This window comes from Trachurus trachurus (genome assembly GCF_905171665.1).
Source record: "Trachurus trachurus genome assembly, chromosome: 24".
Taxonomy (NCBI): domain Eukaryota; kingdom Metazoa; phylum Chordata; class Actinopteri; order Carangiformes; family Carangidae; genus Trachurus; species Trachurus trachurus.
Window position 1 is genome coordinate 16,051,779 of NC_139910.1, and position 60,948 is coordinate 16,112,726.

Below are 60,948 nucleotides of genomic sequence, written 5' to 3' on the forward strand. Positions count from 1 at the left end.
AACAGAACGAAAGCAGCAATGTTTTTTTTAACACAACTTTATTAAAAATGCAAATAGTGCAACTTTGCAGGAACTGGCACCAACTCCAGGATGTCGACCTTAACTCCGTCAGTCGCAGTCTCCACATCAGCTGTCTAAATTGAAGTACATACAAGACTCGTTAAAATCTTTCAAGATATTTATAGCAGAAGTGTTTCCCCCTGACGCCTGAAATGTTGATTTACCTGACATGTCTTCATGATAGTGTAGGTTCTTTGAGAAAGTACTGCAGGCCTTGGATTGCAACTGATCTTCGATGCATGGTAATGTTGTGTTCTGTATAGAAAGAACAATTAGGAAATTACATCACACAATGTTCAACACTGCATTATTACTTGCACCAATAGGCCACACGTGGGAGATAATATTTACTAACATTAAAATTGTTTCACATTAATAAATCATAGAACAATATACAGTGGGTCCTGCATATGTCATATGAAAAAAATTATATGACCAGCTGCTGACTCCTTGACGACCCTCGACTCTCTGTGGCTGCTTCCCAGGCGGAGCTTCACTTCTCCAAAAACGTGGGAGCAAATTTCCAAACAGGCGTCATTTGGATTAACTGTCCGCAGATTGGGACTCTAAACGATTTCTTTCTCGCATGAAAAAATATTAAAACTAAGCGTTAGTTAGTTTAGCTGATCTATAAGCAGAATGGCCGGGGCTATCCTCCAGCCAACATTAACATTAGCTAGTCAGTCTGTCAGCTAGCTAATGTTAGCTAACTAGCTAGAATATCAAAGCCAGACGGTTATTTAACTTGTTCGCTATAGGAACATGTCGACCATGATGAGTTAAGATACAACTACCAACAAAGTAGAGTTTATTATTTAGCAACTTGATGTGAATCAACTCACCGTGTCTGGTCTCTGAAGATGCTGCTCCTCGAATGGCACATTTGCACTGGCCTTGTGGACAAGTTTCGACTTCATTCACTTAATGAATAATTTGTCATTGATTGAACGAGTCACTCATATGAAATGTCACATGACAGCCAGCATCTCTTTGACTGGATTTATGTCTTTTAATTGAGCCAATAGCTAACTGTGGGTGTTCACTGTATTTGAATATGTTAGTTCTTTCAACAATTTCCAAAGAATGATCGTTCCAACATAGATTAACAGGTTCAGTCAATTGATACCACACCAAGAAATTGATTCAGCAATATATTTTTGGTTAGCCCAAAATGTCATTCATTGGGTTTTTTACAGATAGATAGATAGATAGATAGATAGATAGATAGATAGATAGATAGATAGATAGATAGATAGATAGATAGATAGATAGATAGATAGATAGATAGATAGATAAGACAACAAAAACCTCTTCAATTATGCCAAGTGTCCTAATAAATTTGGTCACCATGTGTAAACTCAGAAACTAGAACTGACTGATGTGCTGCCAACATCCATCAGGCTTATTTTCATGCTCTTTGGCAAAGTTTGATCTTCCAGTTTTTGAAGCACGGAAACACCACTTTCCATAGATAGATTGATACATGTAGGCTATAGGAAGAGTAGCCCATCTATGGAGGGGTATGTATAGCCTACTCCTCAATAGATACTCCTCCTATATCCAATGCACTAATACCGACTGGTTCTTCAAGGCAAAGCTGCATCAACAGTGAATCGTCCAGGTGGAGGCGGTGTGGAGCAGCGGCTTTGTGCAGGTGTTGATGGAGCAGGAGGTTAAAGAACCAGCGGTGAAGCTGCAGTGTTAAGTGAAGTTAGAGTGTGTGAGTGTGTGTAGTGACGGTGTAGTGTCGGTGAGTGTAATAAAAGACTGAGTCCCGCTGTGTTACTCAGGCTGCGCTACAGCGTCTATTCACGGGCGCGATCCCACTACTGAGCGGCACGGGGGCTTTGACCTGCTCCGTTTCCGACCTGGACCGGTGCACCCCTCCTTAGACGACCTGGTGGTCCCGGGCTCCCCCAGGAGCACCATATCGATACCGAACTTAGCGCGGACACCCGATCGGCATAGTCCGCTGCAGCTCAGAGCTCCTGAGCTCAAACGATCCTCCAGCCTCAGCCTCCCGGTAGCGGGGATTACAGGCGCGCGCCACCGCACCCGGCGACAAACTCACTCACTCACAGGGGTTTGAGGCTGACCGCCGTGACGTCATCACCTGGGCAGGTGAGACTCAAAAGCATCCGATGAAGTTACGTCTCTTAGGAAGACACGAGTATATTACAGTTTTTCTCCAGTGGTTTGGCTCATTTCTTGAAACAGAAATTACATTCTCAAAACAAAAGATAATTTGGCTTAACAGTTCAGCACAACACCATAGCTCTCCCCAAACAGTTAACTCGTGTCAAAACTAAATTCCTTTCTTGTCATTGCCCCCAAAATTCATCGTCCTTTTGCCATAGTGACAAAACATCTAAACATTTTGACTTGCAGTGCTTACACAATGCCAGAGGACCACTGAAATATCCCTCATATCCACCTCTCAGTCTTAGCCCAGTGCTTCATTGACAGTGGTTATTGTAGCCTATGGTTTTTAGCTAACAAAATACAAAAACGGTAACTTCCCATGTCTGACATCACACATTGTCAAGTAAATTGTTATTCTCACAAGTAACTTCCATAGGCTACATCAGAGTAAAAAGAAAATAGGCTACTGTAGGATATAAACATATAAAAAAACAAGGAAAATGATATGTGGCCTAAATCAAATCAAATCAAATCAAATCAAATCAAATCAATCAAATGTTCTAAGAGATTCTATTCATGACATTATGTTCTTGACAAATTTTGACATTGAAAATACTATTGTGCATGCTTGTGATGACTTACAGCCTATGATACTGACAGATCTATTCACTTGGAAATTGTGCTAACTGCTACTTGTACTTACACATCATTTGCAAAGATGTAGCCTAGACATTTGCAATTTAATGAAATGAATGAGAAATGCAATTCTGTTGTGAACAATTGCCAAGTGGTTTGGGGGTTTGTCCATGTTGTTTTGAGAATGTCATTTCTGTTTTACAGTAAGAAATGAACCAAACCAATGGAGAAAGGTAGGCTACTGTATGTCCACCTTTTACAGCAATTACAGCAGCACATTTCTCTGGCTCTCCACTTCTGTCTGTCTTTGACCATCTTCTCGATGGTTCCCCAGCTCTGGTGGTGCTGTTGGAGTTCCTTCTTTATGGTTCTACGCCGCATGTCATTTTAGGCCTCCCTTTCTTTCTTTTGCCTTCTGGGGTCCAATGTAAAGCGACTCTTGAGATAGCGTTGGTGTCCATCCTGAGGACATGGCCAATCCAGGATCGTCTTCGCCTAATGATTATGCAGTACGTGTTATCTTGTTGGGTAAAGTTGAGAAGTTTATTGTTTGAGATTGTCTTGGGCCAGAATATATAGGCGCAGCCATGATGTGTGAAATGTGGATAATCTATTGTCGACAATACACAGCTTTGGTAGATCCTGAGTTTTGTTTTAGTTTTGTATTGGCTTGATTTCCAGAAGTTTTATGAAGGTTGTACGTGCTTTGTTGATCCGGTATTTAATATCCTGGCTTGTTCCTCCATCATCATGATACTTCCAAGGTGATCTGTGTTTTCCAAGATCTGCTCCTTTATTTTTATATGTGTTGGTGTATTGATGTTGGTAGACTTCTCTGGTATAGTGTCAATATATTTGCTGAAAACTTCAACACTAATGTGCGTTCTGCTTCTCAAGCCATTGGTTTTCCTTTGAATGTAGCCTATACGAGACATGTCCAGTTTATTTTCCAACTCGGCCCACTGTTCGAGGGGGTTGAGGTCCAGACTTGAAAGCTGCATCAACAGTGAATCGTCCAGGTGGAGGCGGTGTGGAGCAGCGGCTTTGTGCAGGTGTTGATGGAGCAGGAGGTTAAAGAATGAGCGGTGAAGCTGCAGTGTTAAGTGAAGTTACAGTGTGTGAGTGTGTGTAGTGACGGTGTAGTGTCGGTGAGTGTAATAAAAGACTGAGTCCCGCTGTGTTACTCAGGCTGCGCTACAGCGTCTATTCACGGGCGCGATCCCACTACTGAGCGGCACGGGGGCTTTGACCTGCTCCGTTTCCGACCTGGACCGGTGCACCCCTCCTTAGACGACCTGGTGGTCCCGGGCTCCCCCAGGAGCACCATATCGATACCGAACTTAGCGCGGACACCCGATCGGCATAGTCCGCTGCAGCTCAGAGCTCCTGAGCTCAAACGATCCTCCAGCCTCAGCCTCCCGGTAGCGGGGATTACAGGCGCGCGCCACCGCACCCGGCGACAAACTCACTCACTCACAGGGGCTTTGAGGCTGACCGCCGTGACGTCATCACCTGGGCAAGGTGAGACTCAAAAGCATCCGATGAAGTTACGTCTCATAGGAAGACAGTTTTTCTCCAGTGGTTTGGCTCATTTCCTGAAACAGAAATTACATTCTCAAAACTCTAAGATCATTTGGCTGTAACAGTCTTAAAGTTCAGCACAACACCATAGCTCACTTGCAAAATAAAAGCTCATATATCTCCCAAAACAGTGTCAAAACTAAATTCCTTTGACATAGGCTACTATAAATAGTCAGTGCCCCCAAAAAGCACCGTCCCTTTGTCATAGTGACAAAACATCTAAACATTTTGACATTTGCCTATAGGACCACTGGAATATCCCTCATGTCCACTTCTCAGTCTTTGCCCAGTGCTTCATTGACAGTTGTTACTGTAGCCTACTAGTTGTTTTTTTTTGTCTAGCTAACAAAATACAAACACGATAAGAGTAACGTCCAAGGTTTGACATCACACATTGTAGCCTACTCACATTGCCAAGGGCCACTGTTATTCACACACATAAAGTAACTTCCATCAGAGTAAAAAGAAAATGTATACAGTATACTGTAATTTAAACATATCAACAAAAAACAAGGGAAATTATAGCCTATATGGCCTAAATCAAATTAATCAAATGTCCTAAGAGATCAATATATTCATTATGTTCTTGACTATAATTTGGACATTGAAAAGACTATAGCCTACATGTGATGGTATTTGATTTAGTGTGTTCATATCATAATGGGCTAGTCACTCTGGGTATTACTTGTCTACATACTCTGTAATCTCTATCCATCTAGCTAACTATAGATAGATAGATAGATAGATAGATAGATAGATAGATAGATAGATAGATAGATAGATAGATAGGACAACAAAAACCTCTTCAATTATGCCAAGTGTCCTAATAAATTTGGTCACCATGTGTAAACTCAGAAACTAGAACTGACTAATGTGCTGCCAACATCCATCATGCTTACTTTCATGCTCTTTGGCAAAGTTTGATCTTCCAGTTTTTGAAGCACGGAAACACCACTTTCCATAGATAGCCTACTCCTCCTGAATAGATATCTAATGTATCTATAGGAAGAGTAGCCTATCTATGGAGGGGTATGATTCCTCCATAGATAATATCAGATGCACTAATACCGACTGGTTCTTCAAGGCAAAGCTGCATCAACAGTGAATCGTCCAGGTGGAGGCGGTGTGGAGCAGCGGCTTAGTGCAGGTGTTGATGGAGCAGGAGGTTAAAGAACCAGCGGTGAAGCTGCAGTGAAGTGAAGTTACAGTGTGTGAGTGAGTGTAGTGACCGGTGTAGTGTAATAAAAGACTGAGTCCCGCTGTGTTACTCAGGCTGCGCTACAGCGTCTATTCACGGGCGCGATCCCACTACTGAGCGGCACGGGGGCTTTGACCTGCTCCGTTTCCGACCTGGACCGGTGCACCCCTCCTTAGACGACCTGGTGGTCCCGGGCTCCCCCAGGAGCACCATATCGATACCGAACTTAGCGCGGACACCCGATCGGCATAGTCCGCTGCAGCTCAGAGCTCCTGAGCTCAAACGATCCTCCAGCCTCAGCCTCCCGGTAGCGGGGATTACAGGCGCGCGCCACCGCACCCGGCGACAAACTCACTCACTCACAGGGGTTTGAGGCTGACCGCCGTGACGTCATCACCTGGGCAAGGTGAGACTCAAAAGCATCCGATGAAGTTACGTCTCACAGGAAGACATGAGTATATTACAGTTTTTCTCCAGTGGTTTGGCTCATTTCTTGAAACAGAAATTACATTCTCAAAACAAAAGATAATTTGGCTTAACAGTTCAGCACAACACCATAGCTCTCCCCAAACAGTTAACTCGTGTCAAAACTAAATTCCTTTCTTGTCATTGCCCCCAAAATTCATCGTCCTTTTGCCATAGTGACAAAACATCTAAACATTTTGACTTGCAGTGCTTACACAATGCCAGAGGACCACTGAAATATCCCTCATATCCACCTCTCAGTCTTAGCCCAGTGCTTCATTGACAGTGGTTATTGTAGCCTATGGTTTTTAGCTAACAAAATACAAAAACGGTAACTTCCCATGTCTGACATCACACATTGTCAAGTAAATTGTTATTCTCACAAGTAACTTCCATAGGCTACATCAGAGTAAAAAGAAAATAGGCTACTGTAGGATATAAACATATAAAAAAACAAGGAAAATGATATGTGGCCTAAATCAAATCAAATCAAATCAAATCAAATCAAATCAATCAAATGTTCTAAGAGATTCTATTCATGACATTATGTTCTTGACAAATTTTGACATTGAAAATACTATTGTGCATGCTTGTGATGACTTACAGCCTATGATACTGACAGATCTATTCACTTGGAAATTGTGCTAACTGCTACACTCAAAAAAGTGAATTGGGTGGGTTGTTCACTGTATATTATTTTAATGTGTTCAGTTTACTTAAAATACATATCTTTGTTGAGGTAAAATATGTTTTTCTAATAAACTCAATGTAATTGTGTGTTTCGTTATGTGTACAAAATAATTATGTGTTGGTTAAACACAAACCATTTAATTTAAATGAATTATGTGGAAATACTAATTACATCCAGAAGGTGGCAGTAAGAAGAAGATTAAAATGCTTCAGACTGCGCATGCGCAAACAATCAAATCTTCCTTGATTTTCGCGGTGAAGTTGCCAACGGTTTGTCGTCAAAAGAGGTAAGAGGACATTTTATTGCTTCATTTCATTCATACTGAGCATGATTTAGTTGTGTTTGTGATACAACACTCGTTCTATATTTGTGCTTGTGTTTTAGAGAGCTGAGGGTCTGGCACTTTTACTAGCTTAAGTCGCACGTTAATGCCACGTTGACGGTAGGTCGGTCTGCTTTTATCCCTGTGAACACGTTAACCGTTAATATAATACATCCATGACGTTAACACGTTCACTGCTTCATATTTAAAATTTTCCATTTACAAACTTGTGGGGGGCTTTTATTTTGAAACAGGACAGGAAATGCTGCGTGTGTTAACAGCAAATTAACTTTGGGCTACTCGGTTGGTCGAGCATACCGGGACATGTCACGGAGATGCGGGCATGCTCATTGGACCCGCTGGTTCACCGGCAGACCGAGAGGACTGCATCAAGTCTATCCCCGTTAACGTAAACAGAGCCACGGCCGAGCTAAGCTGCTGTCGCGGCTGTTAGCCGTTAGCTGCTAACGTTAGCTGTTAGCACGTCGTCCCCTACAAGTCAGAACACCGAACCGGAGGAGCAGCGCTACAAGCCGGTTCATGGTGCTTCGAGACATCGGTGCACATCAGACAACTCGTATGGTTCGTGTTCACACACACGTGTGTTTCCACTCTGGTCAAAACCATAGATGAGTGACACGTTTCCATGACGACTGACCGGAAATCATGTCATGTTTAACATGAGAACAATTATTTAGTTAAAAAAAAATGTTAGTCGTTTGAAACAGCATTTGCGTGTGCCTTTTTGAGTTTATATTTATTGTAGGCCTATATAAATATTGCATTATTTTATTCATTTCCTGTTTGTCATTCATTTCCTATGCTTATAGAAATGCAAGGTGTAGTGTGTGTCTATGTGAAGTCCTAAAATAATTTTCTGTATGTTTTCTCTCTTTAGAATGAAACAAAGAGACTAGAGTGGATTCTCAGGGCACTTTGTATCCACCTGAATGAAGACCCCAACATCCTCTTCAAAGAATACCTGATTGGTAATTTTAATAGTTTAGTTTCTACCTGTATTAAATCAAATCCTGAATAATGAATCATGTTACTTTGTTAAAATTTGCATGGAGTCAGTTTGTTTAAGCTTTTTTGGAAACCTAAATACACTCACAGAGTATTTTATTAGGCACATCTGTGTAATCCAACAGCTCTACCATACTCTACTGTACTTTTACTAAGCTTATACATGTTCATTTTTTATTGACATTGTCAGAAAGGTGATAATTCTACTTTGTTTATTATTGAGTAAGTAAGAAAAGTGTTGTCTACCCTGTTAAAATACTTGAGGGTGGCAAAGTCTTAAGAACATTTTCTGACGCAATGTAAACAAAAACTTAAAATGTATAAGCTTAGCAAAGTAAAAAAAATGATGGCATTGCTTTTGTATTGGATTGCATTAGATTGTTGCTAAAAAAAAATGCTTGTTGAGTGTATATTAGAAATATCTGTGAAGGTTCTTGTTCGTCCAGGTCATAGTTATCTCTCAGAGTTGAATCCGGTCATCTCCACTTCAGTCGGTCAGTCAGTTCATGCTCTTCTGACTAGATTAAGCTAGTCTGACTATGGGGGGGTCATGGCGCACATAATGAATGCAGTGTTTCCCTTACATTAATTTATTAGTGGCGGCCCGCCACAAATAAATTGCGTCCGCCGCAAATAGAGTTTTCGGCTTTTGGCTCGACCAACGCAATATCGTTTCGTTCCTTTTTCTCCACATAGCGCTCTTTGTCCGTTATTGGCGTTCACACACACAGAGAGAAGCGCGCATGCATGACAGCAGTACATGGTCAACTCTGAGAGATATATTAGAAGTATCATGCTATTTTCATTAAGGGAAACCTGAAAGGCAAAAGTTAATCTTTGGAATTCTACAAAATCTGTGATTTCATAGATTGGTTGTGTCCTTTCTTTCTCCCCTATGTAAAGGATACTGATGGTGCTGCTGTCCAGAGGGAGCTTGAGCAAGTTACCCATGGCATCTACAGCATCAGAGTTGAGGGAGGTGATGCCACCACCACACCTCCAGCTGATGTTGGCATAGTGATTGAGGATGTTGAAGTTCTACATGACCTGGGAGACGTCGCCTCTGCATATGAACTCTTAATGGGTGTAGCACTGAACCTCAGTTATCCTAAGGAACTGTACTTCAGAGGCTCTTCCTTCAACTGGATGCTAGCAGACTCTCAACCAAGGTACAGATGCTCAAGAACAAACTGTATGAATGAACCAAACATTGATCTGGATGTCGAATGTGAATAAAATGGTTATCTGTTAGAAAATAGCAGAGTTGTTTATGCTGCATTAAGGTGGTTTATAATTGTTAATGTTGGGTAACAATGCTACATCACAAGTGACATGTTTGTTAAAGGGATAGTTCAATATTTGCTATCGTCATAGCAGTAGGTTTGTTACCTTTAATTGTCGGTGCAAGCTATTTTTAGAACGGCGGAGCAGAGCCGTGAGCTGCTCAGAGCTACGCTACGGAGGCTGAAGGAATTTCTTGGTTTCCCTCATCAAACTCATCAAATACACAATCCAACAACTCCAAAACGCTGTCGTGGACAAGTTGTGATCTGCACATTCACCACGCTGTGAGATAACACAACGTTACCAGACAGAGTTGTTTTAGAGGTAAATTCATGCAAAACCGCTGATGCACGTTGCGTTCAGGGACAGTTTTTCAGCAAGCAGACTCTGTACCCTGTATTTACCTCGAAAACGGCTCCGTTTCGTAACGTTCCGTTATTATCTCATAGCGTGGTGGATGTGCAGGTCACAACTTGTCCACGAAAGCGTTTTGGTTGTTGGATTGTGTATTTGATGAGTTTGATGAGGGAAAGCGTAGCTCTGAGCAGCTCACGGCTCTGCTCCACCGTTCTAAAAATAGCTTGCACCGACAATCAAAGGTAACGAACCTACTGCTATGACTATAGGGATTATGGCAATGGGCCAATTTGCCAAAATGTTGAACTATTCCTTTAATTTAAGTACATTTCAGGGTATTCCCTCCACAATATTAAAATAAAAGTTGACAGCAGCAGGTGTCATGGTTAAATTATCATGCTGTTACAAAAAAAATGGAGAACTGCAAGCCTGTTGTATTGTGGGACTGCAGTTGGATGGTAGTTTAAAACTGTTAGTGTTGAACCATGCTGCACCATAATGTCTTGTGGGGTATTATTTTGTACCAAGTGGCAACAAAATGTTGAATGTATATTGGTGAATAAAGGAAATAACAAAAATATGTTGGGTTTACTAAATTCATTTGTGTGGAACCTGTTGACAAACTAGAATTAGGTCAGACTAATAAGTATAAGTTAAGTTGGATGAAAACCTTTTTTAATAAATTGAACTTAAATGTATTGTGTTGAAAGGACAAATGTAAAATATGTAGCCTGTAAATATATTATTTACGTCCATATAACATAACTAAATTAGATTGGGTGAGCTTAAATATCTCTTGTTGATCAGAAGTAATTTTATCTAGTTGGGTCAATTCACATTGTGTTAAGGTAATACAAATACATTAAGTTAGATGAACCTATCATTTTTGCTTTAAACTAACATAATACACTTGTGTGGAACCTGTTGACAAAATAAATTTAATTAAAGTCAATGTTTCATTTTTTTGAGTGTACTTGTACTTACACATCATTTGCAAAGATGTAGCCTAGACATTTGCAATTTAATGAAATGAATGAGAAATGCAATTCTGTTGTGAACAATTGCCAAGTGGTTTGGGGGTTTGTCCATGTTGTTTTGAGAATGTCATTTCTGTTTTACAGTAAGAAATGAACCAAACCAATGGAGAAAGGTAGGCTACTGTATGTCCACCTTTTACAGCAATTACAGCAGCACATTTCTCTGGCTCTCCACTTCTGTCTGTCTTTGACCATCTTCTCGATGGTTCCCCAGCTCTGGTGGTGCTGTTGGAGTTCCTTCTTTATGGTTCTACGCCGCATGTCATTTTAGGCCTCCCTTTCTTTCTTTTGCCTTCTGGGGTCCAATGTAAAGCGACTCTTGAGATAGCGTTGGTGTCCATCCTGAGGACATGGCCAATCCAGGATCGTCTTCGCCTAATGATTATGCAGTACGTGTTATCTTGTTGGGTAAAGTTGAGAAGTTTATTGTTTGAGATTGTCTTGGGCCAGAATATATAGGCGCAGCCATGATGTGTGAAATGTGGATAATCTATTGTCGACAATACACAGCTTTGGTAGATCCTGAGTTTTGTTTTAGTTTTGTATTGGCTTGATTTCCAGAAGTTTTATGAAGGTTGTACGTGCTTTGTTGATCCGGTATTTAATATCCTGGCTTGTTCCTCCATCATCATGATACTTCCAAGGTGATCTGTGTTTTCCAAGATCTGCTCCTTTATTTTTATATGTGTTGGTGTATTGATGTTGGTAGACTTCTCTGGTATAGTGTCAATATATTTGCTGAAAACTTCAACACTAATGTGCGTTCTGCTTCTCAAGCCATTGGTTTTCCTTTGAATGTAGCCTATACGAGACATGTCCAGTTTATTTTCCAACTCGGCCCACTGTTCGAGGGGGTTGAGGTCCAGACTTGAAAGCTGCATCAACAGTGAATCGTCCAGGTGGAGGCGGTGTGGAGCAGCGGCTTTGTGCAGGTGTTGATGGAGCAGGAGGTTAAAGAATGAGCGGTGAAGCTGCAGTGTTAAGTGAAGTTACAGTGTGTGAGTGTGTGTAGTGACGGTGTAGTGTCGGTGAGTGTAATAAAAGACTGAGTCCCGCTGTGTTACTCAGGCTGCGCTACAGCGTCTATTCACGGGCGCGATCCCACTACTGAGCGGCACGGGGGCTTTGACCTGCTCCGTTTCCGACCTGGACCGGTGCACCCCTCCTTAGACGACCTGGTGGTCCCGGGCTCCCCCAGGAGCACCATATCGATACCGAACTTAGCGCGGACACCCGATCGGCATAGTCCGCTGCAGCTCAGAGCTCCTGAGCTCAAACGATCCTCCAGCCTCAGCCTCCCGGTAGCGGGGATTACAGGCGCGCGCCACCGCACCCGGCGACAAACTCACTCACTCACAGGGGCTTTGAGGCTGACCGCCGTGACGTCATCACCTGGGCAAGGTGAGACTCAAAAGCATCCGATGAAGTTACGTCTCATAGGAAGACAGTTTTTCTCCAGTGGTTTGGCTCATTTCCTGAAACAGAAATTACATTCTCAAAACTCTAAGATCATTTGGCTGTAACAGTCTTAAAGTTCAGCACAACACCATAGCTCACTTGCAAAATAAAAGCTCATATATCTCCCAAAACAGTGTCAAAACTAAATTCCTTTGACATAGGCTACTATAAATAGTCAGTGCCCCCAAAAAGCACCGTCCCTTTGTCATAGTGACAAAACATCTAAACATTTTGACATTTGCCTATAGGACCACTGGAATATCCCTCATGTCCACTTCTCAGTCTTTGCCCAGTGCTTCATTGACAGTTGTTACTGTAGCCTACTAGTTGTTTTTTTTTGTCTAGCTAACAAAATACAAACACGATAAGAGTAACGTCCAAGGTTTGACATCACACATTGTACTCACATTGCCAAGGGCCACTGTTATTCACACACATAAAGTAACTTCCATCAGAGTAAAAAGAAAATGTATACAGTATACTGTAATTTAAACATATCAACAAAAAACAAGGGAAATTATAGCCTATATGGCCTAAATCAAATTAATCAAATGTCCTAAGAGATCAATATATTCATTATGTTCTTGACTATAATTTGGACATTGAAAAGACTATAGCCTACATGTGATGGTATTTGATTTAGTGTGTTCATATCATAATGGGCTAGTCACTCTGGGTATTACTTGTCTACATACTCTGTAATCTCTATCCATCTAGCTAACTATAGATAGATAGATAGATAGATAGATAGATAGATAGATAGATAGATAGATAGATAGATAGATAGATAGATAGATAGATAGATAGATAGATAGGACAACAAAAACCTCTTCAATTATGCCAAGTGTCCTAATAAATTTGGTCACCATGTGTAAACTCAGAAACTAGAACTGACTAATGTGCTGCCAACATCCATCATGCTTACTTTCATGCTCTTTGGCAAAGTTTGATCTTCCAGTTTTTGAAGCACGGAAACACCACTTTCCATAGATAGCCTACTCCTCCTGAATAGATATCTAATGTATCTATAGGAAGAGTAGCCTATCTATGGAGGGGTATGATTCCTCCATAGATAATATCAGATGCACTAATACCGACTGGTTCTTCAAGGCAAAGCTGCATCAACAGTGAATCGTCCAGGTGGAGGCGGTGTGGAGCAGCGGCTTAGTGCAGGTGTTGATGGAGCAGGAGGTTAAAGAACCAGCGGTGAAGCTGCAGTGAAGTGAAGTTACAGTGTGTGAGTGAGTGTAGTGACCGGTGTAGTGTAATAAAAGACTGAGTCCCGCTGTGTTACTCAGGCTGCGCTACAGCGTCTATTCACGGGCGCGATCCCACTACTGAGCGGCACGGGGGCTTTGACCTGCTCCGTTTCCGACCTGGACCGGTGCACCCCTCCTTAGACGACCTGGTGGTCCCGGGCTCCCCCAGGAGCACCATATCGATACCGAACTTAGCGCGGACACCCGATCGGCATAGTCCGCTGCAGCTCAGAGCTCCTGAGCTCAAACGATCCTCCAGCCTCAGCCTCCCGGTAGCGGGGATTACAGGCGCGCGCCACCGCACCCGGCGACAAACTCACTCACTCACAGGGGCTTTGAGGCTGACCGCCGTGACGTCATCACCTGGGCAAGGTGAGACTCAAAAGCATCCGATGAAGTTACGTCTCACAGGAAGACATGAGTATATTACAGTTTTTCTCCAGTGGTTTGGCTCATTTCTTGAAACAGAAATTACATTCTCAAAACTCTCAAATCATTTGGCTTTAACAGTCTTAAAACTATAAGCACTATACCAGCTCACTTGCAAAAGCTTGTGTCTCCCAAAACAGTTGACACGTGTCAAAATTAAATTCCTTTCTCATATAAAAAATGTCAAATGATTTGAGAGTTTTGAGAATGTAATTTCTGTTTCAAGAAATGAGCCAAACCACTGGAGAAAAACTGTAATATACTCATGTCTTCCTATGAGACGTAACTTCATCGGATGCTTTTGAGTCTCACCTGCCCAGGTGATGACGTCACGGCGGTCAGCCTCAAAGCCCCTGTGAGTGAGTGAGTTTGTCGCCGGGTGCGGTGGCGCGCGCCTGTAATCCCCGCTACCGGGAGGCTGAGGCTGGAGGATCGTTTGAGCTCAGGAGCTCTGAGCTGCAGCGGACTATGCCGATCGGGTGTCCGCGCTAAGTTCGGTATCGATATGGTGCTCCTGGGGGAGCCCGGGACCACCAGGTCGTCTAAGGAGGGGTGCACCGGTCCAGGTCGGAAACGGAGCAGGTCAAAGCCCCCGTGCCGCTCAGTAGTGGGATCGCGCCCGTGAATAGACGCTGTAGCGCAGCCTGAGTAACACAGCGGGACTCAGTCTTTTATGACACTCACCGACACTACACCGTCACTACACACACTCACACACTGTAACTTCACTTAACACTGCAGCTTCACCGCTGGTTCTTTAACCTCCTGCTCCATCAACACCTGCACAAAGCCGCTGCTCCACACCGCCTCCACCTGGAGGATTCACTGTTGATGCAGCTTTGCCTTAAAGGGATAGTAGCATTTTTTTTTTAAAAGTGGGGTTGTATGATCTACAAATAGCCCCTAAGTACTTTAATTGCAGCACTCCTCCCGTTAGCAACGCCAGCCCATAGCCCTGCCCAGAGATTTACAACATACATTGTTGTGAATGGACCCAAAGAAATGGCCTATTTTCGCAGCCTAAAAGAGGTTTTACCTGAAAAAAAAATACACAGTTCCATTGTTCGCTATAATATAATTTTTTCCAGCCCCTCAAAGTGCAGGAAAAACACAGTTTTTATTTGGACCTAACCAACTGCTGATCGGCGGGTGCTAACAATGGGGTTAGGGATACGTGAGTTGGTTAGGTCCAAATAAAAACTGCGTTTTTCCTGCACTTCGAGGCGAGGGGCTGGAAAAGATTATAGCGAACAATGGAACTGTGTATTTTTTTTTCCACGTAAAACCTCTTTTAGGCTGCGAAAATAGGCGGTTTCTTTGGGTCCATTCACAACACTGTAAGTTGTAAATCTCTGGGCAGGGCTATGGGCTGGCGTTGCTAACGGGAGGAGTGCAGAGAGTCTTCTACTGCAATTAAAGTACTTAGGGGCTATTTGTAGATCATACAACCCCACTTTAAAAAAATGCTACTATCCCTTTAAGAACCAGTCGGTATTAGTGTATCTGACATAGGAGGAGTATTGAGGAGTATGATACATACCCCTCCATAGATGGGCTACTCTTCCTATAGCCTACATGGAAAGTGGTGTTTCCGTGCTTCAAAAACTGGAAGATCAAACTTTGCCAAAGAGCATGAAAGTAAGCCTGATGGATGTTGGCAGCACATGAGTCAGTTCTAGTTTCTGAGTTTACACATAGTGGTCACCAAATGTATTAGGACACTTTGCATATTGAAGAGGTTTCTGTTGTAAATCAATCAATCAATCAATCAATCTATCTATCTATCTATCTATCTATCTATCTATCTATCTATCTATCTATCTATCTATCTATCTATCTATCTATCTATCTATCTATCTATCTATCTATCTATCTATCTATCTATCTATCTATCTATCTATCGTTAGAGATGGATAGAGAGTACAGAATATGTAGACAATACCCAGAGTGACTATTAGCCCATTAAGATATGAAATACACTAAATCAAATACTATATATACCATCACATGTAGGCTACAATAGTCTTTTCAATGTCCAAATTATAGTCAAGAACATCATGAATATATGAATCTCTTAGAATATTTGCTTGACTTTGATTTAGGCCACATAGGCTATAATTTCCCTTGTTTTTTGTTGATATGTTCAAATTACAGTACATTTTCTTTTTACTCTGATGGAAGTTACTTTATGTGTGTGGATAACAGTGGCCCTTGGCAATGTGAGCGCAATGTGTGACGTCAAACCTTGGATGTTACTCTTATCGTGTTTGTATTTTGTTAGCTAGACAAAAAAAAAAAAAATAGGCCTACAGTAACCACTGTCAATGAAGCACTGGGCAAAGACTGAGAGGTGGACATGAGGGATATTCCAATGGTCCTCTGGCATTGTGTAGGCAAATGTCAAAATGTTTAGATGTTTTATCACTATATGGCAAAGGGACGGTGCTTTTTGGGGGCACTGACTATTTGTCAAAGGAATTTAGTTTTGACACTGTTTTAGGAGAGATGTGAGCTTTTGCAAGTGAGCTATGGTGTTGTGCTGAACTGTAAGACTGTTACAGACAAATGATCTTAGAGTTTTGAGAATGTATTTCTGTTTCAAGAAATGAGCCAAACCACTGGAGAAAAACTGTAATATACTCATGTCTTCCTATGAGACGTAACTTCATCGGATGCTTTTGAGTCTCACCTGCCCAGGTGATGACGTCACGGCGGTCAGCCTCAAAGCCCCTGTGAGTGAGTGAGTTTGTCGCCGGGTGCGGTGGCGCGCGCCTGTAATCCCCGCTACCGGGAGGCTGAGGCTGGAGGATCGTTTGAGCTCAGGAGCTCTGAGCTGCAGCGGACTATGCCGATCGGGTGTCCGCGCTAAGTTCGGTATCGATATGGTGCTCCTGGGGGAGCCCGGGACCACCAGGTCGTCTAAGGAGGGGTGCACCGGTCCAGGTCGGAAACGGAGCAGGTCAAAGCCCCCGTGCCGCTCAGTAGTGGGATCGCGCCCGTGAATAGACGCTGTAGCGCAGCCTGAGTAACACAGCGGGACTCAGTCTTTTATTACACTCACCGACACTACACCGTCACTACACACACTCACACACTGTAACTTCACTTAACACTGCAGCTTCACCGCTGGTTCTTTAACCTCCTGCTCCATCAACACCTGCACAAAGCCGCTGCTCCACACCGCCTCCACCTGGAGGATTCACTGTTGATGCAGCTTTGCCTTAAAGGGATAGTAGCATTTTTTTTTTAAAAGTGGGGTTGTATGATCTACAAATAGCCCCTAAGTACTTTAATTGCAGCACTCCTCCCGTTAGCAACGCCAGCCCATAGCCCTGCCCAGAGATTTACAACATACATTGTTGTGAATGGACCCAAAGAAATGGCCTATTTTCGCAGCCTAAAAGAGGTTTTACCTGAAAAAAAAATACACAGTTCCATTGTTCGCTATAATATAATTTTTTCCAGCCCCTCAAAGTGCAGGAAAAACACAGTTTTTATTTGGACCTAACCAACTGCTGATCGGCGGGTGCTAACAATGGGGTTAGGGATACGTGAGTTGGTTAGGTCCAAATAAAAACTGCGTTTTTCCTGCACTTCGAGGCGAGGGGCTGGAAAAGATTATAGCGAACAATGGAACTGTGTATTTTTTTTTCCACGTAAAACCTCTTTTAGGCTGCGAAAATAGGCGGTTTCTTTGGGTCCATTCACAACACTGTAAGTTGTAAATCTCTGGGCAGGGCTATGGGCTGGCGTTGCTAACGGGAGGAGTGCAGAGAGTCTTCTACTGCAATTAAAGTACTTAGGGGCTATTTGTAGATCATACAACCCCACTTTAAAAAAATGCTACTATCCCTTTAAGAACCAGTCGGTATTAGTGTATCTGACATAGGAGGAGTATTGAGGAGTATGATACATACCCCTCCATAGATGGGCTACTCTTCCTATAGCCTACATGGAAAGTGGTGTTTCCGTGCTTCAAAAACTGGAAGATCAAACTTTGCCAAAGAGCATGAAAGTAAGCCTGATGGATGTTGGCAGCACATGAGTCAGTTCTAGTTTCTGAGTTTACACATAGTGGTCACCAAATGTATTAGGACACTTTGCATATTGAAGAGGTTTCTGTTGTAAATCAATCAATCTATCTATCTATCTATCTATCTATCTATCTATCTATCTATCTATCTATCTATCTATCTATCTATCTATCTATCTATCTATCTATCTATCTATCTATCTATCTATCTATCTATCTATCTATCGTTAGAGATGGATAGAGAGTACAGAATATGTAGACAATACCCAGAGTGACTATTAGCCCATTAAGATATGAAATACACTAAATCAAATACTATATATACCATCACATGTAGGCTACAATAGTCTTTTCAATGTCCAAATTATAGTCAAGAACATCATGAATATATGAATCTCTTAGAATATTTGCTTGACTTTGATTTAGGCCACATAGGCTATAATTTCCCTTGTTTTTTGTTGATATGTTCAAATTACAGTACATTTTCTTTTTACTCTGATGGAAGTTACTTTATGTGTGTGGATAACAGTGGCCCTTGGCAATGTGAGCGCAATGTGTGACGTCAAACCTTGGATGTTACTCTTATCGTGTTTGTATTTTGTTAGCTAGACAAAAAAAAAAAAAAAATAGGCCTACAGTAACCACTGTCAATGAAGCACTGGGCAAAGACTGAGAGGTGGACATGAGGGATATTCCAATGGTCCTCTGGCATTGTGTAGGGCAGGCAAATGTCAAAATGTTTAGATGTTTTATCACTATATGGCAAAGGGACGGTGCTTTTTGGGGGCACTGACTATTTGTCAAAGGAATTTAGTTTTGACACTGTTTTAGGAGAGATGTGAGCTTTTGCAAGTGAGCTATGGTGTTGTGCTGAACTGTAAGACTGTTACAGACAAATGATCTTAGAGTTTTGAGAATGTATTTCTGTTTCAAGAAATGAGCCAAACCACTGGAGAAAAACTGTAATATACTCATGTCTTCCTATGAGACGTAACTTCATCGGATGCTTTTGAGTCTCACCTGCCCAGGTGATGACGTCACGGCGGTCAGCCTCAAAGCCCCTGTGAGTGAGTGAGTTTGTCGCCGGGTGCGGTGACGCGCGCCTGTAATCCCCGCTACCGGGAGGCTGAGGCTGGAGGATCGTTTGAGCTCAGGAGCTCTGAGCTGCAGCGGACTATGCCGATCGGGTGTCCGCGCTAAGTTCGGTATCGATATGGTGCTCCTGGGGGAGCCCGGGACCACCAGGTCGTCTAAGGAGGGGTGCACCGGTCCAGGTCGGAAACGGAGCAGGTCAAAGCCCCCGTGCCGCTCAGTAGTGGGATCGCGCCCGTGAATAGACGCTGTAGCGCAGCCTGAGTAACACAGCGGGACTCAGTCTTTTATTACACTCACCGACACTACACCGTCACTACACACACTCACACACTGTAACTTCACTTAACACTGCAGCTTCACCGCTCATTCTTTAACCTCCTGCTCCATCAACACCTGCACAAAGCCGCTGCTCCACACCGCCTCCACCTGGAGGATTCACTGTTGATGCAGCTTTGCCTTAAAGGGATAGTAGCATTTTTTTTTTAAAAGTGGGGTTGTATGATCTACAAATAGCCCCTAAGTACTTTAATTGCAGCACTCCTCCCGTTAGCAACGCCAGCCCATAGCCCTGCCCAGAGATTTACAACATACATTGTTGTGAATGGACCCAAAGAAATGGCCTATTTTCGCAGCCTAAAAGAGGTTTTACCTGAAAAAAAAATACACAGTTCCATTGTTCGCTATAATATAATTTTTTCCAGCCCCTCAAAGTGCAGGAAAAACACAGTTTTTATTTGGACCTAACCAACTGCTGATCGGCGGGTGCTAACAATGGGGTTAGGGATACGTGAGTTGGTTAGGTCCAAATAAAAACTGCGTTTTTCCTGCACTTCGAGGCGAGGGGCTGGAAAAGATTATAGCGAACAATGGAACTGTGTATTTTTTTTTCCACGTAAAACCTCTTTTAGGCTGCGAAAATAGGCGGTTTCTTTGGGTCCATTCACAACACTGTAAGTTGTAAATCTCTGGGCAGGGCTATGGGCTGGCGTTGCTAACGGGAGGAGTGCAGAGAGTCTTCTACTGCAATTAAAGTACTTAGGGGCTATTTGTAGATCATACAACCCCACTTTAAAAAAAATGCTACTATCCCTTTAAGAACCAGTCGGTATTAGTGTATCTGACATAGGAGGAGTATTGAGGAGTATGATACATACCCCTCCATAGATGGGCTACTCTTCCTATAGCCTACATGGAAAGTGGTGTTTCCGTGCTTCAAAAACTGGAAGATCAAACTTTGCCAAAGAGCATGAAAGTAAGCCTGATGGATGTTGGCAGCACATGAGTCAGTTCTAGTTTCTGAGTTTACACATAGTGGTCACCAAATGTATTAGGACACTTTGCATATTGAAGAGGTTTCTGTTGTAAATCAATCAATCTATCTATCTATCTATCTATCTATCTATCTATCTATCTATCTATCTATCTATCTATCTATCTATCTATCTATCTATCTATCTATCTATCTATCTATCGTTAGAGATGGATAGAGAGTACAGAATATGTAGACAATACCCAGAGTGACTATTAGCCCATTAAGATATGAAATACACTAAATCAAATACTATATATACCATCACATGTAGGCTACAATAGTCTTTTCAATGTCCAAATTATAGTCAAGAACATCATGAATATATGAATCTCTTAGAATATTTGCTTGACTTTGATTTAGGCCACATAGGCTATAATTTCCCTTGTTTTTTGTTGATATGTTCAAATTACAGTACATTTTCTTTTTACTCTGATGGAAGTTACTTTATGTGTGTGGATAACAGTGGCCCTTGGCAATGTGAGCGCAATGTGTGACGTCAAACCTTGGATGTTACTCTTATCGTGTTTGTATTTTGTTAGCTAGACAAAAAAAAAAAAAAATAGGCCTACAGTAACCACTGTCAATGAAGCACTGGGCAAAGACTGAGAGGTGGACATGAGGGATATTCCAATGGTCCTCTGGCATTGTGTAGGGCAGGCAAATGTCAAAATGTTTAGATGTTTTATCACTATATGGCAAAGGGACGGTGCTTTTTGGGGGCACTGACTATTTGTCAAAGGAATTTAGTTTTGACACTGTTTTAGGAGAGATGTGAGCTTTTGCAAGTGAGCTATGGTGTTGTGCTGAACTGTAAGACTGTTACAGACAAATGATCTTAGAGTTTTGAGAATGTATTTCTGTTTCAAGAAATGAGCCAAACCACTGGAGAAAAACTGTAATATACTCATGTCTTCCTATGAGACGTAACTTCATCGGATGCTTTTGAGTCTCACCTGCCCAGGTGATGACGTCACGGCGGTCAGCCTCAAAGCCCCTGTGAGTGAGTGAGTTTGTCGCCGGGTGCGGTGGCGCGCGCCTGTAATCCCCGCTACCGGGAGGCTGAGGCTGGAGGATCGTTTGAGCTCAGGAGCTCTGAGCTGCAGCGGACTATGCCGATCGGGTGTCCGCGCTAAGTTCGGTATCGATATGGTGCTCCTGGGGGAGCCCGGGACCACCAGGTCGTCTAAGGAGGGGTGCACCGGTCCAGGTCGGAAACGGAGCAGGTCAAAGCCCCCGTGCCGCTCAGTAGTGGGATCGCGCCCGTGAATAGACGCTGTAGCGCAGCCTGAGTAACACAGCGGGACTCAGTCTTTTATGACACTCACCGTCACTACACACACTCACACACTGTAACTTCACTTAACACTGCAGCTTCACCGCTCATTCTTTAACCTCCTGCTCCATCAACACCTGCACAAAGCCGCTGCTCCACACCGCCTCCACCTGGACGATTCACTGCTGATGCAGCTTTCAAGTCTGGACCTCAACCCCCTTGAACAGTGGGCCGAGTTGGAAAATAAACTGGACAGGTCTCGTATAGGCTACATTCAAAGGAAAACCATTGGTTTGAGAAGCAGAAAGCACATTAGTGTTGAAGTTTTCAGCAAATACATTGACACTATAGAAGTCACCAACATCAATACACCAACACATAAAAATAAAGGAGTAGGCTAGATCTTGGAAAACACAGATCACTTCACTTACCTTGAAGTATCATCCATCATGATGGAGGAACAATAAATACCGGATCAACAAAGCATGTACAACCTTCATAAAACTTATGGAAATCAAGCCAATACAATACTCAAACAAAACTCAGGATCTATTAAAGCTGTGTATTGTCGACGCTATATACAGCATAATATACTGTAGGATATAAACATATAAAAAAAACAAGGAAAAATTGGCTATATGTGGCCTAAATCAAATCAAAATCAAATAGGCTATATTATAGCCTAGTTTTTCTCCAGTGAAATGAAAGATAATTAATTAATCAAATCAAATCAATCAAATGTTCTAAGATTTCATATTACAGTATTATGTTCTTGACTATAATTTTGACATTGAAAGGACTATTGTGCATGTGATGGTATTTGATTTATGTCATGGCACATATCTTGATGGGCTAATAGTCACTCTGTGTAGCCTACTCTATTCTGTAAATGTTAAATCTGTATATGAAATTCTGAATTAAAGTAGCCTAGTTTCAAAGAACCATAGATAGATAGATAGATAGATAGATAGATAGATAGATAGATAGATAGATAGATAGATAGAGTGTAGTTGTAACATCTAACCACTAGGGGACTCCCCATGCTGCTTTATTTGAAGGTGTGACACAGCTGAATACCACTGGGGGTTTTGGTGCTTCTGCCAAGTGTAGCAGGGTGTTGAGTGGTTGGATGTGAAGGCTTGCAGGGATGAGGGTCAGAGGGGACCATGTGAAGGGTTTGGCACCCCGCTACGGTCCAGCAGAGAGAGTGCATTGTTCTGTGACCTAGATTTCTTGACCTGGAACTGCAAGGGAACAAAAAGGTCATAGCCAATGGACGCAACAACATGTCTTCACTCCCCACACTCAGTGGTCAGACCAACTGTCAGACTACATTTTATGACAATTAGCTTTGCCTCAAAATAAAAGTGTGGATTAGGTGAGACCAAAACCCAGACCTGGAATCAGCAGTTTAACATGTTTGTGTTCCTGGCTTCATCTTGTGTTGAACAGGTTGTGGAAACACAGTTCAGTCTGACTATTAATAAAACATCAAAGAGAGTTGATTTTTAGCATCAGTCTTATTATAATCTTCTCTTTCACAGATATTAGATGTTCCTATTTATGAAGGGTTTTTTGTTTTTGTTGTAAAAACCAATGTTAAGTTTCCTAGTTAAAGACACAGTCCCCACTCAGGTATTGAGCAATGATTCAGCAATTGAATTTCTTCCAAACAAAAAAGAAAAAACGATATCTTTCATTAAAAAAAAATCCCTCAATACACCTTTTTTCATTTGAAAAGACAAATAAAACAAACTACAGAATTAAAAAAAATTAATGTAAAATGGTATATATCTCAAAATAGATTAATGAATCACAGTCCCCTGAAGATAAAAACACAGAGTATAAAAACTGTATCTAATCTTTAATCTCCCATCTCCCATGTTCTTGCAGTTGCATCAACAGTGTGAGACGACTAACGTAGCTCTTCAAAATGATATTTAAATGACCCAGCGCTGCAAAATCGACGGTTTGGATTTTGGAAGAATTAACAACTAATTATAATTTAGAGTCACCATCCTATCTGACATGACAAAGTAAAACAACACCACATAATTCATTTAAGTGATGCTTGAAGTCACACTGATTATTAAGGCCAGAAACTTCTTTCCGTCAGAACGACAGCATCGTCATGTCTCTCAATAACAACTCATCCTGTCATTTCAGTCCCTGTTGTTCTTCGGTCAGTTTCCATCACTCCTCAGTCACCTGTCAACACACCTGACCCTCGTTATGTACACCTGCTCGATCACCATAGGAACAGCCTGACTTCCTGTTCCTCATCCCTGTCCTCTCAGGTAAATAAAACTCCTTCATTCATTCTTCTGTACTGCGATTTGATCCACTGGGATTCTTTTAAATTACTTTAACAAATACGTTTGGGTTGGACTGGATTAGCTGATGTGGGGGCTGATGTGTCTGTCTTTGACCCGCAGGTTCATTAGCATCTCAAACACATCCAGTGGCACCATCACATTCACGGGTGGGTCTCACAGAGGTCTCACTTGTCATTTCTCTTTGCTCATGAGCTCGTCTCAGTAGGAGGAGGAGGAGGAGGAGATAAATCTCATTCTCTTTTTCATCACGCTGACTTCATTCTTCACAGGTCTTTGATGGGACAGGGGAGCAAACCTGGGTGGAGTCTGGAGATTTACGGCCAACAGAAGTGTGCAGGCCATTAAAAACCCAGCGAGCTGCTAATGAACAGCCACAGCAATCACACAGAGAGGAGTACAGTATGTATAGAGCTCATCGATCCAGTGTCATCCTAAGGGACGGGTTAACCTGCGGTCTGTCCCTGCCACATCACAGGACAACAAAGATTCATCTTTATTTTTCTAATCAAAGCTCCTGTTTATGAAATTGGACATTTTATTGTGTTATAAAAAAAAAAAAATTAAAAAAATCTTACTTAGTGTAAGGAAACGCAGGTGTTGCAGTTATCAGAGCAAAGATCAGAGTTAGGATGGTGTCTGCAAAATGGCAACACCACCCCCTCCCCAAACACACACACACACACACACACACACACACACACACACACACACACACACACACACACACACACACACACACACACACACACACACACACACACACACACACACACACACACATACGCCAGCGTTACCCCTACACCCCCCCCCCAGGGTATTGACGTGCAGCCGTCGGCCCCAGCTGTTGCAGAGCGATGCAGAGCTCCAGACCGGGGCGTTCTGTCATCAGTGTGGTGGCGTCTCATGGGAGAGCTGAGACAAGTGCTGTAATTAGTAGAGAAACGAGGCCAGCAGCAAGCCAAGTGTTCCCACGGGGCCCCGGGGGGCCTCAGGGGGCCTCAGGGGGCATGGAGACGCGTGGCTAACCTGTGGGCCACTACCTGTGGCTCTGACTGCTGATCTGATCTCATCCTAGCTTGTTTGGAGCTTGAAATGTTTGGAGAAAGATGTGGAGAATAAGGAAACATTGCTGTAACAACGTAGGCCTATTTAATGGACATTTATGATGTCATAGTAGTAAATGCATCAGCTTCAGGGCCCTGTTATTGTTTAGGACTCAATTTCACACTGTCATGATTTCCACAGAGCTGAACTATTGTGTTTTTTCCTGTAATGTAATTTCACAGTTCCTGAAAGTAAATTCAGAAAAACGAGAAAAAAAAAATGTAGCACTAATTGTTAACATATTTGGCTCTCTAGAGTGGAAGGGGGATCATGTCTCTTAATGTAAACATGAGTACATTTTAGCTTGAAACTGGGCTTAGTTTATTCTATTGGCTGTTAAAATTTAGTAAAGCTCAAAGAAGCTGATTAATCAATTAGATAACTGACAATAAATCAATCACCAAACATGCATTTATTCCTTTATTAAGCAAAACTTTGAAGAGTTGCTGGTTGCTCCTCTTTAAATGTGATTTGCTGTTTTCCCTCTGTGTTTAATCTATGGGCTATGAGGAATTGTAACTGGCTTCTCTTACTATTTTGTGACATAGATGATTCAAAAATGAAAGTGTAGCAGCTTTTTGTCCATAGAAATCTTTGGTCACTTTTCTCATGAGGCACAAAGAACATTTTTTTATAAAACTCACCAATAGTTGTTTGCATACAATAATAACAAAATCACCTGTGTTTGTATCTCTGTGTTTGTATCTGTGTGTGTTGATGTGTGTTGATGTGTGTGTGTGATACTCCCCCTGTGTCTGCATGCGCTGGTGTGTGCAGGTGTATGACGGCTGCTTATGCTCCATCTGCGTCTGCTGCTGATGAGTAAAGCCATGAAATAGATCCAGCTGGAGATGTGCAGAGGAGACTGAGGCCTCCTGGGAAATCATCCACACCTCCAGCAGCACCGTGTCCACTTCTTTAGCACCCCAGAGAGCTATCAATAAGTGGGTAATTGAATTTTAAGCACAAACACTGTCATCAAATGAGCACTGGCGTCTATGTGTGTGTGTGTGTGTGTGTGTGTGTTGGGGGATGTTTAGCTGTATGAACATGGTGATGCTGTCCTCGGGTCCTCTGGGAGTTTGCACGGGAAGGATGAATGTTTAATCCATTAAATAACAATTACTGCCTGTAATGGTGCAGAGTGGCTGGTGGAGGGGGGAGGGGGGAGAGGGGAGAGGGGGGGGGCAACATGGCTGAACTGCTCACGTGCCGATGAGATTGGATCTTCATGACACACATCATCCTCACACACGCTCACACACATGTTCACCAGGACATATATGGACAAAATGAAGCAGCATCATTCATCCCTCACAGTGAGGAGAGGGCTTTACAACAGGTTTTGTCGTCTTTGTACAGTTTGGTTCGGTCATAGCTGCAGTACAAAGGAGATAAGGCAACGAAACAACTCTAACACACAAACTTACTTTTTACCCTAACCCTTTAAAATGTTAAATTTTGGCTGGAAATACAACAGCAAATGTTACTGACTGACTGAGTGATCATATTTCCATAATAGGTCAGATAATGCCCTTCAGTGGTGTTGTGCTGTGGACAGATCACAGACTGCTACACTTGATTACTCCCAGATTACTTTAAGGATAAATGATAAAATAATATCAAGAAAAGATAAAAACATCAGATTTTAATGGGAGTATTTATTATTATTATTTTTACAAGCATTGTTTGAGACCCATTGATTACATCATGATCACATGAACAAAATCTTAGACAGCACTACAACAACCTCACCTGATGTGACATTGAATTCACTTAATCATCTGATTTACAGTTTACAGGTTTGTAATTTAATGTATTCTCTGGAAATGAAATATGAAGACGATAAATGGAGGGACTGGTGCCGATCTATATTTCAACAGCTCCTCCAATCAACTTCAAACTCTGACTCTGACTGACCACGCACACCGCAGCGTGGAAAGTCTGTAAACTCTAGGGTTTATACATAAACACTGACTACTGAGGCCATAAAATACTTGTGTCAGCTTTTCAGCTAGGACGGGCGACACACTCACTCTCTCTTTGTGTTGTTGTGTTCATGACCAGGATGCAAGCTGCAGCCTGGATCACTGTAACACTTATTTTGATTTGATCGCACTCGTCAATATGATAAGAGACAGAGCTTTTGTTTTTCTCTGCCTTTGGTCCAGTTTGACTCCTGACCTCAGACGTCATAAACCTCTGGCTACATCTCTGCAGCCGGTCCAAGAGAACATGTATTAACTTATTAACTAAATGATGTATGACTGTTCAGGTCGCCCAGTGTCAAGGGATCTCTAATGTACAGATGTGTTTAATGAGCAGCTCAGTTAACTATTGTAACACCTGCACAGATTTGCTTTATTCATCAATACTCAACCCAAAATAAAACACCCTCTCCTGCATCTTTTACAGCATCTGTCACCTCTGTACAACAATATTCAAATGAGGGCCACTTGTTTGGAGTGAAAATTACACATAGTGTGTGAAATAAAAACATAGAAACTAAATTAAAAGACATCTGAACTCATTTGTTAACAATGTGCTAAAGGCAGCTTGACTTTAATAAAAGGTGTTGGCTCTCGTCTTGAGAGTCGGACGCGACCAGATGTTTGAAGAGATTACATTTCCGCTCCAACTGTAAATGAAGTATGTGGTCTGCATGGTAAAAATCATCCTCTGCAATTGGAGGCCGGGTATCAATCCCACGATTTGAAAGTACAGCACTAGGTATAACTCTACTATATGGTTGGACCATGTGCGGTTGTAATCACCGCTCACTGACTCCACCTGAGCCACCGCCACCATGATCGCTTTGGGAGGGTGGGGTGAATTCAGTCCCCACCAGAGATAATAATAATTCAGGAGAGGCAGGGATATGAAGACGAGATAGGGTCCTGGTGCCTGATATATCATGTGTCTGTTAATATAATGCACATTTCTGCTTCCTAAATTCAGTAAATTCAATGATATTATAATGTCATGTGATTTAACACTTTGTTTAAACTGTGATCTCATGGTTTGGTCTCCTGTGTTACGGGCAGTCGCCCAGCTGTCCATGGCTTCCTGGCTGCTTTGGAGGCTCCTGGGAGGCTGAGATGCACTTCCAATTTACTGAGCCTCAGCTCCATTATGGCAAGTGGACTGCATTTATTACATGTACCATTATCACTGAAGGAGGCAGAGGAATAACTAAACACAAGATGGAAAGACAGAAAGAGAAGCTATGAAACCTTAAATGTTCAATTTTGAGCATAAAAATATAATTTAGCAATGTGAAAGAATATTTTAGTGAAGATAATCGTTTTCTAAAATGATAAAGAGTATGTTGAATTATTATATTTTAATGCATTATCTTCTCATTGTCATAACATGTCCACACAATTTCTGACACCACAAAATAATATTTTTGAAAAAAGTGGTTCCTGGCTGCTATGCTGCATGTCAGAACAGCCAAAATATTTTTAAATCATCCAGGAGCGGCCTTGAATGGCACATGTTTTGTTTACTTGACGAAAATAAGTGTTTCCATTAAATTGCTGTGCAGTAAATCCCCTGATCTGAATCAAACATAAAACTATAAGACATATTTGGGGGATTAGGGGATTAGAAACATTTAAAGGCCTAAATGGATGGCTAAGAGCTCATGTCACAGTGTGTTTGCTCAGTGTTTGTGTGTTTTGGAGCGGTGACAGTTTGCTGAAAGTAGGAAATGGGGTAAGTGGGGTAATGTCCTGCACTGTATGTAGGCTACTTGTTTTGCACATAAAAACAGTCCCTGTGCAGGAAATATCAACATATGAGTCAGGAAAGTAATTTTTTGTTTTGTGACAAAGTGTGTGAGTTCACCCTCCCTTACACCCCACAAAGACACACACACACATGCATACACAGGACCCTGAACAGTGTGTGTCAATGTGATCGTTAGGTTGCACTTGTGATCCAAAACGAGTTTGCTAGCTAGTAGTTTTCTCATGCTGCTTACACAATGGCCTGTATATGGGAGCTGCCTGGTGGCATTGCTTAATTAGGCGAAGAGTTGATTCATTTGCGCTAATTGACAGCTAATTAAAGGAGTGAGGGCACATCGAATTGACGTTCCTCTGAGCTGCGAGGCCTTGACTGCAGGGGATGTTAGAGAGAGCGACTTATGAAATGAGCACCACCTGCCATTAGAAGTGGCCTCAAACATATGGACCCTTTTTCTATGTGTGTGTGTGTTTGTGTGTGTGTGCGTGTGTCCTTAAACAGCCCAACCTGTTGCTTGTGGTTCAGGGATTACTTTAGCTGTGAGAAAAAAAGAAAGTGAATCTGATAATATAAATAAGTTCAGTCCTGCAGTTTCCCTTTTAGCATCTTTCAGCTGATTGTTTTGGTTTTACGTCTTTGGCTCGGCATCACCATTCAACTTTATAAGGCGTGTTCATGAACCAATTAACACTGCTTGAAATAAATTTGTCATTTTTTTTTAAAACTGATGAATTTACTACTGTACAGATGTGTTTTCTTTTAGCGATACTCAGCAGACTGTTTTGCATTGTTGCAGATATCATGAATGAGTTGGCTTTTATGGCTGTTTTTTTTTATATACTACTACTGGGAAAACTGAAAAAAAATAATGATGCACTGATAACAGTGGGTGTCTATCCTTCGTTTCCAACATGTTGGCAGCTCTCCAGGTTTTGGGACGCTGTCACAGGATGTTAGTGGGTCTACAAGCTGTCTGGAGTTTTTGGGGCCAAACAGTAAAGATCCTGGGTGAGTCAACTCAAATCAAATCTCCTTTCCTGCAGGACGACGGCCATGATCTCTGCAGGAGACCAGGAATAGGCTGGTTTCATGTCTGCTGCTGCAGCCCATGTGAATTAAAAAAAAAAAGAAAGAAAGACAATTAGGGGCTTATTAGGGTCTCAGGGAGATGTACCTCACGGGGCGTCCGCTCGCCCGCTCGGCCCCAGCTCTGAGCCGCCGCCATGGCTCAAAACAGTCAGGGGCATTGTCTCACCTAATTACGCTGAAACCAGGGGCCCCCTTTTTGTGTTGCTACTGCCATGCCTGTCCGATTCCCTTCTCCTGCCTAACTGCTAGTCCCTATCCACTGTGGAAGTGTGCTAATTAGACAAGAAATGGGCCCGAGTAATTATGTCAATTCTCGTTACAAGTAACCACGATGAAGAATATTATTTTGTCAAGAAAGTTTCAGTGCTGGTGGGAGGAAGAGAGGAAGGAGGGGGCCCCCGCTCCCACATTTCCCAAAGTATTTTCCTCATTATGCCAATAACACATCTGCACATGCAACAGGGGAATGCGGCACACTCGGCAAGTCAGAGACCCCGACAAACTTCAGAGCATAAATAGATGCACTCATACAGAAATGGAGACTATAGAACGGCAATAGCATGAAATTATTGCCCTAATTAATGCTTTGTGCCCACAGAGCAAACTGTTGAATCACCAGTGGCACATTGTTAGGATTGTGAGAGCCTTTTGTTTCTTCACCTTAATAGGATGTTTTGATCAACGGTTAGATGGTGACCCAGCTCTTCTTCTTAAACCCCGAGCTCTGGGAAACGCAATTAGCTAGATTAGAGGAGCCATTTGTGGAGCCTCAAACAAAGACAGAGATAGATCAGACAGAACGAGCTGACAATGGCTCACAAACTCCACCAGAATATGACCGAGCCAGACTCTCCTATCCTTAAAGGTTTATTTTCATTGAAAAGCTGAATTTATTAATTATCATTTAGCTATTTAAAGATGTGTTGAATAATGTTTTTATACAACAGACTCATATCCACTAAGTCAAAGGGTGCAGGTTGTTCTGTAATCTGTAATCAATATTTGTCAAGTGCAGTTGATGTTGTTTTTCTTAATTGATCAGGAAGTCATGAAGTCTTATTTTCCAGGCCTGGAAGACAGTCAATAAAATTGTTGAAGGTTCTGGAAAAGTGATGGAATTTTATTTTTGTTGTAAATGCAATATCACAAAGGTTGTTTTTTTTTCATTATCTTTCATATAATGTTATGATGTGATGAATTTCACATGCACAATGAGTTTGAATGAACTGGAATAATGAAGGAGTAGGTGTTCACCTGGATGTTCAAGCCATGATGGTTGCTACTGGTTATGTTAAATAATTTTAAAGAAAAGATGTCTTAGACTATTGAAAACATCACATCCATTGGGGCAAGATGTATTTTGTGGTAAAGCCCCTTTTTGGAGCAGATGATACAATGTGAATTGTGCATTGTGTGTTTCCCCCGGTGCTTGATTCTTTCTGTAAGGGGCAATGACAGTGACGGATGGCTTCAGTATTTGAAGTGAAAACTAAAATAACCAACAATTACAGTATGGAAACATTTCTGTGTAATTTTGATCGAAAATGCAAATGGAAATAAAAACATAAATTCAAACAATTGAATAACTGACACGTAAAATGTAATTAGAAAGTGAATGAATAAGGAAATAAAGCAGATACTATATCAATACATTTGACATTTTATAAGTAAATGTCTAAATTTTTCACATTATTATTGGTGATGGCGGTGCAGTGGAACATTTATTTATGTATTTATCAGGTCATTTATTTCTTAGATTTTGATTTTGTCAGTTTCTGTCCTCCATACTGTTCATGTTCCCAGAAGTCATGGAAATGATACTGGGCTTTAGGACTGTGGGACAAAAGAATAGACCTGGTGAATAAGGCAAAAGGAAATATAGTTTACAGACTGCTACAGTTCTCATGTTTAGACATTACACTGTTTCTTTAAAAAAAAAAAAACTGGCATCATTTATTTCAACCTATATTACAAGTTACTTTGGTAGGCTACAATAATTACAACCAGATTGAAAGAGGTTTTTTTTATAAAAGCACATCACAATTTACAGAGGATTATTATTTATAACTTCACCAAATCAAAAAGAATAAAAGACTGATGGATAATTATGGTAAATAGTTTTTACTCGCTTACAAAGAGTCTTCCCTGATTCTCACTCTCAGTTTTACTCCTCTCTTCTTGTGGCTGATCCCAGACCTGTGGAGCTGGAGCTGGAATTAAGATGAGATGAGATGTACAGTATGATGCAGAAATTGGTTTCAGCTGCATCCTAATCTAAGATGAAGGATATGATTGGTGGAAGTAATCGGCACGTGTGTGTGTGTGTGTGTGTGTGTGTGTGTGTGTGTGTGTGTGTGTGTGTGTGTGTGTGTGTGTGTGTGTGTGTGTGCTGTAGAAACCTCATTAGCATAGCTATTGGTATGGCATTGATCTCTTCATTCACCTCTAATGAAATGTCTCTAATAGCTTCTCATGAGATGCTGAGGGTAATTTCAGCCTCTCTAGGTCTTTGTAACATCTGGACCATTTGACTTTGAAGATTTGATTTTCACACTGACTTCTTGTGAAATAAATAAAGACTAAATTATCCAGAAACCAATCCCGAACTAAACGTTAGAGACTAGGGAGACTAAAAAATGATAATAAAACGTGATATCTCAGCGGACGCACGAGAACAACAGAGCACTGATGCCACTGTTGCCACATCTCCTGATCCCAGGTCAGATTACAAAGCAGCAGTGAATCTGGTGTGGGTTTGACCGCCACTGACAGCCTGACGCACGGGCACCAAACGGTCCCACGGGGAGAAACCTCTTCCTTTATTTATTCATCACCACATGTCCCATTGATAAAATAATAATAAAAAAAACCCTATCTGCGCTTCCATCGTGCGCGTCCGCTCATCTCCATAAACTCTCATCCTCTCTCTCCGTAATTATCCACCCAGCTGTCCGAAAGCGTGCCGCAAATGATCCGCTAACGATAATTGAAGGTGCGCAATAATTGAATAATGGCTGATTAGTGAGGATTAAAGTCGTGAAGACGGACGGGAAGATGAGGATCTTTTCGCTTCATTTCACATTTCAGTGCTGTTTGAATCTGGATAAATGAGTGTGAGGAGAAGCTGCAGGTAATTTCCCCCGGCGGATCCAAAAGTCTCTGCTCTCACTTTCACAGAAACACTTTCAGTCTTAGTCACAGCTTTTCTTTTTTTCCCTTTCTGATACCAAACCTCAAGTATAAAAAAACAAACAAACAGCTGAGCCTCAGGAGGTAAATAAATCTGCTGCTATTGTGCACTGGCATTTGCTCCCTGTTTTTTTTTTTTTTTTTTTGTCTGGTATTTAATTGCCACCCTGGTGTGTCCTAAATACCCCGAACTGGGACATTGTATTCTTTATCATGTGACCCGTCAAAGAATAAACAAAGCTTAATAACCTATCAACAGATGCGCAGACAGCTACCAACCAAAGACATGAGGCCGGGATATGCAAATCACACTGAGTGAGTTATATATGGGACGTTGGGGATGGAGCTACCGGATCAATCAGTGTGTTGTCTTTCTAATAACAAGCTGAATTGATCAATTAACTGTCAGAGAAATTGTTTATACGCATTTATTTAAATGTAATCATTTAATTTTCTATTAGGCCAATATTTATGTTTTCTCTTGCTTGTGAGCAGACATGAGTGTTGTGTTATTGGCATATTTAATGGGAAATAATTAAGTAGAATAATGAAAATAATTTTGCAGTGACTCCCCATTTTAATGGTAACTCACTATTTTATCTTTAAAAAAACAGCTTTGCACTGGACTGAGCTGCATTATTTGCTCTTTGCCTCTGATTTTTGTCTTCCATTTTTGGGACCTATAGCTATATTACTACTATTTTCACACTCACGCCTCTCACTTTGGACAAATCAAGCTGGTTTTCCCTCGACTTGAAGCTTCATCGAGTCTGTTTGGATTAGATCATCAGCAACAAGAACACGAAGAGTTAGTGAAAGTAAAATCCCTGATCCTCTTTTCTGGCTTATATAGGTTACGAGCTATGATGATTAAAAAAATATATAAAATGAAATAGAAATAAGAACTACTTTTGCCTTCTCCACTCTCAGTTCAAGTCAAAACTTTATTTTCCTAGATTCGATATGGTATCAAATTTATCTTTTTATGTAAAACAAAAAAAACAATGAGTATGACCGTGGTGATTGACACCATCTGTAAGAGATGACATCACTTATTAGCCCATTCGTCAGGGACTTCGACAGACTCCATCCACAGCCTCACAGTTTCTAAAATATAGTCAGGCTGTTCTGTCACACGTAATTACCACATATTTGCTTTGTGTTTGGATAAAGCTCATTGGGGCTGATGGAAACTTCAGTGTGCTGTCTCCTCTCCTGTGATTGGCTGACGCCTGTTGCCTGTTGGATAAAAAGCAGAGGAGAGGGGCAGCGTGATGAGGAGGAGCAGCACCACTCCGCTCATTGCACCAGGGACTCCGGAGTGAAAAACAAAAAAAGAAAAGAAAAGTGCACTTTCACAACCATGACAGGGAAGGAGGGAGTTGTGCTTTCAGACACTGAGAATAACCAGAAACCAGCTTCTCAAACCAGCGTGAACCACGGGGGATCCCAGCAGCAGCAGCAGCAGCAGCAGCAGCAGCAGCCGCAGCAGCAGCCGCCTCCTGTCTGGAAGATGGCCCCCACGGTGCACCGGCGCACCGGCTTCGGGATCCAGGAGCTGCTCGGCCTCAACAAGGAGCCTCCGGCGGCGCCGCGGCGGCCGCTGGAGGCTCTGCCGCACAGGGCGCACGTCCTGGCTGCCAGGTCGGCGCTCGGTCACGGCGGGCTAGGAGTCGGGGTCGGGGTCGGCATGGGTCTGCTGGGACCGGAGGGAATACACTCGTTTTACAGTCAGCCTGCTTTTCTGGAGGTGCTGTCAGAGGCGCAAAACGCGGCGCACCTGCAGCCGCTGCACAGAGCGGCGCACATGGAGGCGCAGATGGAGGCGCAGCACTCCGCCAGCTCCGGTGAGTGTCTGAAACAAGATGCTGCTGCTGTACATCTGGTTAACACATGCACAATGTAATGTTTCTGATGAAAATTAAAATCAAAGTTCATTTAGATCACATTTTTGGTTTATTTATCCAGCTATAGTGAGAGTAATTACCTGCGCCACAGAAGGAGAAAAGGAGCACAAGTGTCAAAGGTTTCGCGCGCTGCGACTGAGCAACAAAAACGAAAATAGACTGAAAGATTCTTTGAATGAATACTTTGATACTTTGAAAAAAACACACGGAATCTACAGGCCTTTGTCGTTTTGTTTTTCAATGCATCAAAAAGGGGGAAATACTGGGAACCGCGTGTTGGGATTAAAATAATTTGACAATTTAAACTCAATTTTTCCTATTCATTTTTTCTTTTCTACTTTCTTTTTCTTTTCTTTTCAGGCTTCAGAATTAAGAAATAATTTATTTGACACCAGGGAGAATTATTTTTTTTAAAGACAGGCCTAATGAAAAAAAAAAAAAAAGACATGTATTTGTTATTATCGTTGTTATTTATTATTATTATAATATTAATATTGTTATTATTATGCTTGTAGTAGTAGTAGTAATAGCCTAATAATAATAATTATTATTACTTGAGGTTGATGAGTGATGTGTTTCCTCACAGATTCTGATGACATGAGTTTCTCCTCCGGGGACCAGAAATTCTGTAAATCATCCATGAGTCAGAGCAAGAAAAGAAAGAAACGACGACACAGGTAAAGACAACAGACATACAGCATTAAACCCGGTAAAGACAAGAGAGAGACATTCAGAAATATGTCTGAATTTTATTTTTTACATCGATGATGGGATCTGCTGTAGCTACTAGGCCGTGTTTCAAAGCAGGCCGCTTTCGTTTGGTGTCAGTGATGAAATCCCAACGAAAAAAACACCATAATTTCACCTCTGTGTGTGTAATGTGTGTTAGGGGTTAATATGGTGTTTGTATTTAATATGAAAGCAGAGCAAAATTCCTCTTTCCCTCTAAAATAACCATGATCAGCTGTGGTTTAAAAATAAACACATTTTTTGTTAGAAATAAAAATCAAATCACCTGTTAATGTTTTGTACACTTTGGTATAGAAATGGAAAAATAGACATTGATTTTTCTTATTTTAATTTTTTTTTTATTGTTTCATGAGGTAAAAAAAAAAAAAAAGAAGAAGAACATTTTTTTTCTTATTTTACCTGATCTTGATTTGGATAATCTAGTGATTATTCTATTTCATTGTTTCATAAGATTTTCAGATTTAGCCTCATTTATTTGACAAATAATAGACAAACATGGAAGAAAATAAAATGTATAGGTTCATAACATTTATTCTCATGTGCTCCATTTTCCTTGGTGTGCAGAACCATCTTCACTTCCTATCAGCTGGAGGAGCTGGAGAAAGCATTTAATGACGCTCACTACCCTGATGTGTACGCCCGAGAAATGCTCTCAATGAAGACCGAGCTACCTGAGGACAGAATCCAGGTGTGTGTCCATGTCTGTGCAGATGTGTCCAGTCAGAGCAGAGTGTTAAATTTACCTAGTTTTTCTAATATTTCACATTCTGAAGATGCTGTAATTGTCTTGTTTTAAGACTTATATAGGCTTAGCCAAATAATCTAGGTATGTTCTGCATAGATAGATAGATAGATAGATAGATAGATAGATAGATAGATAGATAGATAGATAGATAGATAGATAGATAGATAGTATTCAGGCAAACAGAGTGGGGTCATCTGCTCCATCATCATCCTCACAAACTCTCCCCAGCTCCCACATTAGCAGCCAATTCAACCTCTCAGTGTAATTAGTTAATTGAGGAGAACTTATCACCTCTCTCCCTGCGAGCGGCGGGCCACAGCGCTGAAAATGAAATGATAACTACACGGAAATTAATTAGCAGAGGTCAGCGGCTGAGCGGAGGCTCTGCCTGGCTGTTATGAGCATTTTAATTTCCCGTGATATTTGAGCTCCTGTCCCCCATCGATTGGCCCTGGAAATTAACTTATTTTTCAATCAGCCTCTTTGCCCCCGGGGTCACCTCTTGCAGGAAGCACTTCACACACACACACACACACACACACACACACGCATGCACGCACACACATACACACTCACACCGTCGCTGTCAAAAAGCATGATTGCTCATCTGAGGCCCATCTTTTTATGAGATGGAGGTTATCATCAGATCTACCTGAATAGCTTTCCCGGCTCGGCTTTGATCGTTTTTAATTCCAGGTCTGAAAAAGACGCACACACAGACACACACAGATTCACACAGACACACACACACACACATCATCCCTACAATCTCATCCGGCCATTTTAGGATGCTGTTTTTCTCCCCCTGTTTTCCTCATCCATATTCACAAGCTTGCTGAGGCTATTACAAAGTCTGGATGGTGGAAATCAATTTAGGCAGAGGGAGGATAATGCACGAGCGCACACACACACACACACACACACACACACACACACACACACACACACACACACACACACACACACACACACACACACACACACACACACACACACACTCACACAAGTGACAAAAGGCGACATTCTACTGATGAAGTGAACAATGGGAGTAAAATAGCAATATCACACACTGAATTTGGAGGCCAGTGTTGTAGACCTGTGGTCGTCATCACACAGTTTTTACATCTGGGGCTCCATAATGCATCTGTATTAAGGGATGGAGGCAAAAACATTCAAGAGCAAGATTATTTTCACAACCAGTGCCTAAAACAAGAGCTTTTGTTGTTTTAAATCTCCAGCAGATGTCATTGTTTTACTGGTCCTGCATTTATACAGAGAAGCAGTGATGACAGGTTGATGCCAAGATTTTGTAAAAGATAGAGTTATAACCAATGGTTTGAGAAGGCAGATATCAAAGGTCCCCTCCATATTTTATGGCAAATACTGTAAGGATATAAATAACAATGAGCAAAACACATTTAAATGTGACCATCAGTGTGACAGAAGACAGATCATGAATGTTTTGGTTGACACATTATTTGCACAGATTTAATCTAATACAGGGAAATTACATCATTCATAAAATCTTGTTTTATCTAATTTGACCTTATCTTACGTGCTGTGCCGGTTGTTTGTGCAGGTGTGGTTTCAGAACCGCAGAGCCAAGTGGAGGAAGAGGGAGAAGTGCTGGGGTCGCAGCAGTGTGATGGCAGAGTACGGCCTGTACGGCGCCATGGTCCGTCACTCCATCCCCCTGCCCGAGTCCATCCTCAAGTCGGCCAAGGACGGAGTCACAGAATCGTACGCTCCGTGGTTACTGGGTGAGTCGCTGCAGAATCATCCTGTTGTGTTATGTGTCACAGTGAGATAAGATAAGATAAGAAAAAAATAGATAAGATAAGATAAGATGTACTTTTATTGATTGATGGAGTAGCACAGCACAAGGTTAAATGTAATGATAATCACACAAATTGAAAGTACATATATGTACATATAGGCCTACAAATATAATCCAAGTTTCTTGTACATGTGCAAATATAAAAATATAAATGAGGAATTGAGTGGTTATTTCAGTTTGTCCTGGTTCTGTTGTAGTAAACAGATTACCATGACTGAGTGGGACATGTGAATAAAACAGAGCCGTTTTCCCACTGTGACCACTCTGCTGAGATAATGATATTCATGAGAATCATCCTGAAAGTCCAACATGTTGGATGTTTTTTAAAGGAGCAGAAAAATCTTAAAATGAATAAAAAAGTTAACTCAAAATGAATTCCCCTGTGACTTCTGACTGAAACCAGTAAAAATCGAACTTCAGGGAACAGATGAATCCTGACAACAGGAAGTGGGAGCTTAGCCCTGCTCAGGTTAGGAGCCAATAAAAGTGTCGGCGTGTCAATAAGAGGCAGCGGTCGATACAGTGATAATCCTACTCCATCAGGTCAGATTAGACCAAATCTCCTCTCTCACCTCATGTCAATTGATTAGTTCAGATCAATGAGATGACTCTAATTGAATAAGATGTGTCTTCCACCCATCCTTCCTCTGCCTATAGTTATTCTCTCTTTTTAGTGTCAAATACCTCATTAATAGACAAGATTTCATACTAGCAATAGTTACATTCCTTTTTAATGTTTTTTTTTTTTCATTTTAGCCATTAAAACACTTAAATCTTATTCTGAACGACATCTCATCCTGTCTCTTCCTCACAGGTATGCACAAGAAGTCGGTGGAAACCACACACACCTATCCAGGCAAAACCAGCTGCACACCCCCATCACCGGTACAGGAGAAACCAATCGACAGAGAGATGGAGGAAGAGAAAGAGAAGGAGACAGAGAGGAAGGACACAAACTCCCCGATTTCTAAAGAGGAGCTGAGAGAGAACAGTATCGCTGCGCTGCGGGCGAAGGCGCAGGAGCACAGCGCCAAGATGCTCGGGACAGTTTCAAACGGCACAAACGGCCGCTTGACGCACAAAGAGGAAGCTGAGGATGAGCAGGAAACAGTGGAGGAGGAGAAGAGAAACTGAAAAAGGCTGCCAGGTTCAGCCTGATGGTGAAATACCTGCAAAGAGTTTGCAAACACAGCTTCTTAAAGGCAGAGGACTTCTTTAACTGGCTGAGCTGAGGGGGGAAGCAACATGGAGCCAGCTATAAACTTATTAAATAAGCCACTGCACTTATACTGTTGATCAAACCTGCAGCTCAAATGTTTAAATGGGAGGAAAAGACTTTTCTCTGCTCAGGTTTCCCTGTGGTTTGGGAGAAAAAGGCTTATTTGGCTCCATTTAACTCATACAAATGTTTGTACAGGTCACAAAAACTGCACATCACAGTTTCAGTGACGCTGTAAAAGACAGAAGGAGCTTAAACACTCTGACGTTTTAGGAAAATGTTCTCACACAGAGCTGGATTTACATATACATATATTTATTTTCTTTATAACATATCTTTAACCTCACAGTTCTGTGACATGGCAGCTTGTATTTAACTTTGGTTGAAGATCTTTTATCAGTGAACATGTTTGAGGGCTTCACTGGGAGCTGACTGTGACCTCTGACCTCCTGTGATGACCAATTTCAGCCGGGGAAAATGAAAAAACACGGTTAAACCTGACAGTCTTCATTTTATTTCAACTATTTCAATAATTGTGATGTAAATACAAAAAAATATTGTCCAATAGTTAATACTGTACAATTATGTAAAGTTCACATTAACTATCTGTTTGTCTTTGTATAAATGTAACTGTAGCTCTATTAAAAGTTACTATTTAAAGTGCACCTCCACTCAGATATGTGTTTTGCTTGTTCAACTAGTTTGTTTTTGTATCACCTTAATTAACCTTTAAAACATGTATGTGCAGGTTGAAGTTGTGACGTTTAAAACTAACTTAACTAATACGCTTATTGTGATTTGGAAACTTGAAGCCTCCAGTTTTTTGGACTGAGAATGGACGTCCAGTGTCCAGTAGTTAAAGGTCCTTTATTTTACAAAGAGAGACTTATGTCTTTTTGTTGTTGTTGTTCATAAAGTAGGTCTATGCTCAATATTAAAACTGTGAAAGTAGCCTATCACAGTGCTCAACACAGCCAAGTACCGACAGCCTGTTACAGAAACTGAGAAACTGAGCCACTTGGATTCACGAAAAAGCATTTACAATCCACCAGAAGTGGCCGCCAGGACTTGGTTTCCTCAAGTTTCCACCTAAAACGTGATGTTTGTAATCAGTAACTCAGAAAACTATTTAAAACCAAATTTGTTTTTACCTACTTAAAACCATGAATGGATATCAAAGCCTCAAATTTAATAATGGAAAAGAGTTGGGCTGAATGGGACCTTTAAATTTTTAAAAGGCATAGGCTGTTTACACATTGTTTTTAACAAAGAAGGAATAGGCTAAATGTGAATAATCTCTCTTGTTGAACCTGAGATCAAATCAGATGCACGTTACTATTAAAAGCATTAGATTATATAATGTTCAGTCATGTCTGGAGATGAGCACCGACTGTCTCCGAGGGTGCAAGATGCCTGGGGGGCGCTGCAGGAGTTGTTGTTTATTCCCAGCGGAAGTGAACCGTCACATTGCAACAATAGAGTAGTTTCGCTTTTAATATAGACCAGTACCTACTATGGATTTATTACTCAGTGATTCACTATCATTACCCACAGACTTTTACTTAGACAACGCCCGTCCTCTGAACTGTCGGTCACGGGTTGTTTTTCCAGGATCTGACCCTGACAGTCACTTTCTCTTTCCTTTTTGCAAAAGATGTTAAAATCCAGCTGCAGCCTTCTTGTAACTACTTTCCTGGAAACTAAAGTGTCGGCACAAAGGGTTTGTACCGCCCTTTAACGCATCACTCCTCCGCCTGGCCCTTCCTATCCGGAGTTTCCAAGTTTTCCCACTTCGGTGAAGTTGAGCGCAGTAACTTCTGAAATTGCTTCACCTCGTCTTTTATCCGTTGCGAAACTGCTGTGAAGACTTTACACATCGCACTGAGAAGTCTTCACGCAGGAATAATAATAATGTGGCTGCCCTGTGGTGGATGCGCTTCAAAGTCCGTCATGACCTCCTTCAGCCGTCGGATCCTCAGGTCTTGTTTACACGGTGTGGGTCGCAGGAGGTGCAGCAACACCGCGGCGTTCATGCCGGAGGCTGCGGGCTTCGCGGGGGTCTCGGACCGGGCAGCCCTGCACCAGTTCTCCGTCTCCGACAGCCAGAGCTTCTGGGCCGCGGTGGCGCGACAGAGACTGAGCTGGATCGATCCTTTCCACACGGTGCAGGACTGCGACCTGAGCCGAGGCAAGATCAAGTGGTTTGAGGGGGGAAAGCTGAACGTGTCCGGTAAGCTTCACTTCACATTTTCATTAGGACATTATATTATTATATTTTCTTTTGGAGATAAATGTCATCAAGAGATTAAAACTGATTCAGTGAGTGAAGCCACAATCAGAGGCAATGAAGTGGAATTTAATTTTTTCCCTAGACAGACTCGAATTTCCATGATAAAATGAGACATTGAAGGCATCACCAGGCAGAACAAGTCTCTATCAGCACATTTATCTGAGCTTGCATGCTAGTATCATGATGAATGAGCAACTAAAGTGAGTTTCTGTGTGTGTTTTATTGCAGTGAACTGCCTGGACCGACACGTGCACACCTGTCCAGAGAGGGTGGCTCTGATCTGGGAGAGAGATGAGCCTGGGACAGAGGTCAAGGTCACCTACAGGTGAGCAAGGTGGATTTAGGGTGTGTGTTGTTGTGTGTTTTCCTACCTCATGTACCCTATGTACCATAGTTCACTGATATTTCCATCTGTAGGGAGTTGCTGGAGATGACGTGTCGCCTGGGAAACCTGTTGAGGCGGCGTGGCGTAAAGAGGGGCGACTGTGTCACCATCTACATGCCTCCCTGCCCTCTGGCCGTGGCGTCCATGTTGGCCTGTGCTCGTATCGGTGCGGCCCACAATGTGGTGTTTGCAGGGTTCAGTGCCGAGGCCCTGGCAGAGAGGATCAGAGACGGTGAGACGTTCACTGACCTGCTGATACTTAGTTTACAGGGTCGACGTTAAACTGCAGAGGACGAGTCAGCCCTTCTCCAAATATCAACAGTAACAATAGATTATATAGTATTTATTAGAATAAACTTGACTGATAACAAGTGAAAAGTGACAAGTATGAGGGGCCAGGTCAGTAATAGAGTAAAAAGAAAAATGTATTTGTGCCTCTGTGATCTGTTTGAGGCAGATTCTAACTTCTAAAATTAAATAAAACATCTTGATGTAGGCTACTCTTCAGTTTTGAACTGTTCCACTGCAACTGGGTTGTCTTCCCTAAATTCTAATTCTAAAAGATGATGATTGGCTGTGTATAGTCACATGTTTGGCACAGAAATCATTCTTTTGTTATTGCTTGCAGGGCAAAAACATGTTGTACTGTTTGGTTTGTGAAATATTTCACATAATGAAGTCAAGGTGATGTTTTCTAAATCAGATCAGGTTTTTACCTGTAGTAATATCCCATGTGCTGCACACATATTCAGTTTTTAATGTAGAATTCAAGTTTTGAATGTCGGATTTAAAGAAAACCGTTGCACTTCTAGTTAAGTGCAGTGCAGTAAACTAAAAACGTTTAATAGAGACTTTTGTATCAATGGTCTGATTTTCGTATGCGTCACATTTTCAGCTCGGTCCAGCACCGTCATCACGGTGAACCAGGGCGTCCGAGGGGGAAAAGTCACAGAGCTGAAGAAGACGGTGGACGCAGCGGTCCAGACCTGTCCGACGGTGCAGCAGGTCCTCGTTGCTATGAGAACAGAGAATCCGGTTGTCATGACAGCCAGGGACGTTCCCATGGAGGAGGTGAGAGAGCAGACGGCCAATCAGAACGAGACAAAGATTTTAAAATGTTTTTGTTTGATGCATCACTTTGAAAATTAATCTGTTGTTGGTTAATTGTGAACACTGTGATCTCATGAAAAAGCTTCAGAGCTGCTGCTGAATGGACTCTACTTTTAAAAATGTTGCTTTGTCTTAAAATTATCTTGAAACAACAACACATTTTTACTGTTTCATGCAGGAAATGCTGAAGGAGGACGTGGTGTGTGAGCCGGCAGCCATGGACAGCGAGGACGTCTTGTTCCTGCTCTACACGTCGGGCAGCACGGGGAAGCCCAAAGGCCTCGTCCACACGCAGGCTGGATACCTGCTGTACGCCGCTCTCACCCACAGGGTAACGCCACGCACCATGTGCAGTGTTGCTGATTTTATTATCTGTGGGTGCAGTGTGTGTAGTTTTTTGGTTTTGTGTGTCAAAGGCCAAAATGTGATCTGTAGCGTCCGACCGGTTGTCCAGGAAACAGCAGCCTGGTGACAGCAGATAACAGATTACACAATGTATTTACATAAAATAGTGAGTTCAGGATGTGTTTATATCTCTTTACTAAATGCTTTAGCCTATTTCCATCTTTAAACTACGATTTTGAACATATTTTGAACTTCTTTTTTAATCCAATCATTTCATTGCTCTCTCCTCTCGTCCTCAGTACGTCTTCAGCTACCATGACGGAGACGTGTTTGGCTGCGTGGCCGACATTGGCTGGATAACAGGTCACAGTTACTCTGTCTACGGGCCCCTGGCCAACGGGGGAACCACTCTCCTGTTTGAGAGCACTCCCATTTACCCTGACCCAGGTACGAAGGCCGAGAAACCTATCAATCTCTCCGACTGTTTGGCTCTTTCATAGTGAATGAAACAAATATACTCTAAATACTTATTGTAAAGGAACATTTTGGTTTTAATCTGTTTAATCACCTCAGAAACAAAGGAATGATTGGTTTATCAATAAGGGTCAGCTGCTACTCTGAGCTGTAGCTGATGTCGTCAGCCACTTTGGACTGTCTTTCTAGACAATAGTATTTATGCACTTTGAACTGTTTGTTACTATCATTGTATTTAAAGGACAATTCCAGGCAATTGTTTCCTAATATTTTAGGTCTAAAAGAACGAACCTGAAGATTTTCTATTTAATTGATTAATGGGAGCAGACAGATCGCTGTTTACATCCCACAAAACCAATTTTTTTTTCCAAACACAACGTCAGATAGCTATTCAAACATACACCAAGGGGTTTGCTTACTTCAAGAAAGCAGACTTATTTGTAAATGTAGCTGTAATACAAAGTTTTGCGCAAGAGTCAAGTTGATGCTCTCAGTATGTTTACAGGCAGAATGAACAACAGCCAAATGTATTCTTACTGCGGCGAAAATGTCATGCTTTTGTGCCAATATTCCTTTGTTGATAAAACAAACGGGAGCTTCAGGCGACCTGTAAACTCAACTCTTCTATTCGGCCGAGTAGAAAGACTCTTTATTTGGATGATCATTGTTTATTAGTTACTCGTCGTTCCCTTTAGTTAGACAGAGGGCTGTAATAAATTCTCAAAACCTTGGTAGGCCTCTGTTGTTTCTTATTCCTCACCAGAGGGCAAAGTTTTTTGCCTCCACACCTAAAGCTGCGAAACATTCTCAGGATGTTATTAATAAATGTAATTTTATCATGTTATTATCAATTCCCTGATTGTGTTCATGTAAAATTGTATTACACAACGTGTGTTGAAGTATTCAGAGTATTCCTGTCCTCTGCCAGCGGCTCTGCTTGCTTGTGTCTGTCTATAAATAACTGTTCACAGTTGAACCTGGCTGTAGCTGCTAAACTAAAATTAGCTGCTTCAGTATTAACAGGAATCGGGGCCTCGGCCGTCATTATGTGTCAGAGCAAACACCTGGCTGCTGTCAAGGTGAAACTGACCCTGATTAGTATCTTATCAGTACATGGTAGTCTGTCCCTTTCGACCATGCTTACTAAGGTGTGCCTTGTTTTTCCACAGGCCGGTACTGGGAGATGGTTCAGAGACTGAAGATCAATCAGTTCTACGGAGCTCCCACAGCGATCCGCCTGCTGCTCAAATACGGAGATCAGTGGGTGCACAAGTACGACCGCTCCACCCTCAAAACTCTGGGCTCTGGTATGTGCACAATGATCCTCCATTATAGGGAAATCATATCTTTATTACCCGTTTGTAACATTATACTCCGCTCGAGAACCATCGTTTGAATTATTTTCACCCTAAAATACAAAAACATAAAGAAGTAATCTCCCGCTTACCTCACAAACTACAGTCACAGCACATCACACAGTGTATAATATACACAAAGTGTGTTACGCCACATGCACACTCATGTACTGGTGTGTTAACAGAGGAATTTGTCTCCTCTGGGAACACACACATGTGTTACACACTTGCAGTAAACTGAAAGTTAAGCCATGGTGGTACGTCAACATGCCTCAGTAATCCTCAGTGTCCATAGCAAAGTTCAACACACACACACACACAGTATGCGCACGTCCTACACCTGTTCCAGTGAAACAACACAAAGCTTAACACGAAGAATGACATTTGACCCCAACAAAAAATAACCACACTGTAAGATTTAATTTGTATTTGTCTTTGTACAGTGGGTGAGCCCATCAACACTGAAGCCTGGGAGTGGTACCACAGTGTGGTTGGGGACGGACGCTGTCCTGTGGTGGACACCTGGTGGCAAACAGGTAACTGTGAACACACTGGTGTGTTGAATCTATCAGCTACTGGAAACTTGAGTTGTTTAATTGTCACCAAAATGTCAGTTAGTGGGTGGGATGTACATGTTAGATGGACAATAAGATGAACAGTGCCCTTTTCCAAATTTGAACACAACTCTGGTTCTGGTTCAACACCTTTTTATCACACACCTTGGATTGTTAGAGATTTACACGAAACAAAATGTAATTTAATGCCTGAAATGGCCTAATAGCTTCATATTAAAGTCTGAATTTCAGATTTTACATGTACAGAAAACACGTATTTGCTGTGAGAAGCTGTGAGCTGTAATGAGGAAATGATCATTGTTTTGATCATTAGAATTGTGCAATTTATTTTTTTAGTCAGTCAGCTCATTATTAAAGCTAATAATGTAACTGCTACCATCAAAAATGGGCTTAAATAGATATTTGGCTTTAGGGATCCTCTGTTTAATGGTAAATGTTCAACTATTGGTCCAGGTGTTAGATGTGGATTTTGCCTGTACACTGTGAGTACACTTCTTGTGGGGACCAGTTAACCAGATTTGCTGAGTTCACATAAAGCTCAGTTTCGTCTCTCATGGTGTGTGACTGTACATATTTCATGACCCTCACAATGACTAACCAAAGGGCAGCTCAGTTCACAAGCTCTTCCTCCAACGCAGCCACGTCTGCTGGTTCTGTAACGGCTCTTGAGTCCGTCTTAAAGGGGCGAGCAGTCTGCTGTGTCCCTCCAGAAACAGTGTTACATAACATCAGGAATGTAGTTGTGGTTGTGCATGCACAGTAGTACAGCCCCCCCACTCAAACCAGATGTTTTCCTCTCAGTTTATCTTCAGATTTTTGGAGCAGTTTCCAATATTAAACTTCTTATGTCCTCCATTTTTTTTTATAAAAACAACCATCATCACAAACGCCATGTAGAGAAATGTAAGCGGCACACACTTCTTCCCTCTTTTCATCTTGTTTGTCAATTTTCACATTAGCCAGTTGGATCCGTGTCGACTGTACGCTGCAGCTGTTACGACCGCAGCTGCCAAAATGGATCACAGGCGTCCTGTGAGACTCTGATAAGTCTATGAACTTCCCTCTATCAGTCGAGTCACTCCAGTGCAGCTGTTTCGCTCTCAAAGCCGTAAAAATGTGAACTTGTTCACCACTTTGTCCTCATGAAGAAAAGAGAAAGTAAAACTGGCTTCACTTATAGAATCAGTTCAATACTTTCTGCACTCATTTGTGGTTATGTAACAAGAAACCAGTGGGGAAAAGAAAAAAACAAGTAGTGTAGTACAAACTTGACAGAATTTTGGAATATATTATTAAACTGACAACATAATTAGAGTAATTGCGTTGGGTGTGACATGACATATTTGCAATGAAAATTGTCCTTCAGCCTCTACTGTCCTCTGTAGTCCCCACAAAATAACCACTATTCCTTTTCTAAAGCAGCTTATGACGGGACATAATAACAACATGTTTGAAATCAGCTGATTTCGCTAATAAAATCAATTTCACAGATGAACACAGGACCCGAGTGACACTATGCGTTTCATCCTCAGTCTCTCCAAATTAGATTGAGTAATGACCAAATGGAGCAAAAGCTGCGTTAATTACCATACAAATGGCAAAAACCTATAATTAATTGACGATAATTAAACATCAGCGCATCATGAGCTTGAGAATTACAGACACAGATATGACCCAAATACCCTACCTCAGCAAAATGGATTATGTTGTTATGTTATTTTTCTGGACCACTGTTTCCAATTAGGGCTAAGTGGCATTATTCATAAATGCCATTTGGTTGATCTGGGAGCAAGTAGCCTGTTTAGAGGGAAAATTAGATTTTGATCCACTGTTGGCATACGGCCCCCATGTTGGATTATAGAGCACTGGGGAGGTGAGAGGATGAATAAAAAAAAAAATGGAAATATACTTAATTACATGTTTAAATGTTTAACTTTGAAGCATTTTTTAAACTACTAAACTAGCAACTAACAACTAGCAGCTAGTTAGCATAAAAACAAAGCATTTTTGGAACTACTCTGTTAATTTTCTTTGTTACAATATATGCAATATAGCTACAACAAGCAGCTAGTTGGCATGAAAACAGGAAACGGGGAAGCATATCTTCATGCTAAGCTAAGGTACCAAGCTGCTGACTGTAACTCCATATAAAAACAGACAGATGTGAGGGTGTTAACAACAATACTCTATGTAAATAAGTGTATTTCTGTAAAAACTGTAGCAGCCCTGGTCCCTGGAGGCTCTTGAGGGGGCGGTTCCAGTCCAGAACAGGACAGATACAGTTGATTTGACCAGGATGCCAGTTGCTAGTGCTATTGTGGGATCATCTGTTGTGTCCTACTTAATAACGTGTCCCCTCTGCTGCTTTCGACACTGTTGCCACCAACACCACCAGGCAGATTTAGCAGTGCGCCCGCGGCTGGGAGGGACGAACCCTAATTGCATTTAATTTACTTAGTATGGCAGTAATTCCACAATCTACATCTGTAGCAGTGAGAAGGGCTTATGGTAGATTTACAAACTGTCATCTACCTTCATCTACCGCTCTCTCCTCTCTGTCCCCGTCAGTTTTAATTTCACCTACTACTGCAATTCATCGTCAGCACTCTGAATGAAAATTAAGTTTTGGTCTGCAACTATTTTGGTCTGTTTAGGAACTTGCAACACAGGGTTTAATGTCTGGGTTTTAGTAACCTGTGGCGACAATTGAAAACAAATACATGCTAAGTATTTTAGACGCTGGGAGTTTTGTGGCTTGAACAGGGTTCCCACGCGTCCTTGAAAACCTGGAAAATGGTTGACCAATTTGCCAGTCATGGAAAACATATGAAAAATTAGTAAATAAGTCAAATGTTCTGGAAAAGCTTCAGTTGTCGTGGAAGATTATTTATCAGACTGTGACATCAGATACCAGAGCTCTGTTTGACTTTTTCAGACCCGACAAAGGATTTTTTTCCCAAAGAAAACTGGAGACTTTGAGTTGATGAGTGTTTCCAGGATTGGACGGGTTTTCTCTCTGCTGAGTGACAGATAGAGCAGCAGCAGAGAGGTGTTTTGGGTGTGGCTTAAAAACAAAAACAACATGTTTGCGTTGTTCTATGGTAAATTGGTCATAATTTCTAAGCATGTTAGAGATTTCAGGTTTCATAGATACGGTAAGTTAGAGCCACATGCTGCAATTATTCAAATCAGACTTCTGGGGGTGAGAGAGGAATAAACATAGAAACAAACTGGTAACATGTACTAGAAGTATGTATTATTATAACATAACTGTCTGACTGTAGCAGCTGAATATGTCCTGGAAAATGATTTGTGTTTCTAAAACCTTACATCTAAAATAACTACTGCTGTGGATACAGTAGTTTTAGGGTTAGGGTTATTTTGGCCTGGTATTTGGACACATAGACTGTATGTCAAGACTGTATGTCCCTGCTTCGTTTCTATATGGGACCTTTGTTTCGTGTCCTTCCCCCACCCCCCTATCCCAAATTATTTTTATACTATACAGTACGTCATATAATCTGTTGTATTTTTTCCCTCTGCTCTCAGAGACAGGTGGTATCTGCATCGCCCCGAGGCCATCAGACCCAGACGCAGAGATTGTCCCAGGAATGGCTATGAGACCTTTCTTTGGCATAAAGCCAGTGCTCATGGACACTGAGGTACTGCTGCTCATCCTTATGTGTTGTCTATGTGTGTGTGTGTGTGTGTGTGTGTGTGTGTGTGTGTGTGTGTGTGTGTGTGTAGCATGCCACCCTGCAAATGCAGCCCAGAGGAGAGGGTCAGATTAGGATTATAAAACAGTCACCAGCTGTGTCACTTTTGATACCCACCCTGCTCCCACCCTTCAGTGCCACTCTGTGCGTGCCAACCCCCCCCCCCCCCCCCCCCCCCCTCTCCCTCTCCCTTTTAAAAATCTGTCAAACTACTTTGTGGATATCGCGGCTGCTCTTGTTTCTGAAAATGCGCAGATTGTGCAGACAGTTGGAGCCGTGACTCTGAGCTGATCTCCCTTCCTCCCTCTCATCAACACAAACCCACCCAGCTTTTAGAGATCACAGGGTCCCAATAACACAGAATATACATCCTAAAATATCAATAATACATCATGATTATCGTTAATTGAAACTATGACACTTTGCACTTTGTTTCTTATTTTTACTTTTTAATCGGATTTAAATTATTACTCATTCGGGGCATGTGCAATTCTATGTCACTTTTATTTTGTTTTAGCCTACTGCTATTATGATTCCTAAGTAAAGCAACTTGCACCAACTGAACGATGATCATGTCTCAGATGCCAGTGCTCTATTCTGTCCCCCTTTTAACATTGTTTGTCCACCGTGTCTAATTTTGTTTGTCTACATGTGTTTTTCTATTTTAATTTTTGTGTGTGTCCCAGTCCCAGACAAATTTCCCTGTCGGGACAATAAAGTTTATTTGATTGATTTGATTTGAATATAATTTAAATAATAAGTAATATAATTTGTCATCATCCACTGTCTACATCATTTTTCTTCAGGGTGAAGTTGTGACATCCAACAACTCATCTGGAGCTCTGTGTATAGCTCAGCCGTGGCCTGGTATGGCCCGAACGATTCATAACAACCACCAGAGATTCACTGAAACCTACTGTCAGCCTTATCCTGGTACAGTAACGATGCCTTCAAGAACAACCTGTCATTGTCAATCTGGAGTCTTTGCATTTCTCTGCTTTGCAGGACTTTTTTTTTTTAAATTTCTTATTGTAAGTTAACAATCTCTAAAATATCTTTGTCAGGTTATTTCTTTACGGGTGATGGGGCCTATCGATCCAAGGAGGGATATTACCAGATCACTGGGCGCCTTGATGATGTCATCAATGTGAGCGGTCACAGGATTGGCACAGCAGAGATAGAGGATGTGGTGGTAAGTGGTAAAAATAAATCTTAAATACCAGTATGTCCTTAGTTTGAAAGGTGGTTTCAGTTTCATTGTATTTTAGTTCATTCATATTGTTGAGATATTTTATTTTGTCGTGTCTCTAACAGAACCAGTGTCCTGCGGTGGCTGAATCTGCCGTCATCGGATTCTCACATGACATTAAAGGAGAAGGTGAGCAACACATTTTTTTTCCCACATTACGCCGTCGTTCTCCTGGTTGAATAAGAGCTAAAATCAAACCACGGTTCTCTGTGCTTTGTCAGGTGTTTATGCTTTTGTGGTGCTAAAAAAGAACACAGACGTCCAAGAGGCGGACGTGCGCAGGCAGCTGAACGACATGGTGTCTAAAAAGATCGCCAAGTACGCCTGTCCAGACTGCATTCAGGTAATCCCGCTGCACTAAATTTTCCGTTGCAAAAACAGACATTTAATACCAACTCTCACTTTGTAACTTTAATTTTTTGTTTTTTTTCTCCCCCTCACAGGTTGTCAAGCGTCTGCCAAAGACACGCTCAGGTAAGATAATGCGCCGGGTGCTGCGGAAGGTTGTGGAGGGTGAATTGAATGAGTTGGGTGACCTCAGCACGCTGGATGACCCTGCGGTGGTTCAGGAGATCATCCAGGGTCAGCGTGACCTCTCCAGCAAAGCGCAGAAATGATGATGCATTTTTTCTGAAAATGTTCTTATCGAAAACCGAACGTGAATGTGACACTTGAATGTTAATCTCTATCTCACTTACCCAGACCTGTGCCTGTTAATCCAAAATGACTTTTAAAGGCCAAATATTTTTCTGTTTTTATTGCACATATGATTGTTTTTTTTTATCAAATCAGATAAACAGCTGTTTAAAGTGTATGTATTCTCCACAGATGTACCTGCTCTTAGGAATCACTAAAAGCATAAAAAAAACATTGTATTTTTAAATATACAAAACACAGCATTAATGACATTAATAATGTATTAAGTGTAAACATACCACACAATAAACCACTGTGATTTCACATAAAAGGCACACACGAGTCACTTTCCTGACGTTTTCATGATAATTATTATCATACTGGCTATTACATAGTTTTAGGAACCATTTCTTCCGTTGTGGGTCCAAGATATTTTGATTGGTTCCAGACCCATGATCGACCGTCCTCCACACCAGCATCTTGTCTGGACAAATTCTGTATTTCAACCTATTTTCGTTACCTCGTTTTCAACCAAGCAGGCAAGCAATGGTTAAAATAAAATGCATGTGAGCATGAATACATACTGCACAAACTGCATGTGCCTCCACCACCATTGGAGCAACTGTGTTAAAGCACCTTATTGAAGAGTACGTCAGTACTGGAGTGTTTTCTGATCTTGCCGCCCACACCGATGTTTCCACGTGTCCAGGACTTCACAAAGACTCTGTGGTCTCATCGTCTTCTCTCCGATAGAAGCTGTCGCTGCCTCCTCTTAACTTTGTTAACTCCCATTGGCCGCCCCCACACAGCTTAAGCTGAACATCATGGTACTGTTAGAGAAAGACATAAAAGGCAAATAGGATTAACATATTAAATCTTTTGGATTTAGACGGATTTCATGATAAAGCAAGAGGAAGTAGAGGTTAAAATGAAGAGAAATGAAAATAGAGACAAAAACAGCACAAGGTCAGAGGGTTCAGAGACACTGATAAAAGTGCTTTTGTGATTTCTAGATATTTAGCAGAATATATCAGGCATTACCTGGGGAAATTTGAAAATATAAATAGGACAAAACGTCATGGATTTTTTAAAAAATGATTCAAATTTTCTTAGTATTTTACTTAATGAGTTTTCTAGTTGTTAGTTGTCTTGGTGTGAAAGAACCCAAGTTGAACCAAGGTGTGTGTGTTCAATCTACCTTCTCCAGGCTGCTACGGTGTCCCAGACTGATCAAAGTCATGCCAAGCTGTTTACACGTCCGGTACAGTTGTGCCTCAGCCTCCTCTGTCAAAGCACTGGTGGCCTCATCCAACACTGCAAAGAAAAAGAAAAAAACACTGATATAAAAAAACTCCAGTCTGGGTCGTCTCTAACACAGAGAACAATTTGATAAACCAAACTGGGTGAAAAATAAAAAAAAGTGGGCTGGGTGAGCTCTCACTAAATGACACAGTGCGTTTTTTAAAACCCACCGGCGTATTTGGGCTGCAGGTAGAAAAGCCGAGCGAAGCAGAGACGCTGCATTTCACCTGGAGACAGAACGTCATACCTGCAGAAGAAAAAATAAAATAAAATCACTTTTACTCTTGAAAACACACAATACAAACAGCTATTGCTGCACCTTGCTTCTTGGGGCTCTTACCAGTTCCAGTCTACATTTTCATCCAGCCCGCCTGTCCGCTTCAAGAGGCTGGACTGGAATAGATGAACAAGTGCTCAAATTAAAAAAAAAAAATGCAAAAGGGAAACTCGAGAAACACTGTGTTAAAACAAATGGCAGATGTTGCTTTAAAAGCAGAGCACTGAGATAAAGTCGCTCACCACTCCAGCCAGTTCCAGGAAATTTATAATTCTGTCATCATCCACGGACCCTGAAGAAAGAACAATTAGAAACTATTTCAGTCATTTTATGAGGCAACACTGGCACTACACCAAGTTTAGATTAATTAGAAATACTGCTTTGCTCTCTGTATGTGACTACACACACTTGGTCCCAGTTCATAGCCTTTAACTATTACAGATTAATGCTGTTCAGTCACAGTGAGATGTGGTACCTGATGCAGGGTAAATATCCTTCAGTGGGTAGATCACCTGTTGGGGAGGACAGCTGCAGTAAATCCTCATTTCATTGAAAGTTTGATTCCTCTAGATCTCACTCAACCAGCAGAGCGACTACACAACTGGAAATAAAATGATATAAAGGAAGAGACCTGTTCGCGCAGCGTGCCGTCGGTCAGGTACGGTTTCTGTGGCAGGAAGAGAGTTCCTCTGGGCCCAAAACATGTCGTCATCTGGACAAAACCTGAGGAAGAGAGAAATACATTCAGTCATTTCACTAACATTTATATTTCTCTTTGGAACCCCCCCACACATTACTGTAAATAGTTTTATCATAAAGAGTATTAATAACAAAACAATAACAGTAGACAAGCTGCACAAAAACAATCTCTATATCTTTTTGCACCAGAGACAGATGCTGAGTTTCTTGATCATGACGTTTTCTTTAAATGATGCTTTAAATGATTGATCAGTTGGCTCAATATTGAGTAAGAACGGCACATCTGGAAACTGCTAAATAGCTGCTGAAAATAATCGAAAGGGGCTTTTGCACATGTCAAAGTTCGTCCTTTAGAAATGCTTCTTTTTTTTTTTTTTAACCACTGGCAGGTTATAAATGTCTGACAACATTATGAGTTAAGATGCCTACAGAGAAAAAACCTTTTTGTTTCAGAGTGAGATCCTTGTTTAACTAGAGTCAGCTGTTGCTCTGTTCAAATCAAAGGGAAAATTAGGACAAGGTTCAACTACACATGAACAAAGTTTCTATTTTGAGATGTAACCAACATTGCTATCATTACCGACTGATGATTCTTATTTGCTTTTTTTTTTTTACACCAAAAAGACTGTGAAAAATGGTCATTCAAATCTTTCTGCAAGATGACATCTTAAAATATCTTCTTTTGCCAAATCAACAGCCCAAAGATTATTCAGTGTACAATGACTGAAGATGGCAAAGCACCTATTCTTACTAATATAAGAATTTCTGCTTGAATTAATAAACCAACTAACAATTGCGGTCGCCTGTTTCTTCCAGCATCAAGTGACCGAGAATTTGTAATTTTGCATCTGCCTTGACGTTTTATAGATATTCCAATCGCAGGTTATTATCACAGCCCAGGCAGGTGTGTATGAGTTCACATTAAAACTCTTCCTCTTGTCTCACCACTGTCCGCCTCCCAGAGGCGGTTGAGCACCCTCAGTAGGGATGTCTTGCCCGTCCCCGTGTTCCCCACCACCAGCAGATGACTTCCCTGACTGATTTTCAGACTCAGGTCCTCCACCAGCAGCTGGTCCGAATACGGAGATTTGTATGAAAGATGGTCCAGGATGAAGGCAGTGTCCACTGGGCCAGCGTGGACGTTAAAGTCACTGTGTGGAGAAATCAAATTAATTAAAGAATCACACTTTTCTCTCCATTTGTCTTGTGTTATAAAGTAAATCTATATGCTGTGTGATAAAACGTTACATCGACTGACTGTGGCTTTTTCTGTAGCTGAGATTTTTGTAGACGCTCACACAAACCTGTCAAAGTCATAGCTTTCCCCCGACGCTGGGTCATAGTCACACTGTGTACGTAGGATGTCATCCATCACCTCCCTCAGCTCCCCAATCCTGACCACAACACACACACACACACACACACACACACACTTAGATTCACTGCTGTCATCGTCATCTTTCCTCCAGGAGTTGAGTTTAAGTATGCTGTGTGATACCTGTGGGTGTATCCAGCCACATCTGACAGAGTGGTTGACAGGTCGATTAGCTGTGTGAAGCCATTTATCAGGTAGATGCACACAAAGGCGTTCTGAATGTGAACAAGGAGAGAGAGCACCAATATGAATAAGATAAAACATTATTTTTTAAAAGGTGTCTGAAAACAAAAGGCAACAACCGCAGGGCTCAACAGAGGCATTTAAGAAAAAGCTGATGATAAAGACTCATAACACACACATACAAACTCATCTATATGTGATTATGACTGCATGAAGGTTAAATGAGGCATCTTCACACATTTCAAAGTGACATCTCTGTCCATCAACAGGCATATGAGCTCAAAATGAACAGATGAGGATATAAAGGTTTTGCTGCCATCTAGTGGTTAAACATTCAACAGTTGGGGCGCTGCACTGTGACAGTGAGCAACATTCACACTCCCATGATCCGTGTGTAAATCAGTGACTTATCGCTGAATCTCCTCAGCAGCATTTTTATTTTTAGGTCTATCTGATTGTTTTTTACATTGTCATCTTCCTGAAAACATTTAATCACTGATCATATGATTCAAATGTTCTATTTTTTTAGTTCCCATTTTCTTAAACTTCTTAATGTCACACATTGAAAGTCTTTAAAACGACTGGTGGTCTGTGAAAAAACAGAGCAGATCGTTGAACAGGCAGCCGGTGCTATGAAGCAGGACTTGAGGTTAATGAGGTAACTTCAGGGTTAACTGTGGGTTTACAGGGTTACCACACGGTTCACTTCCTCCTGGTAACCTTTACTGAACTCTTAACCTGCTGCGGTGCAGGTCAGCTTCAGAGGGTCAGATCAAAACCTGTCAACGATCTCACAACTGACCAATCAGATTATGGGAAAAACTCAATCAAATCATTCCTACAGGATCCTGAAATTGCGAAGAGTGTAGCAGATGGCAAATAATAAAGAGCAATAGTCTTTTTAGAGATCTAAAGCGAGAAACTAAACCAATCATGGTTTATAAAAAATGTTCAAAACGAGGAGCGCTACGTGGACTTCTTTCTCAAAATTAGAGGTGCTCTGTGGAGGTGCTCTGTGGTCACCGGTGGTTATAGCCAAGCCCCTTCTGCAGGAGTTGGCTGCTGACCACACCCACTCTGGGTCACAGCAATCGAGTGGCAACTTGTCATTGGCTAAACACCAAGACAAAAGACCTAGGTGTATCTGAATTATCTGTTTGACTCCCTGATGAAGGCTCGATGCCGAAATGCCTCAGTCATTTTAAACATGTCATTGTGACAATGCCAGATTAATTAAATGCATTTTTATTAACTCAAGAGAGTGCCTTGGAGTTTTTCTTTGTCTTTTGTCTTTCTTTTATTTTCCACAATCAATGTTTATGTTTTAAGCGACGAGAAAGCTAAATTTTTTTAAAACATCTACTGTTGCTAAAACAGAGGGAACAGGAAGAAAAACCCACCTTACTGATGAGTGCACTGAGCTCGCCAGGAGTGAGACCATCATAGACACCAGTGAAGATGGGAATGGCGATTATAATGTAGCTGAGGAAACCTCCGAGGTAGTCGAAGGTGTTCACCCCGACTGACAGAGGAGAGGTCAGAGGTTAATTTAAGCTTAAACAGTATAATGACAGATACCAGTGAGTGGGTGTGTGAGGGGTTTTCTTACTATAGAGCCAGAGTTCTTTATTAATTAGACTCCTCTGAGTTTCTAGCAGAGCCTGGAGTCTTCGATTGGTCCTCGTGTGTTCGACTTTACCAGCTCTAGAAAACCCAGACAAAAGCATTGGTTCCATACTGCTTTAACCACGTCATCTGTGTGATCTGATGCAACAGGAACATTCAGACAGACCTAGGGAGTGTTTTTTATTAAATCACAAGAAAGCAGACTTCCTGTTTAAGTTGGGTTGGATTGTCTACACTTTCTAGTATTGTTTATATCTTCCTGTGCAGCATAATGGAGTAAAAAAAATCACCTCACCTGTAAAAAGCTGCAGACTCTGCATTAACACGGATTTGCATGTGCTTGAACCTGGAGAAACAAAAACATAACATTTTTGTAAAAAAAAAAATTCTTGGACAACACAAAAAATCACATAGTTTCAACACATGAAAAAATAAAATTACAATTCCTCCCCAGGAAAAGATTACAGTGCAAACTGACGCATATCCTGTGTTATTTCCTGAGAGAGAGGGCACTGGGCCAAAGTCTACAGAAACTTCCTCTTAACAAGGGACCGGTTTCCTTAACAATAAACACTGGAAATGTTTCCATCAAATGAACCCGACACAACAGCCGACTGCTCTGGTGGAATTTGAGGAGAACACATGTCGACTGGCCATTTAAATCAGTCCTGCTTTGCTTTTCTGTCAGAGGCAAATTCCTTTCAGCTCAGACACTGGTTCATTTCTGTCACTCGATACACAATGAACACAGAGTATTAAAAAAATACCTGAAGTCTCCTTCCAGTTTTTCTTGTTCAAACAGAGTGGACACAATCGGCCCCATGAGGATTTTATTGGCGATGGTTCCAACCACAAAGTAGCCAAAGATACTGACAGGACCGATCCAACCGGTGCTGCAAGACAAAGAAACTTTATTACTACGGCCCCTAAAGTGATTTACACTGGGTATTAAAAGAATGTTAAATGAAATTATAACCTAATACAATTATTCTAAATGAAGGAAAAAATTAAAAGCCAAATTCAACAAAAAGCGATAGTGGAGCAGCTTTTTCAGCTCTTCTCAATTCCCTGCTGTCAAGTATACTGACAGACTCTCTGAGGACAGGAAACCAACACAGATAAAAATAAATGGATGCCCTGCTTTTGGCAGCTTTCTCTGTTTTCTCTCAGTTTTTCCAAGCATTATAAATGCATCTGTAACGACACAATACTCATCTTAACAGAACATTGTCTGTGTCCCTGATGATGCTTTATTTTAACTTCACAGTAGGTGTTAAATGCTTGTTTATTACGTGTTGCTCTAACCCACCTGTAAAAGCAGTGGTAGGTGTAGTAAGCCAGTGTGAACGGTGAGACGATCAAGCGACTAGCCATGGTGCTCATCTGCTTACACAGCCTCTCTGCATCCTGACTGATCCTCTGGTCTCTGAAAAACAAGTAAAACAAACATTAAGAAAAAAAAAACAATCACCAGAAACACTTCTCCTGCAGAATCATGTATAATATTCAAATAACCACATGATCTAATACATGAAACCTCTGAAAAGATACAGTTTACTTACGGGTTGTCGATGTCCTCTCTGAGTACATTGAGTGTGTAATAGACTCGGCCCTGGAAGTAGGCCGTATGGAGGCTCTCAGTTAGTGTCTTCCTCCAGCTGACATACATCTGATTGCAAATGTACTGGTCCACACTTTTCAGCTGGAAGAGAGAGAGAGAGAGAGAGAGAGAGAGAGAGAGATGTCTATTAGAGAGAAAAAGCAACAGAGACACAATAAACAGTGTAGAATGTAGAATAATTGTTTCTTTTGAATAAATGTAGTGTTTTCCTCAGGTTCAAAACGTAAATGTCAAAAATAAACATGACCAAGATAAGAAAAAAAAAAGAATACAGGCTATAAAATGAAAATGTCAAGCTGCCCTGACCTGATAGAGGAACTACTGTCTGTTATGGCAGCAATCCAAAATAAAAATCTAATAAAATGTTTGCAATTAGTTTGATTTAGTTTCAGCAGATAGTGGACTGGGTTGGATTAGTCATAAGTATGATTAAAGTGCTGTTAGTAGGGAAACATTTCTCTCTGCTTAATAATGAGTGAGTCAACTTTCTGAATATTGTACTGTATGTGGTCAGTAAGTAAGTAGATCTACTTTTTCTTTCTCCCTGCGACATCAACTTACTGTGGAGTTGATTAAAATGAGCACAACAGCTTTGCCCAGCAGACTCCTGAAGCCTGAGTAATCTTTGTCTGCCAGCACGTTGTAGAAGTGACTGGGGAGGACACCAACTTGGTAAATGATCAGCTGCTCTGATGGCAGAAAAAAAAAGACGTTAGATGTTAGTGCATTGTTAAGAGAAGAGATCAGTAAGTTCAAACAGACACTCGTAAAACAAAGCAGGGAAATTATACAACACTCTGAAACTGAAGGTCAGTGGGGGAGAAAACATAAAATGCACCCTGTTGTTCACAGATGTGTCACATTACAGTCGCACAAAAGTCATTGGGGAACGCGTCTCGTGACGAATAGTGGCATTAGTTCCTTGATTGATGTAACACATTGATGTAACAACATGAACTTAAAGTATTTCCTCCTTGCCTTGGGGCTGCCATAGTGCCAAACAGGTAAGTCCAGCATTTACCTGTCAGCGTGACAAACAGCAGCGTCCCAAACATCAGGACACTCTGGCTGCTCCATGATGGGAACAGGACCTGCTGGATGCTGCAGAACCGCTGCACAAACTTCCAGTCTAATTTCGGCCTGAGAGAGACATGAGGGTCAATTATAAAAACAAAACAAAACAAAAAACAGCTGGGACATTTCAAATCTTGTGTGTCTCTCACATAAATTAACATGCATTAAAAAAAAACGTGACAATGAAATGTAAAGTATGCATTTCTTTGCAGTCAACATGGTGTATTTGCATTGTTTTGATTCCAGGATCTGGAGTAGACGGAGGTATTTGCAGCTATTTAAGGACAATCAAATAAGTGAACATTACGTATTGAATTAAATCCCTCTGCTTTAAATCACAAGATGAACAACAGTAAAACGTGTTAGTATCTACAGAGAAAGACTGTAGCTCCTCCACCAGCCTCCCTGCAGCTGTAGCTCCAGGCTCTTACCTTTTCGTCCCTCTGCCACTTGACTTGTCCAGACGAGGCATCTGCTCCGTGGGCAGAGGACCAGGATCCTCCCCAGATAAAACCTCACATACGGTTTTAACACTTGTTGTTGCCGATAACTAACTTTTTTTTTTTAACCTGCTAGTCCAGAGTTAGCTCGAGACCAGTGAGTGAGGCTGCCGTAGTAACGTTAGTGGTTACCGAGGAAACACGAGCTGCCCTCTACACGGTTATTTAAGATAACCTTATTATTTTATACTCTCCCGGTTAATTTATTATCTTAAATGCTGCCAAACAGGTTAACCACAGCATAGTTCAAATTGGCGCTAACTCCTCGACTACCTACCTTGCGTCTTTCCACTGAGAAGTGTAGGACGAGTGATTGTTTTGGGAGGAAGAAGTTAAAAGTATGGACTTCCGGTTTCATGTGCAGCGGCTTTTCAAAATAAAACTCGGTTTGTTTGCAGGTGGAAAAACTAACACAATAAAGCCACATCTAATTACTATAACCAGAGACGACTTTGCTATAACTAACTAGAGCTTTAAAAAAAAAAAAAAAAAAAAAAAAACACGACTGTGTGAGTAGTATTTTTTGCAAAATGTCTTAGTGTCAGACTTTGTGTCTGACTGTCTAGCTGTGC

At 41.5% G+C, this 60,948-nt stretch overlaps 3 protein-coding genes across 3 annotated transcripts; 2 read left to right on the forward strand and 1 right to left on the reverse strand.

The window, feature by feature from the left end:
- Window positions 1-34,489: 34,489 nt before the first annotated feature.
- Window positions 34,490-39,499, forward strand: LOC311007276 (visual system homeobox 2-like; the record flags this gene model as incomplete). The annotated part of the gene is made up of 5 exons (XM_084000399.1): window positions 34,490-34,973; window positions 35,620-35,710; window positions 36,348-36,471; window positions 38,108-38,288; window positions 39,180-39,499. The coding sequence occupies 5 exons, from the start codon at window positions 34,490-34,492 to the stop codon at window positions 39,497-39,499; spliced, it is 1,200 nt and encodes a 399-aa protein (XP_083856525.1).
- A 1,656-nt stretch (window positions 39,500-41,155) lies between these two features.
- LOC311007705 (acetyl-coenzyme A synthetase 2-like, mitochondrial) lies at window positions 41,156-51,811 on the forward strand. The gene is made up of 14 exons (XM_084000985.1): window positions 41,156-41,814; window positions 42,103-42,199; window positions 42,292-42,491; window positions 43,155-43,330; window positions 43,548-43,700; window positions 44,014-44,161; window positions 45,358-45,495; window positions 45,987-46,079; window positions 49,668-49,780; window positions 50,641-50,767; window positions 50,899-51,026; window positions 51,149-51,212; window positions 51,305-51,426; window positions 51,527-51,811. The coding sequence occupies exons 1-14, from the start codon at window positions 41,496-41,498 to the stop codon at window positions 51,698-51,700; spliced, it is 2,052 nt and encodes a 683-aa protein (XP_083857111.1). The 5' UTR covers window positions 41,156-41,495; the 3' UTR covers window positions 51,701-51,811.
- On the reverse strand, window positions 42,340-60,673 carry abcd4 (ATP-binding cassette, sub-family D (ALD), member 4). Its single transcript, XM_084000986.1, has 20 exons — window positions 60,308-60,673; window positions 59,824-59,942; window positions 59,364-59,491; window positions 58,744-58,883; window positions 58,491-58,607; window positions 57,949-58,074; window positions 57,477-57,527; window positions 57,165-57,259; window positions 56,956-57,077; window positions 55,496-55,587; window positions 55,302-55,391; window positions 54,943-55,148; window positions 53,930-54,021; window positions 53,774-53,810; window positions 53,541-53,590; window positions 53,362-53,414; window positions 53,192-53,268; window positions 52,918-53,033; window positions 52,356-52,549; window positions 42,340-42,469 (listed from the first exon to the last, which is right to left on the reverse strand). Exons 1-19 carry the CDS (start codon window positions 60,346-60,348, stop codon window positions 52,433-52,435), a joined length of 1,869 nt encoding a protein of 622 aa, XP_083857112.1. The 5' UTR covers window positions 60,349-60,673; the 3' UTR covers window positions 42,340-42,469; window positions 52,356-52,432.
- Window positions 60,674-60,948: the final 275 nt, after the last annotated feature.

Bases quoted from the DNA above. Each gene is read 5' to 3' on its own strand.
- LOC311007705 (XM_084000985.1), top strand. From the start codon at position 41,496: ATGTGGCTGCCCTGTGGTGGATGCGCTTCAAAGTCCGTCATGACCTCC. The intron at 42,200-42,291 runs GTGAGCAAGGTG...TTCCATCTGTAG, and splicing joins GAGGTCAAGGTCACCTACAG to GGAGTTGCTGGAGATGACGT. The intron at 45,496-45,986 runs GTATGTGCACAA...GTCTTTGTACAG, and splicing joins CCTCAAAACTCTGGGCTCTG to TGGGTGAGCCCATCAACACT.
- abcd4 (XM_084000986.1), bottom strand. From the start codon at position 60,348: ATGCCTCGTCTGGACAAGTCAAGTGGCAGAGGGACGAAAAG. The intron at 57,260-57,476 runs GTGAGGTGATTT...TGGGTTTTCTAG, and splicing joins GAGTCTGCAGCTTTTTACAG to AGCTGGTAAAGTCGAACACA. The intron at 53,591-53,773 runs GTACCACATCTC...TTCTTTCTTCAG, and splicing joins GGATATTTACCCTGCATCAG to GGTCCGTGGATGATGACAGA.